Raw genomic sequence first — 72,089 nt, forward strand, 5'->3', positions numbered from 1 at the left:
CATGATACAATATGGCTTCTTTTCTGATACATGTCGCCGAATGCCAAAGATGTTATCATCGTCATCAGCCGGTCTAAACCCATTGAAGGGCGAAGGCCTCTCCCATCTGTCTCCAATTAACCCTGTTCTCTGCCAGCTGCAGCCACCGTATCTCTGCAAACTTCTAAATCTCATCCGCCCACCTAACTTTCTGCCACCCACTGCTACGCTTGTCGTCTCTTGGAATCCACTCCGTTACCCTTAAGGACGAGCGGTTATCTTGCTTTCGCATTACATGTCTTATCCAAGCCCATTTATTCCTCTTGATTTTGACTAGGGTATCATTGACCTGTGTTTGATGCCTAGCCCACTCTACCCACTTCCGGTCTCTTAACGTTACACCTATCAATTTTCTTTCAATAGGCGCTGCGTTGTCCTCAACTTAAGCTGAACCCTTTTCGTTAGTCCCCCATGTCTCTGCCCCATTGGTGAGTACCGGTAAAATACAGCAGTAAGATGTGAGATGTAGTAACTGAAGAACTGTGGTTGCCTGAACTTTCATGAAGGTCGGATAAAGACGATTGTATCAAATACCACCCCTTTTCATCCCTCAAAAATTGTTTTTCATCTCTACGACTATTATTCGTTACAGCATTGTGCTTCTTTATGCACCAGTGTTGCACGACTTTTGCCATTGTTGTCTGTGGCATGTAAAGTGCAAGAGCCTCTTTCCCATGCTGTCGCCTATAGCTTGCCGATAAGAAGACGAAAAATCGAGCGCTCTCTAATTGAGTCACTGAAGAAAGACGAAGGAGTAGACGGCAAGATGTCCGCAATGTTGCCTCTTCACCTTCTCCTCGCAACCTTCGGCTTCGTTCTTATGACGCCCGTCGGGGTAGCCCTGCCATACCTTCCCATCGTTCGGTAAGGACTCAATGTTCCCTCGACGCAGCCACTTTTGTAAAAATGTTTTATGGGGAACGCCACCCATTTTCAACGAGATGTACGGCCGCTCGACGGCCGTACCAGAGCTGGTTTTGTTGAATCTTTTTAATAGTGAGCCCACCAGATAGCTTCAAAGGATGTCATTATGTAAGTTACCGGTTACCGATGTTGCATGACAGTGTCAAGTGCCTTTGAGATCTGAGACGCAGATTTGTCCGACGCCAGTGGTCTCAGTTAAAAAGGTCAATTGGCAAGATTGCGGTTGACTGACCCACCGTTATCTGCCGAGTCGACAACATTTTCCACTGTTTGACAGCACGAAAGGTTGTTTCCCTAGTTGGTTGTAGTCCAAATCTAAATTGTTCACTAATTGAATGCATGCAAACGCCCGAAGCGGCATAAAAAAAAGGTGGCTAAGCGTTGTAGCCGATGGTTCTTCCATTAGATTGTCTTGGCTATACTATGTGATGTTCACCTGTGGCATGCGCAAAGCCCAAAGCTTGTGCAGAAATAAGTTCCACATAAGTTCGATGAAATAAAGCATGGAATCGCTGTTTCAAGTTTGAAATACCGAAACAAGCATTTCTGTTATGCATAAATTGTCCGAGCGTGCCATGATGACGTGACCCAGGGTTTGCACTGAGTTTTGCTGAACGTGTCTTGCAACCGCTGCCTAGTGCCGTTCAGTTCAGCATCTGTGTAAAGTTGAACTGCTGCTCAACTGATCGGAAGCTCAAACTGCCCTTATGAAAGATTTCAAGCAAAGGCGAACTATGCAGTGGTGCACACTGGCATGGAGATCTCACACGTAAATTTTCCAGGTGGAATAAATGCATGTATAAATGTCGTTTAAACAGGTGGATATGCCATGCCGAAGGAAATTTTCTGCTACGCCTGTTTGCTTTTATACGCGTTTATCTTCACGTCGCCGTAGAAATATTGCGAGTGCAGCAAACAATTAAATACGAGGCACTAAAAGCTTATGCTTCGCTCTGGTGAAGCTGTTTCGAAGAAAGCTACCTTTTCCGCTCCCACTCGAAAGCTGTACCGAAAAAAAAAAAAGGAATAGAAAAATTAGAAACGTGGTTTTCGTGACTGACTTCCCGGCTCGTTGCCTCTTCCGATTGAGCTACGCTCTTGTTAGCTGGTACTATTTACCAGAGCTTGTTGGGGGTTCAATTATGCGCGGTAAAGTGATCAAAAGTTTTGTGAATGCAGCTTTTACAAGGACATTAATGTATCGGTGATAATGACGACCAAAATCCGAAAGTTTGCAATTGCTTTCACTCCAGTATTGGACAAAAGGTAGCAGGTATGTTTCAATGCGGCGCCACACAGATAACTCACTTTTTTACACTGACGTGCTTCGTATCCCCTGCGTCTCGTTTGTTCCCTTGCAGACGGGCGGAAGCGTCGCAGGAAGTCGCATCGACTCTTTTTGATGCCGTTTCCTTGCCTGAAGGCGAAGACGTCGCAGAACACGAAAACGAGCTCATTTCCAGCGATGGTACGCCAGCTGGTTCCCACTTGGAAAGCGGAGGGTCTCAAAACAGCATCTCGCAGTTTCTTAGCCCTCAAGTGGAAATTAAGGCTCCGACTAGTGGTTCATGATACGAAATATGAAAGTGCCCTCGCTATAAGAAAGTTTCAAGATTGAGCCGCGCCAGTGGCTTTGGGAATCGCTCTAGCGTGGCAACCGTGGCGCCGGAAATCCTATCAAATGAGGTGCAGTTCGAATACGCAGGCAGCGTCGGAAATTAGACATCTGATGTGCAAGCACCAGCTGTGGCTGCCACTTTTATGACACGAAAATAGGCATAAAATGGCGTAACGTGGGCATAAAACTCGCATAAAACTGGACTGTTTGGTAGAAGAGCTTTTCTTAACTTTTTGTAGTAGCTGAAGATTTAAAAATCAACGAAAGCTCACTTGATAAAAAGGAGTGTCAAACAGTCGTTTTGAGGTAAAGAAAATTCGCAGTTGTTGCATAGCGGCTGGGATAGGGGAGGCACAGCAGACCAACCTTTTGCTTGTTATTTTTCCAGCAGAGGGGAGAAGAAAGAGAAAATGAATAGCGGTAGCAATAGGTAATGATTAAAAATTAATAGTAAACGAATAGGTAGGAAATGACACCTGAACGTCTAGGATTTTACATGCCAGATTTCTCTTTTAGGCAAACTTGCTACATATCATCCAACTCAACTCCGCATACCTTTCTTAGTTTCCTGATAGCTCAACAAATGCTGAAAGGTTGAATAACTTCACTGATAATCATAGCTAGCAGGAGCTGTGTCATGTAAGGCAAGCGTTGAAACAATTCGCAGGTGAATCTCGCTGACGCCATACAACTCAGTCGAGTTGTAGCACTGAAGTATTATCAAACAGAGTATTCTAGTGAGTCAAGCAGAATCTAAAAGATGCAGTGATTGTGCCATGGGTGTGCAGGGCTTCTGTTAGAGACGCCTTTATCCGGGCCGGGTTCGCCATGCAACCAGAGCTCCGACTGCGTGGCCGTCCTGATCTGCACACTGTCCGGCACCTGCGCATGCCCGGAATCCACTCCCGTGTTTCTGCGTGACCGGAACAGCTTTGCCTGTGTCATATGTGCGTGCCATATGTGCGTGCACTGGGGAAAATACGATGGTCTATGTTTTGGTGGGGGTTTAACTTCCCAAACGACTCACGCTATGAGGTTCACCGTAGTTAAGGGCTCCGGAAATTTCGACCACCTGGGGTTCTTTAACGTGCACTGACATCGCACAGTACACGGGCCTCTAGAAATTCGCCTCCATCGAAATTCGACCGCCGCGGCCGGGATCGAACCCGGGTCTTTTGGTTCAGCTTTGCGTCACTTATAAAAGCATAGCAGGCGTAAGCAGAGATAGCGCACCAGCTTCGCAGGTGATGAACTAGGCAAACCAGCCGTAATTTTTTGTTGTTTTATTTTAGTTTAATCTGAAAAACTTCTGTTTTTCCCTTTCTCACTTCCGGTCTTAGTAATTACTTGCAATGGACCATATTAAATCGGCTAAGGTGTTGTCGAAAATCCAATATAAATACTCTATTAGAGGTCTCGATATTCGATGAGCACGTGTTAACCTATTTAGTCCACGGGTCGACATTAGTTCGAGCTGGGTTATTTTATTTTATTCATTTATACTGTTGACCCTCGCTTGAGGGTCGTTACAGGGAGGGTATACAATGCAATGCACAACAGACAAAATTCATATCTTATGACATCAAGTTGGGTGCCCTCGACACAAAATGTCGATAGAACGTTCGAACTTGTGCACGTCCGATTGCTCGACAACTTCAACATGCAAAGCATTCCAAATTTCGATCACATCAGGGAAAAAAGACTAACAAAAAACATCAACACGTGAGTCGTAAGGCTTGATTGAGCGAGTGTGGTTTGTTCTCGCGCTCCGTCTTCCCGACGGCTGAACATATCTATCTGTTTTTATCTTAAAGTGCCCTTGAATTATTTGAAAGAAAAGCTTTATTCTTGATTTTTTCCTTTGATTTTCAAGTGACTCGAGCCCACATGAGTTTAGCATTTCCGTCACTGTGTCCCTTGTTCTGTATCTTGACGAAATAAAACTATTAATTTACGGTATGCAGAAATCGTTCCCACGAGGCTGAACCATGTCCTGTCTAAGGTAGTATCTTATTTGCTGTTAGAGCCAAAAGTATAACGGATGCGCAACTTGCATCTTTCTCTAGTGCCACGTGAACATTGAATGGTATAAATTTTTCTAATCAGCTGTTGCGAATTGTCCATTAGATGACATAGCGTAAAAGTGTCCAGACATCTAAGCCTTCATCAAAAACGCTAAAACAAGGACAGCCACACGTCGCGCACTTCTTACCGTTTCTTTTTATTGTGTGGTACAACTTCACAGTGTTGGACGATGCCGATAGTGTTAATGCTTCCTCTACAGCATCACTTTGAGAACAATGGTATGGTTATCTTTGCTTAGGAAGAAATTATAGCTGCACGCTGAGTTCTCTTTTCCTAGGCGACATTGAATTCACAGTTGTTCTCAAAGTGCACTTCAACGTGCAATTAACATGTTCTTTGCAGCTAACCTGCATTGTCATTTTTCATGTCTACAGTGACTCTATGTTACTTTGTCAGGGCGACTTGTGCAGAGGCCTTTGAGACATTAAAAGCACTTATTCAAACATCGAACAAGTGCTATTTCCCGTTTATTGGTTCGTTTACAAGCCTAACGCTACATTCTAGTTTTTGTTTTATCTTTCTATAAGTTATCAATATTGTTTTTCACAAAAGAATTACGCTTCTTATGTCATCTGCCTTACGCAGCAATTGTCCAAGTACACGTGTGTGGGGCAAGGCGCCCCACAGAGACATTATTTCTCTATAGCGAGCACTTCATTGTAGTGAGAGAAATGAAACCACAGGTCCCATTAGTCCCGATGCAAAGACATACTGACTTCAAGCGAAGCTAAAGCAGCGTAAATGTCAGCCTTCCGAACAAACGGACGTGTGCTAATGTGATGTTACTGCGGTACAAGGTATTTGCTACATGTGGGGAACAATATTTATCTGAACTGGACTTTAAAGGCTTCCCAATAGTCACCTCGTTGTGAAAAGGTGTTCCTGTTCCAGCTCGACGCCTCAGTGAGTCGTGCTTGAGCCACGCCGAGTGTAGCTACGGCAACGAACACGCTCGGTGCCTGGACTCGATGTGCCTCTGCCAGCACCGCTTCTTCGCTGCCACAGACGGAGCCGTCTGTCTGCCGGGTGGGTATTCCCGAGAGAACTTTCGTTTGCTAGACAGATAAATCCAGCACGACAAACAGGAGACCATGAATCATTGCTGTGCATGTGAAGACCGTGCTTGCTCGAAAAGTTGTGTGTTCTGGATATGATAACTTTAAAAGTTTTTGCTACTTGCACTAGGGTCAGCTTTGTACACCCCTGTGCTCTTTAATAAGCGTGTGAATGTAGCATTTCATTCAAGGCATTGTTTGTCCCTTAGCTGCATATAGCACTAGGTATGAAACGGTTGTAATTACAATCATTCCCGTTAATGACACTGTCAGAATTAGTTGCAAATGCTCACCATAAGGCATCAGCATGCAGGGCACCTATGACTTGCGTCTTCATCGCCAGCGAAGTCGTATTTAAGTCCGCAGTGTCAAAAATTTTTCCTCCTCTTCGACATGTGTCAAACTCTGCGGCAATGTCATTGGCTTGTCCAAACGAATGCTGGCTGGGACGAGCTGTTCGCCGTCATGTAGCACTCCAGTCTCCGTAATGTCGACACTCTAACCAAGCTATGCGTGGTCTTCATTGCATCTTTGTTTTATCGTGGGTAGCGAATTATATTTCGGTGACAATGTACAAGACGGTGATAGAACGAATATTTTTTCAGGACCTCGTTGACTGCAGCTATCGGCATTTAAAAATTACAAGGTTTTAGCTATAAATGAGATTCGTAACTTTTTTTTTGCTGAAATAATTGCTTGCCTTTCCAGCAGCGTCTCCCTATTAAAATTTGGTGCAAGTGCGTTGTGGATTTTCGAGTTTTCTACTTCCTTACTAACATCTCCAACTGGATGTCACTTTTTAAACTTCCGGCTGCTTTATTTGTTTACTTATATATTTATTTATTTTGCACTCACGGAATATATACATGCAACTATGCCGCGCTTTGTATTGCATTGGCATGCAACTATTCCATTAAACTATACAATATCAAGAAACTTTTGACACTTATTAAATCAACAAGCATATCAACACGACAAGCCCAGCTCAATTAACGTTGCCCCTTTCATCCATATTTTCAGTGTAAATTTAGAAATGCAAAAAAAAAAAGATGAAACGACCAGTATTTCTTTTCCTTATCATGAATCCCGACTTAAGTACCCGTATACTGCTTTATGGGAAGTACCATTTCTTCCAGGAACTGACAGCATGTAATGTCTGGTCTAAGACGAACCGTTACTTTACAACTATTCTATCACTTAAGGTGCCTATAAAACTGCATTTGGCTTTTACCTGTGTGTTTTTGTTTTGTTTTCTGTCACTGTGCAGAGTCCGTGGTGTGGCGCCCTCTGATGACGACCTTGTTTCCCGCATTGCTGCTCATTCTGGCATTCTTCATCCTCGCAGTTTACGGATACTACAGGTGCGATAGAGTATTTACCTGCGCACGATATTTCACAACAGTTCGAATGAAAATATTCTATATGCACATGCTTTATTTAGTTTCAATGTACGGATTGACGACCGCCTATTTAGCGCGTTAGCTGTGCTCGGGCTGAAGCTTAAATGTCTAGACGTTTGTTTCAGTAATTCGGACAGTTTGCAAACCACTTGGTGGAGAGGGCTAAATGCGACATGGGAGGTCGCCTGACTAAGCATTGGGCACTATGCACTCCACTTAAGCAGCGTTAAATGGCACACAAAGCAAATTAGTGTGCACAAAATAAAGAGAAAAAGAAAAAAGAATCGATTATACAGCCAGGGTTTCCATGTGGCAAGAACGACTGGTGCAAAGACGCAGATTCCCAATACAGTAACTAACCATCATGATAATAACCACTCCATAAATATAGGTTCATTCTGGCGCTTTTTGACCTTAGATGCCCTTGCGCCAAAAAAAAAAAGCTATCATCATCATCATCATCACATAGGTTCACTTGACAGCTAAACCTATACAATTGCTGATTGCTTCGAGAACAGACGCTGCTGAGACCGCTAAACCTGTAGCGTTCTGTGATGAATTCGAACAAAACTGCGCTTATAAAAATGGTCTCTAGACAGTCTATAGTCTTCTTATTGACTCTTTTGACTTCCTATAGATATTGCGTGTTGTTTATTCATAGTCTATAGACTGTCTATAGACAAAAGTCTACTAGAAGTGCATGGCCATAAATCTGTAGATTGTCTGTAGACTGTCCATGGCATTTGTATTGCCTATAGACTTTTCTCTAGGATTTGTCTATAGACAGTCTATAGACTTTATAGACAGAAGTCTATAGACAGCCGCCGCGGTGGCTCAGTGGTTATGGTGCTCGGCTGCTGACCCGAAAGACGCGGGTTCGATCCCGGCCGCGGCGGCTAGAATTTCTTTGGAGGAGAAATTCTGGAGGCCCGTGTACTGTGCGATGTCAGTGCACGTTAAAGAACCCCAGGTGGTCGAAATTTCCGGAGCCCTTCACTACGGCGTCTCTCATAGTCTCAGTCGCTTTGGGACGTCAAACCCCAAAACCAAACGAAACCAGAAGTCTATAGACACTCTACAGACTGTCTAAAACTTTTTTTGTAAGGGCAAGCGTCGTCAGTTCTTGAGTGTAGGTCCAGGTGTAGGACATCGGGCGTAAGGCCTGAGTGTTTCATGTTCCACACGGTGCATTTCAAGATGCAAATGGGCGACGTCGGTGCTGATCGCAGAGGCAAATTCATTGCGGATTCGAGCAACCTCGAACATCGTAACATTCTAAATATCGAAGAATGAAGGCTCGTAGATGGAAAGAGCAAATTCTGAGAAAAGCACACTGCCAGCGCGCCATATGTTTCACGTCGGTTGTGAAGCGGACGGAATTAAAGGGGAAGATATGATTCAAGTTGCAATCATTTCATTACCTATGATACAGATCAGCTATTACGTCAGAATAAATGCCGCCGCGGTGGCCGGGATCGAAAGACGCGGGTTGTATCCCGGCCGCAGCGGTCGAATTTCGATGGAGGCGAAATTCTAGAAGCCCGTGTACTGTGCGATATCAGTGCACGTTAAAGAACCCCAGGTGGTCGAAATTTCCCGAGCCCTTCACTACAGCGTCCCTCATAGCCTGAGATTGCCTTGGGGCGTTAAACCCCAATAATCCAACGTAAGAATAAACTGCAGATCAGTTCAAACTCACAGCAGCATGTGTCCGTACTGCACTTTTCTGGAGCTACAATATACATTTGTTTCACAAAGGCAACTTCCAATGGGACTTATTCCGAATTTGTCCAAGGTCGTTACAGCCGTAGGAGGAAGAGGACATGTCCAAGAAGGTACAGAGACTCTGGCCAGTGCAACACCATAGTAAAGTACTTAAGCAACACGACATACGTATATTAAAAACGCTGGCTTTGTACACACATTAGGTGCGAAATAACTGAAAAAAAAAATACTGGAATGAAGAAAATAATCATGGAACGGTAACGATCAATGCAATTAATTCCAAAGGAACGAGTTTTAATAGCGCTAAAGGTGATTTAGCATTATTATTTTTTTCCTTGGCTCGTGAGCAACTTGATATCCGTCGCAGCAGGCTGTCTAATTTGACTATACAAGGTGTTTCACCTAAGGCTTTACACAATTTTTAAAAGTAGGCTTTATGAGTTAGAAGATTGCTTCTTCCGTCATAGCATTGTCAGCAGTGTAACACATCAGAATACAGCTAAAATACGCTAACTATCAGGCTGGTTAACAAATATTGCATAGTTAAATTTTTAACTATTAATGTTAGGCTCCTTAATTACTGCGAAGCGTGTAACCCACCATAAGGAGTATCCATATCAGTGTTCAGAATTTTGAAAATGCGGTTACGCTAGCCTCTGTGGCACAAAACATTTTGGCTATTAAGATGACTTACGTGCACTGGGTAGTTTGCTTTGCCTGCAAGTTTCTCGAAAGCGCCTGTATTTTGGCGCGATGTAGCCAAAATTTGTTGGTCACAACGCCGAGGGAAACGATGTTTTGAAAATTACAAAAAGTGATATGGATATTAATTACTATTGGCTAAACGCCGGCCAATAATTAAGGAGCCCAACAGTAATAGGTAAAAAATTAGCTATACAGTATTAGTTAACCAACCTGTTAATTAGCACGTCTTAGCTGCACTCTGATGTACTACAGCCCTGACAATGGTATGCGGAAAAAAGCGCTTTTCTAACACCAAGGTCCTATTTTTAAAAAGTGTATTAAGTCTTAGGTGAAACACCTTGTATAGCAGAGCTGCATGAAAAGTTTTGCCGCATATGTGGCCGGGATTCATGACAATCTGTAGCCAGCAGCCCGACTTTAGTTGTAGCGCGCTCTTCTCCCGAAAAGTCCGAAAGCTACACGAAGAAAAAAAGATTCCCCTTTCATTCTCCTCCTCCCCATTGCATGACTGCTTCATTTCATGACCGTATTCAGCGACTGACGTTTGAAACGTTAGATCTTCTTGCTTACAGCGCTCTATTTCCTTAGTGTGGTGCTCCTATGTCTCGAGCCGCCAATAAACGTTCGAACAGATTGACATTTTGATCGGTAACTTCACAAAAGTGGCGTATTTGGGTGTCAGAGGAAGATAGTGCAGGTGTTGTTCTTTCGTGAGACTTTGTGTTGGGACAGTGGTTTTAAAATTACACCACAAAAAAATAAATTTCCAGAGAGAAAAAAATTGACCGCATGCAGATTTGCTTGACTTGAGTAATATGACCCAATCCAAACAGCTATTTCATCATGAAACGCTCATACCCAAATATCTTTTTGCACCCACACCGGTGCCCATTAACATTCGTAGTGCTCGCTTCAGTCTTCGCGCGTGTGTGTCTTGGCTTTCTCACACCCTGTCTTTGAACCCCAAAAAGACCTCGTTAGGTGAACACTTCAAAACATATATTGCGACTTCAATACCAATAGTGACGTCGACGGCTGTTGTGCTTACTACACAGAACGTACCACACATAAAGGTACTGGTGTAAAAATGTTTTCTGTAGCATTATTCCCAGATTGCCAGCTACGTCTTCTCGTGGGACATTTTTTAATAAACATATTCTGCTCCGTGCAGGCTCACAACATCTGGTGACAGCAAACCAGATAGGTTCCAGGACCTTGTAACCACGCTTGTCAGCCACGGTTCCAGTGGCATGCAGTACATAAGCAAGTGGTTCGAGGAGTTGCGCTTCAAGCGACTTTTCGTCGGGACTACCAGCTGGAACCAAAGCCAAAATCACTTTCGCGACTTCGTTAGTGGCGCCATTCAAGTGCCGAAGTTTTCTATCGCTCTTTGGCAGTGGCCTAAATACTACCGATTCGGACAAGAAACTGATCACGCAGAAGGTGGTAAGGTAGAGCTCGCACCCATAGCCGCAGCTGCTAGTCGTAGTCTCGATAATGAGAGCGTCTCGACTCCGACAACGCACGAAGTCTCGAGCGCCATATCCGGCGCCATTGATACGTTGTCCTCCCGTACAAAATCCCTGCAGCTGTGTACAGCTACCACGAAAGACGACCACTTCCATAGCCAAAATACATCTGCACCCATGACTAATGACTGGATTCCGATTCCCAAACGAAGAACAAAGATAGCGACACTCTCAACGTACACGATGATGCCTTGTCGCGCAAAGCGAGGAAGAAATTTAATTATGTCTTCAACCTCGCCGCCAGCCGAGACACCCATTGCTAGTGGTTTGTCTCGCTGTAGAAACGGTGCCCATAACGGTACGCGAGAAACGGCAAGGCGGGAACGTGCCCAGTATACCGATCTTCCTCAATTCCAAACAGAGCAGATGCCGTCATTTTACATAACAGAAAGCGACCTTCCTCCGTGGCCCTTGAAGAAACTGAATGATGAAGTGGCCCAAAAGCCATGCCGCGGAGAACTCCGCCAAACAGCGTCTGAAAACTCCTATGCTGTACCAGCTACAGCGAAGAAAGGAAAGGCGGATCTGCCGCTTCCCAATAGTTCGTCGATGGTGCTTCGCACCCCATCGCCGGAATCATCAACGTGGACCACCGAGTCGTACATAGAACTGACCGAAGACACAACCAATGAGAGTTCTGAAGACCTGCGACAACTAACGTCCAGTCTGCCGACTTGGGCTCACGGGCACGCCACTGCGTTGCAACGCGGTGATCGCAAGTTGAGGGCATGCAAAACGTACACCGTGCACAACGTACCCGGGCCTCAAAGTGTGAAGGCGCCTGAGCTGGATCCAATAAGAAATGCTGCTAGACGAGGCCCTTGGTTGCCTCCCTATATTCTCAGCCGATGGCCGCCAACTACAGAAGAGACCCGCTGGCGTCGGGGTCCTTTGACCTACGCCATGGCGCCTCCGGCTTCGGCCTCTGCAGGAGCACAAGCCTTGACTGGCTTAGCAGCGTCTGGAAGCCGCGTGCATTGTAGTGGCGAAGCTGCGAGAGGCCGTAGGCCAGCCTTTCTACAGGAATTGGCGGCAGCCGGCCCCATTGGTCACGTGGCTCCCCACGCTACCCGGCTCACCAACCAGCCTCCGTTGGACCGCAGATCCATCTCGTTGGATTCTGCCCTTTTAGCTGCAATGATACGTGCGGAACGCCGTTCCAAGGGCAGCTACTTCTAGTTGCAATTTTCGCAATGTGGTTGTTTAGTGGACAGCGCCTAGGTCGAGCGAGTTTTTGTCCCAGCGGCCTCGTCGATGGCTCAGCAAAGTGCACGGGCCACGAATAAATCAAGAACCGCCTCGCGAACTTCCCTAGGAGACTTCCATGATTTGCTCTTAGCTTTCAGTGGTAACTGCTTAGCGAATGAACTCATTGTGCATAACGCACGGTGATCAAGTACGTTGTACCGCCATGCACGATGCTTAAAAGAAAGCGGTAGTGCGTTTTATGTCCCGAGAATGTTGAAGAAGTAATAAAGTAGCCAGCAGGGCTATGAAGGTTTGCTAGTGGATGTTTCCTGCAGTCTAATGTAGAGAAATGTTGGAAATAAATAGGTCTGTACTTCGTTTGCATTACTATCCGTCTACTCCTTGGTAATAAAGTAACGTCATCAGCTTGTACGATGCACTCCTCTTTTATTGCACGGCAATACAGTTGGTGTAATCAGATAATACTGTAATTGCAATCATCGCTATTAATAAAAAGGCCCATTAAAACATGCTGGTCGTGAAGAGCGTGTTATCGGCTGTCTCTTGGGGCCAGGGAGCGACTCGACTGTACCGCTGCTCACACTTGCAAGGGCAACCCCCAGGTCGCACTTCTCGAATTGGTCTCCTTCGGAACGAAAGTTTTAGATCATGACTGTAGCCGGCAACGAGAAGTCGGATGTGGAACAAGCTTTTTTTTTTTTTTGGCGATGCCTTTGATTAGCGGCTCCCGACTCCCAGTCGCAGAGCTAGACAATCCAACATCGTGCGAATGGCCTGCGACTGCCGCTTTTCAACCAATGCGACCATTTGCGACTGTCGTCGTTCGGCCAGGATTGCGACTCGCAAATTATCTTGATTTTTTTTTTATCCCGCATTGTTATGACTATTAGATTAGAAAAAGGTACTTGTTTTATGTACAGCCTTTGTCAAAAGTTTGGAGCCCAGGGGGTTTGCTTCTGAGCCTTACTGTGTGGTTCGTGATGAATCTGCAGCACTCCAAATTTCCTCTGGGTAAGAAGATTTCTGGTTCTGCCTCCTTCAATGGGTAGGACTTCCCAGAATGCTTCAGGAGTCCCACTGCAAGGCTAAGAAGTAAACCCTCTGGGCTCTAAACTTTTGACAAAGACTGTACGTTTCTTTTTATAACATTATTTATGTACCTTGTAATGGAGTCATGCTAATTGTTTTCAGTATTTTTCATTTATCCCATATCTGCGTTTTGCTCCTCAGGGGTATACATGTCCTTGTTACAATGAATTTTTCACTTGTTAACATACCTCCTATGAGTTGGTACATTTTGTTATTGTACTCCATTTTTCACTCACTAGTACGGCATGCCCTACCTTTTGTGGATTGGGCCATGGGCCTTGTCAAGCTGACATGACAGCTTTTAGCCCAGGTGACCCATCAGAAGTTTCTGAAAAAATAAAGTAAAAACAAAAAATCGCCTATGCGACCATCTTCCCCCAAAATGGGAACCCTGGCATCGTTAACTATACTTACGCACTGGTCAATTACCTCTCCTGCATGCACTGAACTTTGTTTGATACCAGAGTCAGTATAGCTTGCCAGCTGTCTTTGTGGTAGATGAAAGTCATGAGGCGACAGAAGTCGGCACCACAGGGCTCAAAACTTTGTTTATTGCTCTTGTGACGTTAACAACTTCAATTTCTCGATATAAAGCATATATCAGTCCAATACGGCGGCGAGATGACAGATAAAAGGCACATAATGCGCAAGGAGGCATGTTCTCGGCGCTGTGTACAGGTGATTCTTGCTTTTGCTGCTTGAGCGTTCGCTGTAAGGCACTCTCCTGCCTCTGCCAACCGAAGGAGCATGCAACTCTTGGAAGGTTTCTTTACTCTTTTCAAACAGTTTTCCGCCATTTACCAGCGTAGGCAGAAGCACCCGAGGCCTGCGAGTGAACGTTATGCAAGGGCTTTGTAATCAGTGAAATGACCAAGCTTTTCCTAGAACGTGAGAAAGATTCGCCAGTCCCTGCTTCTACTGCATCGCGACGCTGCGCTTTGAAGCGTACTGCTCTACTTAGAAAAGTGGAGGAGCGAAAGAAGGCTAAACGTACTACGTCTAGCGGCGCTTTATGACCATGCTTGAGATGCAGCAGAAAATGTCGACGTTCTTAGACTTTCTTTTTCATTCTGTAAGCCATGTATTGTGAGAAGCGATTGTTGTGCATTGGTCAGCCATTCCTTTTGACCCGCTGGTGAACAGAAATTGAGGCAGAACAAATTCATTAGCACTGGTTTGCAAAAATACGTTGTAGATGTTTAATCGGGTGCATGTTTCTTGAAGATTTGACAAGAGCTGAGATACAGCGTATGCAGCGCAAACTTTCTGCGCTGTGGAAGGAAAGAGTAGCAGGCCTTCAGGCCGAATTCTTCTTTTCTCATAACAAACCTCTAGGCCTCTCTTTCGCGTGCAGTGAATGCTAAGCAAAGCGTAGCCGTCCCTGACAGTAGAGTTCAGAAATACAAGTGTACTGCTAGTAGTAAGCTTGTATTTAAAGAATTATTTCTAGTTGTTGTAGGCCTTAGTACGGACTGTCCACGGCACGTCTCGACGGCTTGGCGACATTATCGACAACGTATAAGATTAACTGACATGCGCGCCGCGACAAAATTTGAGTTTTCAGACCATTTAATTATCACTGCTCTATGTCTAAAGTCACGTGAGCTCTCAGTGCGACCACTGCACATGGCACTCAAATGAAGCGACAGGTAGGTGCTAGGCGGAACACGTGAGAGGGATCGAGCAAAGAGAGGTGCCTCTGGGCGCCCGTTCCCCATGCGCAACAGCGGTTTTTCTTGAGGACGAGTCAAGCGTCCGCGTTCCGCCACGCCAATGCAGCCGTGCAAACCGCGTGTGGGGCGCTAAGGTAGGCGCGATACACGGGCGACCTTCCGCTGGCAGTAGGCCTCCTGGACAGCGGCCCTCCACTACTACGTGGGAAGCGGGCGCCGAAGGCCACCGAGCGGACATTCGGCACTGATGCACGCGTAGCGTCGGACTTCGTTGCACTCGACGCCATGCTGCTAGTCAGGTCATGGTGATGCCGTGAAGAGAGGTCTTCGCTAGCTGGTCTGTGCGTCCTCTTTTCTAACGGTATGCGGGGTAGCCGTCGAACCGTCATGATTTTCATCTTTAGCCTCTCCTCTTGCTTGTGGGGTCGCGTTTCACAGTGGTGGACAGTGAACGCTTCGCACGTCCTGGCCTTGCGGTTGGGGCTCTTCGATACGACGAAATCACATGGCAAAGTGGGCTGGTTGCAGGTGAGGAGGGACTTGGATCTGTCGTTGTCGAATTCATCGTCAGCGAACAGCTTCATACAGGACTCGGTGTGCCATTCGAAAGTACTCACCGAATCGTCGGATACTGAGTTGAAGTGCACATTGGGACAGCTGGCACAGCAACATGAGTCATCGTCCGACTGCCCCTCCAGGACTGCTGACAACGGGTCGTGCAGGTCGGACAGAGCGCGCCGGGTCCTCTTGGGAGTTCCGGCTCCGAGGTTTTCCGACTTAAATTTTTTGGGAGCCGCAGATCGAAGCTCGCTCCCAGTGAACTTAGCAAGCTTAGGCAGGCTCGTTAGAGCCGTTGAAGAACTTTCAGGCTCCTCACTATTCACATCCGTGTCCGTTTCAGGGAGACTGGGCGGATCACTTCCCAAGAAGCCCCGCCGGTTTCTGTATGTGAACGTGGTAGCCGTCGACGACTCAGAACTAAAATTGCTTCGTCTCTTGGCGCCTCGAGACGGCGTAAGCATGCTGGTTGACAGAGTCGATATTCTTGCTCTTTGCGTGGGAGCACAACCTTCGCTCTGCGCCGTCGTTGAGGGCGGTGACAGTGAGTAAGTTGTCGTGCTTTGGGCCCTTCCGAGCGGGGATGATATTCGTGAGGAAAGCCCATTGGAGGTGACGCAAGACTTCGAAAAATTTCTGCCGCTTGTTTGGCGCCTTATGTCTGTGTGCTTGGAGGAAAGGGGAGTACATTCGGCCAGTTCTCCTTCGTGGACCATTGTGCAAGAACCGTTCGAATCGGAGATTGGCCGCTTGCAACGGCAACTACCGCCCCCCAGACCCAAGGTCTCACTCGTAGCGAAAGAGAACTGTGGGCTCCAGTAGGACACCCTCTCATGGAATAGGTTAGCGGTGTTGTCCCGAGACCTGGCCCTGACATGGCAGCTTGTGTCGCCCAACCAGAGAGGCAGACCCTCCGCCGCTCGCTCTTTGTCGTCAGACGACTTATATTGCCTGTAGTGTTAGTAAAAAGGGAAGTTTTTTTCAAATTAAAATTTGTGTGCGGTATGGTGTTAGAGGGTCAAAACACTTTTACAGCTTATTTAGCAGGTATTGTAGCCCTATGCCCTGATGTTATAATTAAATTGAGTCTAGGAAAGCCAGATGTCGACATGGGGATACGCGTGGGTGCAGTAAAAAATTTTGTTGACCTAAAGTGCCACCACACTTTAGGCGAAAGCCTTCAGCTCGGTGTTGCTGCTTGCGTCACTGATGTGTGGTTAAGATGTTAATTAAGTGCGCAATTGTTTGTGAATCTTAAATGATGGAGACACTGGAGGGCTTTTGGGAGGCATCCATCTGATTCGACGCCTTTCTGCAAATACTCTCCAGCGTCCTAGACAAGGAGAACTGCATATGCGTTGGCAGGAAGAACCATAGCCACCGTAGCCATTAGCACGCTCGGCTGCCGAACGAAAGGATGGTGGTTCGAATCCCATCATGCAAAGATTTTTTTCTGGTCTGACTAGAAAAGCGTGACGCCCCTGCCATGAGGAATGCAACAATGAACCGCCGCGGCGGCTGAGTGGTTGTAGTGCTCGGCTGCTGACCCGAAAGACGCTGGTTCGATCCCGGCCGCGGCGGTCGAATTTCGATGGAGGCGAAATTCTAGAGGCCCGTGTACTGTGCGTTGTCAGTTCACGTTAAAGAACCCCAGGGGGTCGAAATTTCCGGAACCCTTCACTACGGCGTGTCTCATTGCCTGAGTCGTTTTAGGACGTTGAACCCCATAAACGAAACCAAACCACCAATGCAACAATGGGATCTACCACAGGCAGCTATTGACTTGCCTTTTTATTACTGATCTCGGAGCGCACCAATCGATTCCAACATATAAAGAAAAAAAGACAAAACAATCGCAGTCCATCTCGCCGTTCAGTGCATGCATGTAAGCATGAATGCGTTGCAGACTCAGCGTAGCGCACTGTAGGACGATTAATATATGATGCTATCAGCACTCCCAATAGCTCTCTCAATCAGCCACGGCTAGGTCTGGACGCACCTTCGCCGCCTTACCTCGCTTCTGTTCTTCTAGCGGGGCATCGCGTTCTAGCTCCCTGGATGCTTTCGCGCTTTCTTTTAGTGCCAAAGCACTACTTCACCAGGTCAAACCGGCTCATCGAGTTTGTGTGAAGCTTGACCTTGAGAATGACCTTGGCCAAGCCATAGGTAAATACTGCCGCGAATGGGATTCGAACACGCGGCGGCTCGACCAGATCAGCTTCGCCGCCCACTGCACGGCAGTACTATGCTATCACCGCATCCCATCACGCGTTATGTATAGTTGTTGTTGCAGTTGTTGCCTCGAAAACGATGGCGCGTACGCACGGTGGAAGATTGGCCAGAGTGTGGCGCAGGAGTGGTTTTGGGAGGCTCTTGTTTGGGAGTTCCTCAAGCAACCCATTCCGCCTCCTTAGACAGGCGCTTCACGACAAACAAGAGCCTACATGAATAAATCCGCTTTTTTTAGCTGATTTCCGCGTCTAATATACGGTATTCTGTTCTTAGTTTTCTACTCGACTCCAGTCATAAGTCGGTCTTGTATGAAGGGCAAATCCACAAGCTACGCCGTCTCGGTCGCCGTAGCTACAGATGTTCGAATTTGGCGCTGGTTATAATGGCAAAGCAAATGACTCCGAAGGCTTCTTAGCTCCAGTGGCGTTTGTGTGCTTCAGTGTCTCTCATTTACTGAGTATAGATGTTTTTCGTCCGTGTACAATTGATTTTTGTTGAAATATGATCCATGCTCAAGTAGACGGCAGTTCTCAGTGTGGAATCATGGCTTCTAAACAGCACGTATTTAGTACGAATGACGCTCTGTGTGAATACGGCGTTCATACAGAGTCGTCACATAGTTTTCAAGCGACATTGAAAGAGAACCGAAAGCCTTGAATTTAAGCCTGGCCAGCGAAAATTAAAAAGAAAAACCTTATGAGGAAGTAGTACACTTAGGCGGTGATGTTTTTCTTCTACAAGCGCACGCTTTCCCAGTAGTGCCGCAATTTTCGAAGTTAGTTTTTCTAAACCTTTAGCGATGAACGCCTTTGAGAGCCGCTTCACCCGCCTTTTCATTGGACAAAGACCAAACATTCGAGGAATCCATTAGAATATTACAGAGCGGACAGCGACGTTGGCGAAGTGATGTTGGTATCTCATACCTGGGCCATTGCTGATCGTTACATTTTCCTGCACAAGCATAGAAGTGTCGGCTGCGTACTCTAGGAGCAGTTTAATTTTGCCCATCGTCTCGCTATTTGCCGCCGGAAATGAAGTGCTTTTTGTTTTCTTTTTATAATTATCATTTAATTCTCGTCTGCTGGCATACATAGCAGGGCCCTCTCATGGTGTTAGGCGGGTTCCTGAGCGCTCTACTGTATAACGAGAACACGAAAAGGGCTGATGCGAAAAACATCCGTCGGTAGACGAATGTTAATCTCTGCTTTACGAGCCGTAGTAATTAGCAAAATTGCACACTTTTGCATGCTGCACTTAGAACTCATTATAAGTATGCAAAGTTTGATTTCAAAGCTGAGCGCCTGTAGAGAGAAAAAGAACTGAGGCGCTGCGGTGACAAACAGAATGACTAACTCCAGACGTCCACGTTGTTGCGTTGTGTCTGCTCCGGTAGCGGACTCAACGGGTAGCGAAAACCAAGTCAGTAGTCGAGCTGCAGGCACTCGGGCATCGGGGCTGACGCCGATGCAGAGACGGGTCGAGGAAGAGAAACTTAGCAGAGATTTATTTACATGGTGATCAAGGAGATATCGGTACTGAAAATGAGCACTGCGGCTCCTTTTAAAGGGGTCCCTTGTCCCTAGGTCCCTGGTTGGGGAATTTAGCTCGATTAAAAGCGTCCAATCATTGTAGTTTAGGTCACGTGTACAGTCTTCGGGAACCGCCCACCAGGACGTCCCCGACACACTCTCGCCACATCCGGCAAAATGTTGTCCCGGCCGTTCTTGCAGCAGTGATGACAAGCACGAAGGAGATCCAAGTGGGGGCCAAGGCAGACACCTGAACTGCACAGCTCTCCGTGTGGACGGAATGCCGAAGCTCCACTCGCGCTTGGGTTCCGCACAAGGCAAGAGGAGTAGTCTCTTCACAAGCGCGAGTATACAGGCGTCGTTGCTCGCTGTAAACAACCTCTGCCGCCTCCGCCGTGATGGACTGCCGAAGCTTCCGTCGCGCCCACGGTTCCGCACAAGGCAAGCGGAGAAGTCTCTTCAGAAGCGCGAGTACACAGGCGTTGTTGCTCGTTGTAAACAGCTTCTGCCGCATCCGCCGCGAATCACGCAGACCACCGCCGTCGCCGCCGACGCACACGATACCATGCTGTTGTGGCTCAAGTAGATGGCCGTGATGAAACTTCCCAGGCAGCGGACGGCCATCTCGACGCCGCGGTCTCGATGCACAGAGGAATTTGAAACGTAAGAGCACCGCGAGCCCGTGGGATCAGCCGGAAGGAATTTGCGCAGACAAGCGGATGTCCATCCGAAACCCACTGTCTCGAAGCTCGGAATATTTCGAAACGTAACAGCTTCTCCGGCGGCGCCAGAGATCCCGATGGATAAAGGTCAACAACCATTGTTCAGAGGGATAGTTGGGGAGGATTTCGTTCACCATGTGCTTCACTGTTGCTGGTACTCAGTTTCTCCAGGTAGTCGCTAGAGCTCCTCGTTTCTTCTCAAAAGGACGGCTTCTTGCTCTCAGGAGGCCACTGTATTTTCTAGGAAGACAGCATCAGTTTGAACAACACAAAAACCACAACCGCAAAGCAGGCAAGCGCTAGGACTCTCCCCGAGATTCACCAGGCTCCTTTTTCAACCAGAACAGCTTGAAGCCTTGCACAGTTACGGCAACAATGGGAGCAAGCTGAACATTCTCCAAACATACACACAAAATTCAAGAAGTCAGATAAAAAGGGTGATATCAAACCTCAGTCAGGAAAAAAAATGTACTCAAGCCAGAATCTCCGAGGCCATCATTTACACTAAAAGCAGCGACTTAAGCCATCGGCATTGCCGTTTAGTTTGCCCTTTTTGTAACGAACTTCAAAACAGTATTGCTGCAGTGCGAGGCTCCAGCGGAGCAGTCGACCGTTTTTGGGCGACATAGTCTGCGACCACGTGAGAGGACAATGATCCGTTTCTATGATGAACCTCGAGCCGGCAAGGTAGCATGCAAGTTTCTGCACTGCCCACACAAGACAGGCGCATTCCTTCTCTGAAGCGCTATATGCTTCTTCTCGTAACGTCAGCTTACGGCTAGCATAGAGCACCGGATGCTCTTCCGCCGCCTCGGCTGTTGGGCACAGTACCACGCCCATGCCGCGGTCACTGGCATCGCACTGTACCACAAATGACTTTGAGTAATCTGGTGCCTGCAGCACGGGTTGACTCATTAGCGCACTTTTCAAGGCCAAGAAAGCCTTTTCCTTTTTTTTTCGTCCCATTGGAGGGTCTGCGGTTCGGTTTTTCTGAGAGCATCAGTCAGAGGGCTGGCAAGCTCTGAATAACGTGGGATATAGCGCTGGTAGTAGCCGGCAACTCCCAAAAATGACCGCACATCCGTTTTAGTACGCGGCTGTGGGAAATTACTGATAGCAGTAACCTTCACCTCAGACGGTCGGCGGTGGCCTCGCCCCACTATGTGACCCAAGTAGGTCACCTCTGCACGTCCAAGTTGACATTTCTTTGCCTTCACTGTCAGGCCCGCGTCGCGAAAACGTTCAAGAACTGTTCGCAGGTGCGTGATATGCTCAGACCACGAACCGGAAAACACTGCCACGTCGTCCAGATACGGCAGGGCAAAATCATGCAGTCCCCTCAACACCTTATCCATGAGGGATGAGAAGCAGTAGGGTGCGTTCTTTAAGCCAAAGCTTAATACTTTAGGACGGAATGTCCCTACGGGCGAAATGAAGGCCGCGTATCTACTTGCCCGCTCGGTCAGTGGCACCTGCCAGTAGCCCCGAACGAGGTCGAACGTAGAGATATATTGAGCACTGCTCACTTTCTCAATTCTCTCCTCGATGTTGGGGATGGGGTAGGTCTGGTCCTTGGTTATGAGGTTTAGCCTCCTGTAATCAATACAAGGACGTGGTTCCTTGCCAGGGACTTCCACTAAAATTAGCGGTGAGGTGTAGTCGCTCTCGCAAGCCTCAATGACATCGAGGTCAAGCATTCTTTTAATTTCCGCCTCCATAAGTTCTCTTTGGCGGGGCGATACCCGGTAAGCTTTCGAACGTACGGGCTGAGAGGAAGTAAGCTCGACGTCGTGAACTATGACGGTAGTTCTGCCTGGCTTGTCCGAGAAAATGTTTTTGAATTCGCGCAAGAGTTCTGTTAATTCTCTGTTTTGATCAACATTGAGCTCAGCAGCCTCTACCATTGCCTTGATCGCCAGGTCAGGGCTCTCACCGTTTTTGGGTGAACCTAACTCCGGGAAATCTAGAGGTGTTTCTTCAGGAACATTCAGTGACATGTTTACTATCTGTTCTCTTTCCCGGTACGGTTTGAGCAGGTTGGTGTGGTATATTTGCTGGGCCTTTCGCGTTCCGGGCATGCTTACTATATAGTTTGTGTCGGACAGTCTCTGAACGACTTTTGCGGGGCCCTCCCATTGAACTTCTAGTTTATTTTTCTTCGAAGGTCTCAGCAGCATTACATCGTCTCCTGCTTGAAAGCGGCGTAATCTCGCCTTCCGGTCATAGTACTGCTTGGCCTTCACTTGTGCTTTACTCATCTCGCGTCCGACCTGCTCCTGCGCTTTGTGCAGTCTTTCAAGCAGTGCGAGCACATACTCAACCACTGTGGGGTCCTCTCCTCGGTCTTCCCACGATTCCCGAAGAATGCGAAGCGGTGACCGCAGGGAGCGGCCGTATACTAGCTCGGCAGGTGTGAACCCAGTGGCCTCGTGAATCACGGTCCTGAGCGCAAACATTGTGGCCGGCAAGCAGGCATCCCAGTTGGCTTTTCGATCAAAGCACAGTGCCCTCAGTACGCGTTTCATAACCGAATGCATCTTCTCCACTGGATTAGACTGCGGGTGGTACACTGAACTATGGATTAATTTAATCCCACATTTCTCCAGGAAAGTTGTAGTGAGCGCGCTGGTAAAAACGGTTCCCTGATCTGACTGTATTTGCGCGGGAAACCCGACACGCGCGAAAATGGACAGTAGTGCGTTTACGATTTCTACTGAGCTTAATTCTTTTAGCGGCACTGCCTCAGGAAACTTAGTAGCGGGACAGACCACGGTCAAAATGTGACGGTAACCAGACTCCGTTTTGGGAAGGGGGCCAACCGTGTCAATCACGAGCCGTCGAAATGGCTCTGTGATCACCGGAACGAGCTTCAATGGGGCTCTCGCCTTATCTCCTGGCTTGCCCACCCGTTGACAGGTGTCGCAGGTCTTTACAAAATTTTCTACTTCCCGAAAGCATCCCGGCCAGTAGAATTCCTGCAACAAGCGGTCCTTCGTTTTCTTGAGCCCTAAATGACCCGACCACGAGCTACCGTGCACCAAGTGCAAAAGATCACGACGGTAGCGCTGAGGCACGACTAATTGGTCGAACTGTACCCCTCTGCGATCATGATACCTACGATAGAGTACCCCGGACCTTTCTTGAAATGTCACATTTTTCTTTGCGACACCTTCATCCTCACGGCACTTAAGATTTTGCAATGTGGAGTCTGCCCTTTGTTCCGTTATCAAGGAAGATCGGTCCACGCCTAGCAATCTTTGCAGGCTATCAGATGCTGGGGTTATCAGAAGCTCACCACAGGCCTCTTTAAGCTCAAGACAATCCTCGTTACTTTCGGGCTTGCCCAGAACTTTTACTTCCTCAGTTGTCGTCGCGGGGACCTCTCCTGACGTGTCAGAAGTCTTACCCCCAACCGTGTCAACGCTACTTGACGCCTCCGGTGAGATGGCCTTAGCGGCAATTTTTCGCGCTTTCGAGCGAGTTAACGCGTAAACATTCCCTTCTCCGAACACTAGGCCTTTCTGCCGCAGCAGCTGATCTGATCTGTTTGAAAACAGATAGGGGTACTGCATCGGCAGACTGGCTGACACGGCAGCCTCCGTATGAAGTACACCAAAGGGGCCTTTAATGCATATGTTCGCGATAGGAAGGCACACACTGTTGGCTTCCACCGCCTGCTTAATCCAGGCGCACTCCCCAGTGAATTGTCCTGGCTCTACATAGGATGGGTGGACTACATCCATTGTAGCTGCCGAATCTCGCAGCACACGACACGGCTTTTCGTTCACTACAAGATCTCGGATGTAGGGCTCTAGAAGCCTCAAATTTCCATCGCTGCTGTCCAATGACAAGCAAACAACTTTGGGGCTTTTGCATATCGCCGCTACATGTCCCGGCTTTTGGCAATTATAGCATACCGGGGCCCGTCTCTTTTCGAACGCTTTCTTTTGGCGCTCTACTGCCTCAAGGGTTTCCTCTTTTACCCCTGCCCCTTTTTCTGAAGATTCTACACTCCGTGCATGTTCCTTCTCTTTGAAAAGCTGCCCCTTCCACCCAGATCTCTTCATATTCTGGTATTCTTTCTTGGGGCTTTCCTTTCTGTTCAGTGCACGGCGTGAGACGAACTCTTCTGCCAGCTCAGCTGCTTTCGAGACAGTCATAACATCTGGCCTGTCTTGCACCCAGTGCCTTATATCTTCAGGCAACCGACGATAAAACTGCTCGAGGCCGAAGCATTCCCTCATTTTCTCACTTTCATCATACGCCTTAGCTTCCTTTAGCCATTCCCCCAGGTTCGCCATTAGCTTGTACGCGAAGTCTGGATATGACTCATCCTTTTGCTTCTCAGCGTTGCGAAATTTTTGACGGAATGCCTCCGCTGACATTCTGTACTTTTTCAGAAGACTAGACTTGACTTTGTCGTAGTTCTCTGCATCTTCTTTACTCAAGCGGGCAATCACATCAGCAGCCTCACATGGTAATAGAGTCAGCAAACACTGTGGCCATGTTGCCTTGCTAAACCCTGCCTTCTCGCATGTGCGCTCGAAGTTTACCAAAAACAGACCTATGTCCTCCCCTTTTTTATAAGGTTGCATGAAGTCTTTCATTCTGACCGACTTCAGCTCTCCTACACTAGAGGCTAAGCTCTCATCCCTTTCGTTTCGAGCCTTTAGCACTTCCAGTTCAAGACGCTTCAGCTCAAGAGCCTTCTCTAAGCGCTTACTCTCTTCAACCATGCGTTTATCATCTCTCTCTTTTGCTTCCCGTTCTGCTTTCTCTCGTTCTTCAATCAGATCCAGACATTCCGAGAGCTCATCGTCGTCTGCCTTAAGTGCCTCGATAGCCGCGATGATGGCTGGCTTCCTTGTTTGGTCCTGAACATCCAAACCCAAGTTTTTGGCCAACTCCAACAAAAGCGGCTTTTTCAGTGCTTTAAGATTCATGGCTGCCCCTAGTGCTGCAATATTTTCACTTCTCAAAGAACTATCTTCACTTAGTTTGAAACAGCTTGTGAAAGATAGCCACAATTTACACCACCTTTGTAAGCTAACTCAATACAAAGCCTGGTAAAACCTCAGTGAAGAAAATCCCAGCACTCACCAAACTCTGCAACCATGATTCCAGCGCAGTCCATCCCGACGCTGCCAACCAGTTGTTGCGTTGTGTCTGCTCCGGTAGCGGACTCAACGGGTAGCGAAAACCAAGTCAGTAGTCGAGCTGCAGGCACTCGGGCATCGGGGCTGACGCCGATGCAGAGACGGGTCGAGGAAGAGAAACTTAGCAGAGATTTATTTACATGGTGATCAAGGAGATATCGGTACTGAAAATGAGCACTGCGGCTCCTTTTAAAGGGGTCCCTTGTCCCTAGGTCCCTGGTTGGGGAATTTAGCTCGATTAAAAGCGTCCAATCATTGTAGTTTAGGTCACGTGTACAGTCTTCGGGAACCGCCCACCAGGACGTCCCCGACACACTCTCGCCACATCCGGCAAAATGTTGTCCCGGCCGTTCTTGCAGCAGTGATGACAAGCACGAAGGAGATCCAAGTGGGGGCCAAGGCAGACACCTGAACTGCACAGCTCTCCGTGTGGACGGAATGCCGAAGCTCCACTCGCGCTTGGGTTCCGCACAAGGCAAGAGGAGTAGTCTCTTCACAAGCGCGAGTATACAGGCGTCGTTGCTCGCTGTAAACAACCTCTGCCGCCTCCGCCGTGATGGACTGCCGAAGCTTCCGTCGCGCCCACGGTTCCGCACAAGGCAAGCGGAGAAGTCTCTTCAGAAGCGCGAGTACACAGGCGTTGTTGCTCGTTGTAAACAGCTTCTGCCGCATCCGCCGCGAATCACGCAGACCACCGCCGTCGCCGCCGACGCACACGATACCATGCTGTTGTGGCTCAAGTAGATGGCCGTGATGAAACTTCCCAGGCAGCGGACGGCCATCTCGACGCCGCGGTCTCGATGCACAGAGGAATTTGAAACGTAAGAGCACCGCGAGCCCGTGGGATCAGCCGGAAGGAATTTGCGCAGACAAGCGGATGTCCATCCGAAACCCACTGTCTCGAAGCTCGGAATATTTCGAAACGTAACAACGTATGGTCAAACTGGCCAAAGCAAGAGTTTCTACGAGCTGTACTCAATTGAAGTAAGAAGAGCAGCCTTCGACAAGAGTTTAGAACCCAGAGGGTTTGATTCCAAGGCATCCAGCGCAGCTCTTTTAAGTACCCGAAGTACCAAGCTTCGGAGGAGGGATGACACGAGTTCCTCTCCCATTCAAGAAGTATAGAGCGATGTAAACGCATAACGAGCTACGCAGCATGGCACAGACTGCACCTTCCCTTGGCGTGTTACTTTTGACAAAGGGTGTACGCGTCTTGGTTGTACAGCATGGCAGAGACGAACGCGTTCTTTATTCTGAGGACAGAGCATGCAGAGAGGAAGCAAAGGGGACATCGAACCTACAGTGCGGTGCCCCATAAAAAAACACATTTGAAAACTAAAGGCCATGTACCGTGAGCTATTTTCTGTTGTCCATTTAGAGTCCATTTGGTGCTCTGTCATTGGTCACTCACATATACCCGCGCATGTGTGAGCCCGTGGGAAGCGAAGTGGCCATTGGGTGTGTGGCGACCGGGCCTCACCATTGGCTGCCATTGGCAGTGATATGCAGCCAAAGGCGAGATCCGATTGCCAAACACCCAAAGGCCGCTTCGCTTCCAAAGCTGCTTGAAAATCGCATGTATATCTGAGCAACCACTGACAGGGGACAAAACAGACGCGATATGGACAACAGAAAATGGACAGCTTATAGAATACGGCCCCAGGCCTGGTACGTAAAGGGATTATTTACACTGTTTCCACTTTCGCCGTGTTTTTCAGAGATTCCCGCTGAATAACCTGCAGCTCGCACATTGCAGTGCGCTTTTAGCACATCCTGCAAAAGCATTCTGGGAGTTACCTGCTTACAGTACTTTCCACCAGTCGTGAGACTAAACGTCCATCTACCTCTCACATAAAAAAAAAAGATTTCTGAAAGTCATCCCTAAAGTAAACGGAGGCTAGTCTCCATGACGTCGTATATCAAGCAATTACGAATTTAGAATTTTAGCATTCCCCCATTGAAAGCCCATGCTGCAAAGAGAGCTTCGTGCGCTTCCAGTCAACACATTTGCTCCATAAAACGTTCTGGAAAGCTACGGCCACCACGTGCATGACCTCGACCCTCCTGTGCAGCTCTAGTTTCGTATTGTCTGTCCCTCTCTAAAGCAACACTTTACTGGCTCTCTTGGTTGAGAGTGGCGCTTACAAATGTCTATTACTAATTGAGTGGGCTGGCTGATCGTTGAGCATGCGGCCAGTGCAAGTGCGCGCAAGTAATTTAAAGCCAAGCTTACCACTGTCCCAGCTTCGACACTAATATCTCTCTATAAATCACTGCGCCGACGGGATTTCTAACTCGTTCAGAAGGCCATGATTGTACATCTGTGTCCACAGCTTATAATGCAACACTAGTCGGCAAAATTCCTTTATTTGAAAGCCCCAGGCCAGCGCCTAGATACCAGACTATGGGCGCATTATATTCTACTGTTCTTGGTACCATAGCTTCGTTCCCCGGTTTCGCGTAGTAGGTGTCGTCAGTGTCATCACGTGTCTAGCACTACCTTCGTCATCGTCGGATGAAGAACGCACTCGCCCACCATCACGTGACTGCTCAGTGAACGCAGCACATGCTTCGCACCTCCTGTTAACTTCGCCGTCACTTGGAGACATCTGTCAGGACAACATCCCGGAATTTCGAGCCCTCCTTCGCCGGTGTTTGCGAAGGATTGGCGCCCTTCGTTGCCTACGTCGCATCACGGGACTTCATTCTTTAGATCTAATCACTTCAGTCGACAGCATCGCGAAGCACCTATACTGACCTGGAGTTCAGGAGCCGATGCTGCGTGGAAGCATTAACACCTATATGCACACTTTTCGCTCAGCACAAAGTAGACTTCAGGATGTAAAGAAATAGAAACACCGCAGAACTAATGAACGTTGTGGCTGAACGGAATTATACGCATCCTCGTCATTTAGTCGTTAACCGAAAACAGACCGCCACCCTCACAGCTATCACCATCAGACACGGTTTAAAGTGTGTCATCATTTCTTCGATCACTTCAAAAAAAAAAAAAAAAAAGCAGCTCGAGCTGATCAGTCGCCATAGGGGCTTTTTATCGCCCCTTACAGACTGATCACCATGCTCACGTACCACTGACGCGACGGGCTTAACCTTTCTTTTACGTGCCTTCTTTTTCAGTCCTTTTCACTCTATATTCAAGTCAGAAAGCAGGACATTTCTCGTGATCCATCGTGCATTTCTTTTCCTTTGGTCTCTTTTCGCCACTAGGAATGTGGGCTGGCTTTGGGGGGGGGGGGGGGGGGGGGGGGAGAGTTATCCATTTAATTTTTTCGTTCCGTTTCTCCTGAGTCTATTCGCCTTTCAGCAATGTGCCCAGCAGCACCATCATCATCATCATCGACCAAGATACATCCTCTGCAGGACAAAGGCCTCTTCGATTGTTCTCGAGTTCATTCCGCCTACTGCGTTAAAATATCCTTAAAGTTGATTACATTTTCAAAGAAGATGGCGTTTCCAACTGCTTACTCCCCCCGAAGACTAATATCCAGGGGTCGCAGAGCACCGTTTCGTCTGCCTTATCGCCTGGTGCGTCAATATTTGACGCATTCGACACCCAGCACCTCCTCGAGGAATACTCTGCATTGACCGCCATGACGTTTGGTCATCTGTGGCCATCATCACGTTTACTTGTCCCGACTGCAAGTCTTGTATTAGCACTTCTTGCTGTTCAGCCCTTCCAAACTCCGCCCCTGATAAAGTGGTGTGTGCAGAATTATGTATGAATTTTCTATCCACTCGCTAGTAGTCTTTTTCTGCTTCTGTAGAAATGGTTTTGTAAGCGATATTTCATTGCTTGCTACGCAAGTGACCACTTTAATTTTTCTTTCTTTCATTTTTACAATAACCTTCTTCGAACATGACGCAATTAGAGAAAGCAAAAGTTAATCATAACCGTGGACTGTTTTCGATATTAGAGAGCATCTGTAGTACCCCTGATTGCTAATAATCCGATGTCCCAGGTAAGACAGAAAAATGTCAACAGGAATTAATCCTTTTCTTCGAATAGAGTGTAATGATGCATATTAATGGCTAATAATAACAGCTACAGCAATGACTGCCAGTTACTACAAGAATTACGACTCTTCATTTGCTTTAGGAAACAATCAATAGATCATGGCGGAATAATGGTGCGGAAGACACTACTATGCATGAATCACCATGTGGTATTCGCCTACCATCGCGAAATAATTTATAATGGAAATTTTCTGTCATGCTGTTTCGTTTCCGGTTTCATAACCGTGACGTCAAAGAGAGGGTATAGGTCACATGAAGCATGGAAAAACTGCGATATAGTCGATGCTTCATCGTTTTAATTCACTACAGAGCTGAAAGCAGCCTTCCTCAAGAGCCGGAATGACAACGTACGTAGAAGTACCAATTATATCGCAGTTTTGCATGCCTCACGTCACCTATAACCCCTCTTGGATGTACAGCCATCGTTCAAATTCAAATTCAAATTCAAATTCTTTATTTCTGCCATGTAAAGATACAGACAGCGGAGGCGCAGAAAAAGCTGAGAGACAGCTTGACTAAGCCGCAGCCCCCTTTCGCTTGGCAGCAGCTTGACAGCAAGGCTTTTAATACAGTTTAATACAGCTTCGGTTGTTGAAACCGAAACAGCCCAAGAAAGAAATTTGATCATAAATTATTTAGCTGTCGTAGAATAAAACGCGCACCCAAAAGCTAGGTGTCTACACTCCTCTAGCCAGTGCTTGACTGTCATCGCGTGCAGGGCGACAGAGAAGAGGAAGAGCCTTGGCCTGCGGCCTTCGCCACCAGAGCATTATCTTTCAGCGGGTCTCAGCGGGCGCATACTACGATGGCTCGACCACCCCAGATGCCTTTCTTCTCACCGTCGCCGCACGCGGGTCTCTACAGGGGAGGCCCCCAGTTTCCAACCCCGGGACGACGGCACTCACCCCTGGCGACGGCCCCTTTCGCTCTGGCCGGTCCCAGCAGAAATGAGTTCCCCGGCGGAGGTGGTTAGTTTAGTTCCATTTATCCTGAGGAATGTCTCTTTACGTGCGCTAGAGTGAACGGGTCGAAAGGAACGGGGAAGAGAAGAGACAGGAGACAGGTTTTAGTACGTACAAGCTCTATGCCCATTCGATTCAATTCACCTCAAGAATAGAAGAATCTATTATTGGATAGTTCTCATTTTAAGCTCTTATAACGCCACTGCCAATTCGACGTCGTGAAAAGTGGTGACAAGCACGGTCTTCTCCAGTAGATATTCCTAGGCTCATAGAAAACCTACTGGAGTGAAGCTCAAAGCTGTTTGATTTATCTTAAGCGCGAATGCACATTTTCAATACTGGCGGAAGACTTCCATTCAGCTACCAAAGACCCAGGTCCGAGCAAGCCCCGATAGTCTATTTAGCGCGCGTCTGTATCCCAGCGCTGTTATTTACAAATATGACGGAAGCATGACTGGATTTTTGCCTATAAATGCAGGTCCCACCATCTTCCTGCCAAACCTGCCATCTTTTCTACCGCTCGGCTCACGGCCATTCCCTACGGGCGCCATCATCCGCGTCCCTGGAATGCCGCCTTTGGTGGCTGGTGAGCCGATCCCGCTGGCCCCAGGCGAACCCCTGCCTCCTATAGCGCCCCCGACGCCGACTGGGCAGCCGGCGCCTTATCCTGACCAGGAGTCGTACCCTTCAACGTCTTCGCAGCCTCGCTCACCGCCGCGGCAAAGGGAGACGCGTTCGCCAGCGCCGTTGATCATCATCCACACTGCGTCAGGCTCTGGGGGCTCGTCGGCCCCTACCATCTTGCCGATACCTATACCGATGCCCATGCCGATGCCGGTGCCGTCTTCGGGGTCTGGTTCAGGCGCGTCTCAAGTAAGCAATTGCGGCTGTGTAGTCAATATTCTAGTATGTGGACGCTGGGATACTTGAAACTCGTTTGTCACCCACTTATAGATGGCTTGTGATAGTGGAAAGGAGGCTGAAATCATTACAGGCATTTGTGCTTTGCACAAACCTCTAATCCTCTTTTTCACAATTAAACAAAGCTTATACAGCAGCAAGGCTCTTGGGCACTTCTTAAATTTTCAGTATCTTCCGTGTTTTGTTTTCATGTAGCAGCTTTTACGATATTATGGCATGTGCCTTAGAGCGAATTTCTCGAATTAGTCCGATCCATCCCGTTCTCCTGTCCATCCCGTTCCGGTTCTTATGGTTTGACCAAGGCCCGCAAGTAATTTTATGCAAAAATATTTCGGTGAATTCTCCCTCTCCCTCTGTCATTTGCGCTGCGTTATGGCATGTAAGAGAGCTTTATAGAGCCTGCTGCAGTCCTTGACTGCTCCACGAGGGAATTCCGAATGCGAACACGAACATGAATTCCGTTTCATTAAATAAAAATTTATTTATTTATTTATTGAAGCATATTGTCTTCCCTGGTGGAGCTCTTGATGATTTGGGTTTAAAAAAACGCAAATAAACACAATTCACATTAATGCGGCAGAGTGCAACAAAAGGAATCAATAAAAGATTGGGCGCTACCACGAATGCATGTCGTTGCTAACTTACTTAGCTAACACTGAGGCTGCAAAAGCGTTGTTCTTCCTTCCCCCTCACTTTCATCCCATCCCTTACGTTGACGTATTAGTGTCTGCCACCACAGGAAAAGATGCACCCCTATCACAGCGAGTGCTGTTATTTGCAAATGTTACCGACTGTCACATCTTGGATGTCCGCACCGCGCATCACCACCCCGTGTACGCAGCTGCGAAAAGACAACGAGCCGGCCAGGATTCGAACCTGCGATCTTCTCAGACGTACTCAGAGCGTTATCTATTTGCTCCACTGGCCTAGACGCACACCGTTAGGCTGCACCGCCATGCTACATAGTTCTGAGACATCAGTAGCACTTGTGCCCGCTGGTGATACTTCATTCATGGCATACCTCCAGACACACGTTCCTCGCTCTGACAAAGCCATACAGTGCGCATCTGCGTAGGCGTTATACACAGTTATGAGCAAAGGCGTGCTAGCAACCTTCCTGTGGATAGAAAATTGGACCTTGCCAAAAAGTAATGTAATAAAGCAGAGTTTTTTTTTTCAAGTGAAATTTGCGCCAGCGCTTGCAGAATTTCGCGATTTGCGCAACAAACGCAAACTTCGTAATTTTTTAAGCTCTTAACCTTATTTTTTATCCTCATATCTTCAATAAACTACCAAAGGGTAATTTTAGTAACAGTTTAGTTTGATCACAATCTAAGACCATTTTTGGTACTTGTTCAATTTAAGCAATATTGCCAATTTCTTGTGCACAAAACTACCTGTTCAATCTAAGCATTACCAAAGCATAGATTTAGTGTTTTGTTTGGTTTATTGGGGTTTAACGTCCCAAAGCGACTGAGGCTATGAGAGACGCCGTAGTCAAGGGCTGCGGAAATTTCAACCACCTGGGGTTCTTTAACGTGCACTGACAGCGCACAGCACACAGGCTTCTAGAATTTCGCCTCCATCGAAATTCAGCCGCCGCGGCCGGGATCGAACCCGCGTCTTTCGGGTCAGCAGCCGAGCGCCGTAACCACTGAGCCACCGCGGCGGAGCAGATTTAGTATTTCAATCGAAGTGTAAGGCTAGCTTTTCATAGCTTTTTATGCGTGCTAAACTTCATTTAGAACCAGCAAGAAAAAAAAAAACTGTATGTGAAGCTGTTTTCGACACGCAGCCGTCATTACGATTTTTACACGCTACTCTACACGCAGTGCATTCACAAGAATTTTTGCTCGCTACTCTTCAAGCAGACATTGCTATAAACAGCATGCAGCGTGAACAGCACATGTGATCAGATAAGGCCTTCGGCATTTCCGCGTTCCAGTTTAGTGAGAAAGAACTGTGACCGGTATTTTCATATAAAAACTACCTCCCAGTTAGTTTTCGTGAGCTGTTTACGAACTGACATCGGGATATATGCTCGCGGACAAATGCTTATCAGTGTTCACGTACCGTCTTTGCCAAAAGTAACCGAGCAGCCGAGAGATCTTCAGCGCTGGCCGCTGCTCTCCGCCAGCGAGAAAAGATTAAAACTTTATTTCCACCGATGCAGGAGGCCCCCCTACTCCCCGCCCCTGGCACGCACGCCTTGGGAACGGGGGCCTTGGGAACGGGGGCCTGGACCTCCGCGACTAAAGACTGGCGAAGATACGTTGGTTGTTCGCGGCTGCAGCCGCCAGGCGGAAAGCTCGGTGCTGGTCGGCGGGGAAATCACTCCTCAGAAGGGCCTCCCAGGCTTCTCTTCTTTCAACATTGTCCGCAACACCCGGGGATTCGGGCCATTCCCAAATTGTGTGATCGAGGCTCGCGCTTAATCCGCAGGTCTTACATTTATCATCTTTCCTATCGTCTACCTGGGTGCGGAACAACCAGACGGGGTTCGCAAAATTTTCGGCCTGTAATAGTCGCCGGGCGGCTGTCTCCTTATTGTTTAAGCTTGGATCCGATGGTGGCGTCAGACTTCTTCCTAACCAATAGTTCTTGACGATTTCCGCGTATGTTTGCAAACGTTCGTCCATCCACTGGCAGTCGGGCGGCGCTGCGGTTACCCGGAAGTAGAGATCTCGGGCTAACGCGTGGGCCGCCTCGTTACCGGGGACGGATGTGTGTGCTGGGACCCAAATTAAGGTGATCGTGCGATCGATTTTGGCTCCGGACAGGATGCGAGCCGTTTCCGGCGAGACCCTGCCCTTCCGTTCCAGATTGCAGCTTGCTGTCGCTAAGAATCAAACTAGTATTGGTTTCGGCTCCAGCGAGCGCCATTGCGACCTCCTCAGCCGCATCTACGTTTCTGCTCCTAATGAAGGCGGCAGTGACTGTTGCACCTCGGCCGGCGACTACCGAGGCGGCTGCCGCCCCGACCTGCCACTCGCTGCCTCCCCGTAGGCAACTTCTCCTGCCCTAAATTTCCCGGTCCTTTTAGCCAGCGCCTCCGCACTCTTCTACCGCATTTCCCTATGGGGTTCAGGGAGCATACTGCGGGGGAGTGGGGAACTATAATATTCTCGCGACAGAGTGGCGGTAGGGCGACCTTGTCGCAAATGCTTCTATGGAACTTTCGGCCAGCCCACGGCGCTCGGCTGTTGACCCGAAAGACACGGGTTCGATCCCGGCCGCGGCGGCTGAATTCCGATGGAGGCGAAATTCTAGAGGCCTGTGTACTCTGCGATGTCAGTGCACGTTAAAGAACTCAAAGTGGTCGAAATTTCCGGAGCCCTTCACTACGGCGTCCCTCGTAGCCTTGAGTCGCTTTGGGGCGTTAAACCAAGATAAACCAAACCTAAACCTAAACTCCGAAATGGTCCGGCCCACACTAGTTCTACTCAGTCTTTCGAGCTGGGCGATTCGCACCGCCACCGCCTGGGCGAGTTCAGACCCACTATAATGCCCTCCCCCCCCCCCCCTCCCCCCGCCCCCCATTGACAACAGGCGGTCTGTAGAGGTGCAGATGGGTAGGCCCAGCGCCCTCTTGACGCAACGCCTAAGTGCGTCGATCCTATCTCTCTCGTTCACCCTAATATCGAAAAATGGCGTCGTGTAGCATATTATGCTAATTATATATGCCTGCGTCCATTTCAGGACGCTCTTTGGGGCCTCTGCCCTTGAGCGCCGCCCTCCTGAAGATCCCTGTTACTTGCTCAGCGTAGTTGCTGACCTTCTTGATAGTTCCTTCATTATACTCGTCGTCTCGAATAAACAGTCTGAGGATCCTGATTTTATTGTCTTTCGGCACGGTTTTGCCCTAAACCTTAATTTCAAAACTCCAGTAGCGCTTGCACCGGAGCGCTTTCCAATTGTATATGAAGAGTTCGGATTTTTGCGGGGAACACTCAAGGCCCCTTTCGGCCGCGTAGGACACCGCAGTGTCCTCCACCGTCTGAAGCCTCTCTCCTATGCTACCGTCCCTGCCACTGTTCATCTAGACTTTAATGCCATCCACGTGCATGCTAATTTATAGGCCTTCAATGTCCCTGAGGGCGGCGGAAGGCCCCCACATCGCCACGTTAAAAAGGAAGGGGGAGAGCACCGAGCCCTGCGGCATAACCTTACTTCCCAGGTGGACCTTGGGTGATTCTAGGTCCTGAAATTAGTTTTAGCGTCCTGTTTGACAGGAAGTCCTTGCGAAATCCGGGTGCGAGTGTAAGCTGGCTGACGTAAGCCTGCGCCCTCGCTCAGTATGACCGCGCTCCAATGCCCGAAATTTCTCGCCGCACATTCTACCTCTTCTTATCATCCAAGCAAGGAGGGCGAGAGTGCGTGCTTACGTCACCCAGTTTACACTCGCAGCCGGAGACCAGAGCCCGGCGCCGGGGATCGTAGTGCCGCCGCTCGGCTGAGAGCCCACTCCCGGTGCCGTGTCGGCTCCTCGGTTACATTTGCAAAGGTAGTATTAATGCGGTCCTGTACTACGTAATAACCTATACTGGTATCTCAAGTGTAACTTCTGTCCGCTGTCCCAAACGTTAAAGAAAATAGCGAAATTCTGCGACTCGACTTGATGCCAGGGGCTTCTTTAAACGCCAGATCTTCCTCCGGCAGCTCCTGCTTTATTGCGTGAACGCGGTCGCCAGTAATTAACACGCCAAGACCATTTAATACTTTCCTTTTCACTCAGGGCCCCATCGTCATCGCACCGCAACCACCTTATTACCCTCCTCCACCCCCTCCACCTCCTCCACCACCTCCGCCACCATTGCAGCCGTCATCAAGCATCCAGGAAGTGATGGCCATCATGGCGATGATGCAGCAATTCAGCGCAATGAACGACGTGTACGACGATGAGGACAGCGAGGAAGACTCGAAGGCTGTGGCCAAAGAAAAGAAAAAGAAGAAAAAAGAAAAGAAGAAGAGAAAGAAGGAACGTGACAAGGAGCGGGCTAGGAGGCAAAGAGCCCGTCAGGAGGCCGAGCAGCAACGCCTGCTGCTGCAAGGACAACAGGTGAGACCTTACTGTAGTCTGGTTGAATGAATCGATTGTTTGCTCAGTGTTTACGTGCTGACAGGCACCGTTCCGACTCAGGGCTAAGGGCGCTCTCATACCTGCGAGTCGCAGACGACACGGGACTGGTTTTGATCAATTCTTTGCGGTCCCTTCCCTCTTTTCAAGACCTCCGTAACCATAAAGGCTGGGTACATGCGAGCGACTGAACGAATTGAGTAATTTAACAGCGCGTCACGGCGAAAATTTTCGCACTTGTTAATTGGAGCCTCGTCGCTCTGGTGGCTTGAACCGCCGCGATGGCTGGAAACCAGTTTTTGCTGCGCTGCGGCAGAAGTCGCGCGACGTCTGCGACTTGCAAGCACGAATTGCTAGGAAAGAACAAGCTAGCCTACATTTGAAGTGGCATCTGCTGCAACTATTTTATCATTTTGAGGGTCATTTCAGCGGTATTTTACAAGTAAGTGAATGAAGCAGGAAAGGAACAACAGTGAAGACTGATGAACTTAATGGGCCATGCCCTGAAACACGCTTTATTGGTTGTCCCAACAAAGTAACACAGAAATACTTAGTGGTTACTCTACATGGAGTGCACGATACTTCCATGGAACAAGACAAAAACACCATAGAACTCAGCACGTATAACTAGCCCCATGTGCTAACACCACAGATGACCCGAGGCTGTGCCCTGTAGCCTCACACAGCCTACAAAATGCGGCTTTGACTAAGCAGCTAGTGCGTTTGGTAGCACGCTCAGAGCACAACCACTGACGTGTCCTTATTGCGGCAGAGGAGGTGGCCTACAGAAACACTGCTCTTTAAATATATGTCTGGCCACCAACTGCGATTTCGGACTTGGAATTTTTCCATGATGACTGGCACTGACCGAACTATCATCAGAAATTTGTGAAGAATTCCAACTTACTCCTTGCAGTAGTTGCCTATGTTCCTATCATTATTGGTCTGAACATTCGGGAGTCGCAGCGGCAACGTTAAGTTCAATGGGAGCGAGTAAATGGATTAAATGACGATGCAGATCGTACCTCGCGCCGTCTGATTCCCAAGGAGACTCGAAGAATGTTTTTGCACAACCTGCTGCGATCGGTAAAAGGCTTGCAATGCTCGACTATGTCAGTGAAGAGGTCGAGTCGAATTCCAAAGTTCATGCCAAGCTGGACGAGTTGCTGGCCATCAAAACTGAGTGGAAAGCTTAAAAAATGCGATCCCATAATATTAATCTCCAGTGACCTTCTTGGTCTAGAAATGTGGCTCCCTGTTGGCAGAGGAAAGCACTCGGGATGCAGCAGTCTCAGCAATGTTTTCTCAGACACCTGAAAGCTCAGGCTTCCGCGCAGGCGTCGGTAATCCAGAAGCCGAATCTGTAAATAAACACTGCAGAGCATTCCAGCCAATCTTGCCACTTGGAAGTAGATGGCCGGGCCCTGACTTGGATCGAGGGCCTGTCGAGAAAATAAATACAGCTCCATATTTGCCCGGTCAGCTTACTGCACTACACTGAATACCGGCCAGTAGGAAGAAGCTGCACCTGTCTTGATCATATTTTTCGACTTCTGCGCGCGACGCACGGTTGGCTGCTCGTGGGAGATTAGGTTAAAACAGTGCGCGTAAAAAGGAAGCACTTGCCTTTTGGGGAAATATCACGAAACAGAAGAGGGAACTGCACTGGATGCTGCATACGAATGTAAAGGAAAGCGACTTCAGACGTGCGGGACGGAAAGGCAGTAAGTCTTTCATGCAAGATAGCTGGCCATGCACTCTTCCGTGAGAAACACCACTCCGATTTGTCCAAAGGGGTGGTTTTCCCTCGCATGTTTGAATCCTTTTCCTTTATGGCATTTGGTTCTCACCGGTTCGAGGATTTTTTTTTTTTTATTGTGTCACGGATTCTCTCCGTGTAGGGGGCAGAGGTAAAGGCAAAATGCCTGACAGAGCCTCTGCGCCCCCACAGTTCAAGGCAGCATAACGTGCATTTACACACATATTTGCTAAACATTTTTAGCACACAACAGAAAGCAAAAAAAAAAAAATCAGTTATTTAGATCACATGTCTTCACAGCATTAGTTTTTCTTGAACATGGTATATTTTAAAGAGGAAGAAAAGGCATATGCAATAGGTATTATGTAGTAACAAAATTGGCTTGCATCAGAAGCCAATCAAAGAAAAGAAAAACCACAATTCATTGGTCCGAAAAATAAATCGCATATGCAGTAAATAGATCAGTACATACAAGCATTTCAGAAAAAAACAAGGTTTAGACTGATGTGTAGGGTACATGCTGAAACAATGGCAAATATATTGTACAACCGAACAGAGAAATAACATAACATAATATAACATAAATAATAGAAATAACATAACATAATGCAACGTAGCTGAGGTTACATGTGTTATCAGGGATGAGCGCAAGTTAACAAAAAGAGAATGCAATGTCACTGCCCACTAAGAGCTTTTTACAGTTCTTTTTGAAGTTGTGGAAGGATTGTGTGTATTGTACATTAAAGTGATCACTGTTTAATATGTTAATTGTTTGATAATTCAATGTTTGCCTTCCGTAATTAGTTCTTGTGGCGGGCTTGAGATGGTGTGGTCTACGTATTGGGTATGAAGTGCAACTGTCTACGGGTATTGTGTGCAGCCTATTTTTATAAATCCACTGAAGTAGTTTGAAATAATAAACTTGATCTGCTTTAAGCATGCTGTGTTTAATGAAGAGCGGTTTTGTTCGGAGTCCTCGTTTGTCACCAATATAGTTTTCACACGTTCTCAATATTTTCTTTTGTATCATGATTAGTTTGTTGTAGTTTGAAGCTGTCGTAGTTCCCCATACTAGAATGCCGTAACTGAGTTTTGAAAAAAAAAAGTGAATAGTATAATGCTTGCTTCAACCAGGTGGGTAGTATATATTGTATTTTATACATGCAACCAGTAACTCGAGATAGCTCACTTTTTAATTTGTTAACTTGAGTATTCCATGTTAGGTCCTCTGTAAACCATACGCCCAAGAACTTTTGCTCTGTGACTTCTTCCAGTAGCGTGTCCTCAAATTTCAGATGAACACAGTAGGGGTCTCTTTTATTTGCTGGCTTAAAAATTATGTATTTGGTTTTGCATGTGTTTAAACTCAGCCGGTTGCTTTTAAGCCATCTGGAAAGATGCAGGAGGTAACTGTTAGCTGATGATTCTATGCCCTCTTTTGTGGTGCCAGTGAAGAAGATATTTGTGTCGTCAGCATACATTATTATTTCAGGGCAGTTTGGTATTGACGTTATATCATTTATGTATACAAGAAATAAGAGGGGTCCTAAGATTGATCCTTGAGGGACGCCATATTCGACTTTCAATTTTTGTGACACCAGACTGTCGACGCATACATACTGATACCGATTTGAGAGATATGATGTAATTAAATTCTTCGCTACACCTCGGACACCGTACACAGCAAGCTTCTTAAGAAGGATATCGTGTTGCACAGTATCGAATGCCTTTTTCAAGTCCAAGAAGATTCCCAGAGTAAGCAGTTTGTTTTCGATGTTTTCAATTAATTCTTTCCGGAGTCAAGTAACTACTACTAACATGACCTGTTTTTCTACACAGCATGAGGAAACACTGCGTTGAATTTCGGTCCCTTGCCACACTGATAGGATATTTTGTCGATATATTCATGATAACCGCAATTAACGCACTAAAATACCTAACATCTCATTTTCATTCACTGGTTACAAAGACTACTTCTATACTAGTAAAAATGGCAAAGGCGGTGGTTAAAAATTGCTGGAACATTTCAAGCTTTAACATATCCTTTTCTTGCGCAAAGTCACCGCCCACAAGTGTTTACGGCTCAGCGTTTGTCACTGCCTAATCACAATTTATTGGCCTCCTATTCGAAGCACAGAGTTGTTTTTAGATATGTAACGACAGTTTCCGTTATCTCCTGGCCCTGCCTCTTTTAACGGCGACAGGAACATCGATTTATTAATGGACTAGGAACAGATCGTTCACAACTACTTAGAGCATGCTTGTTTATTCCAGTTTATTGGTGTCGAAGTGTCCTACCTCGTAGAATATTTTGGTTATCGCCTAGCATAACCTTGCCTCGATCATTATATTATGTGTCTCGAACACAATGACATTGTTTCCTTTGTATTCGAACAAATGGAACGAAAAATTTTCTCACGTCACCGATTTCTTCCGAATGTGCTACACATCCCAAGTAATGACAGAATACGCGCCACTGTCGAACTCATAGAGGCGTAGGTTGGATTCGTTGGTCAGTGAGTGAGTTCAACTGGAAGTATTTTCTGAGCAGTGTTATTGGAAACGCGACTTATAATGCCTTTGTTAGGTGTATTGCTGAGATTTCAGAATCTTCAAAGGAAACAATAGTAGTACAGCAGCGGATGCCGGAATGGGATTGGATCAACAGCGTCATTCTTGCTGCAATAGCATAAAGGGAATGGGTTTGGACTCGGTATCGTCGCTCACGTTTGAACGACTTTTTGCACCTAGACTTTAGGGATCTATAGGTGCACTAAAAGTAAAACGGACCAGGTGAACGATGAACAAATTGCTTCCCAGTGCACTCTAGCAGCAGCGAAAGTGCACGAAGAGAGCTAGGGTCCGCCATACTCAACCCGCAGTTTTGATGATGCCCTTCAAACCGCAGTTTTGATGATGCCCTTATCGCGAGCACGGTCTAAGCCACGCTGCTTTCATCAGAGTTAGTCGGGAGCGCTTTTGGTTCTCAATGCCGGGATTTATCGCAGGCAGGCCGTGATTCGGCGGTTGAACAATTACTGCTAAGCGAAGAGCGAACCGCGGCTTGCACGCAAGCACGCCCTCTGAAGATTGTCGTAATCTTGACTAACCAGAAAGCGCGGGCCGCCAGAGACCTAACTCTTTCGGCACGCTGCGTGCCAGCGATAAATCCTCGCAAGAGACATGAAAAGCGCTCGTAGGCAACACTGATGAAAGCAACATGGCTCCGCTCGCGCCTGCGATAAGGCGAGCATCGAAACTGCGTAATGGGTCCACAGGACCCTCGATATCTGCGTGCGCTTCTGCTGCTAGAGCGCGCTGGGAAGCGATTTGTCCACCGCTCGGTGTCTACGTTTTACTTTTGGGGCACCTGTACATAATAAAGCTCTTCCTTTTATTCTGTCTGCCATTCTGAAAGGATAAACACACCAGATTTTTGGATGCATATTTTTTTCTTCTTTAGAGTGTTGCGCTGGACAGTGGTATACACGACTCAACTCAATTACGGCGCTGAATAGTATATAACTGAATTTAATTTTCTCACGTCGCTGCGGTTTCGGTTTCAAAAGCTGAACGGCTTCTGTCACGCACAAGACAAGTTCAGGTCGCTTGAGGGGTGCAAAAACTGCGATATAACCTCTCCTTGTTTATTTTTGTCTTCCGACTCTTGAGCAGGAATGCCTAAGAGCTGGTGTAAGTTAACACGAAGAAAGCAGTGACCGTGCTCCCCTTTTTGTATTCCTCACGTGACTTGAACGCGTCTTGTGCATCAAAGCCAACATTGGCGTGCTGGAACCGAAATTAAAACAGCATGCGAGAAAAATTTTAAATTATTTACCTCCTGTTGGCGCAATCCACGTGGCTGTCTGTTTTATAACGCCCTGCGCATTATTCTAAAGAAAGTAAACACGACAAAAATTTTGTCTCCACTCTTTTAAGCATTTCGAGCCCAAATTAAAAGTATCTCATTGGACCCTTGCTTAACTGGTCGTTTTAAAATGAGTTGAGGCTGTAAACCAGACAGAGTTGTAATTAAGAACAACATTTTCGCTTCATCTGTGGTCCTAGCTAACCAATTCAATGCACCTTTCGCATGAGCTCGCCATAACACTATTACTGCGCATTTACCTGTCAATGCGCATTGTATACTCGATTCAGTCTTCTTTACCAGAATTCACTCAAGACGACTCTCGTTCGTTCTGTCTTGTTTAGCTTCAAAAGACGGAAGTCGTCTCGACCAGGTAGAGTTATTATCTCTGTGATGTGCAGAAACTTAAAAAAATAAGAAAACTTCTTCGTCAACAATCGCCAACAATATAATGTTACACGATGGGGGTGGCCCATTCCTTTTTGGGAGCCTAGCCCAAAAACGTCCGGGCCAAAAAGCTTCAAAAAGTCGGAGCGATGCAAACGTGCGTCTGTTCGAGACGGCTGCTTGCAGCGCCACCTCCAGCGAAGATTGCATGTGGCAACCTATGTCCCATTCATGAAACTGTACTATTTTGCCGTGAACCTAACAGAGCTGTCGCTGACGCATTCAGTTCCTAACTGCTTGATTTTAAAAGCTTCTAAGATTTCTAGTTCTATCTGTGTTTTGCCGCGGCCGATGATTTTGACATTATGGAACAAAGGGGTGCAGTCTTTGCAGTGGTTGCATTGACCTGTTTGACCTATGTAGGCCTTGCCACAGGACAGTGGGAGCGAGTAAACAACACCGGTTGTGCATTTGGTGAACATGCTCTTGTGTTTGACATTGCATTTATTTTTTGTGTTAATTTTTGAGATACGTGAACAAAGCGACGACAGTTTGGTGGGCGCAGAAAAGACTACCTTAACACCGTATTTCATGGCTACCTTTTTAACGTTATGTGAGACTTTATGCAGGTATGGCATTACAGCAGGTCTGGATTCTTCACTAGGCGTTTCATCTCTTTTGTACTGTGACTTGAATTTACTGGTCAAGGACTCAGCAGTAGAAACGAGGACGTCCTCAGGGTAGCCCGCTGACCTCAAGCGGTCAAGCTGCGCTAAGAAACTCTTTTGCATATTGTGTGTACAAGACCTGCGCAGAGCATTACCGAGCCAAAGGTTGGCAATGCCTCTCTTCACAAGTTTGGAATGTGAGGAGGAGTAGGGCAGCAGGCTTTTCTTGGTCCGTGGAGAGTAGCTCCAGCAAACGTGGCTTTCTTGACCGCTCTACCGCTTGACCGCTTGAGGTCAGCGGGCTACCCTGAGGACGTTCTCGTTTCTATTGCTGAGACCTTGACCAGTAAATTTAAGTCACAGTACAAAAGAGATGAAATGCCTAGTGAAGAATCCAGATCTGCTGTAATGCCATACCTGCATAAAGTCTCACATAACGTGAAAAAGGTGGCTATGAAATACGGTGTTAAGGTAGTCTTTTCTGCGCCCACCAAACTGTCGTCGCTTTGTTCACGTATCTCAAAAATTAGCACGAAAAAAAATGTAATGTCAAACACCAGAGCATGCTCACCAAATGCACAACCGATGTGGTTTACTCGCTCCCACTGTTCTGTGGCAAGGCCTACGTAGGTCAAACAGGTAAATGCGTCAACGACCGTATGAGGCAGCACCGCACTTCGCTGCAGCCAGGCAACACAGCAAATCTGCCAAAACAGTGCAACCACTGCAAAGACTGCACCCCTCTGTTCCATAATGTCAAAATCATCGGCCGCGGCAAAACACAGATAGAACGAGAAATCTTAGAAGATTTTAAAATCAAGCAGTTAGGAACTAAATGCGTCATCGACAGCTCTGTTAGGTTCACGGCAAAAGAGTACAGTTTCATGAATGGGACATAGGTTGCCACATGCAATCTTCGCTGGCTTAATCTATTTTGTTTTTGCTGTTTTGATAGCGTTGGCGGTGCTTTCGCGCATTATACGCCCTGTTCTGATGTTGGGGATCCACCAAGTAAAGAATTTTCAGTTGTGTTTCCAGCGTTGTCCTGTGTACTTCTCCTCCTTTTGAATGCGTCCTTTTCGCTGGTTTTCTACTTATCATAGGTGAAACAGCCTGTTTAAATAATGCGATTGGATTCAATGAATAAGCACGCGCATTGTTCCTAGACGTCTGTAAGGCGTTAGACACTTCTAATCACGGTGTATTGTTTGAAAAACTTTGTCACTGTGCATTCCGAGGACTGTCCTACCGTTGTTGGAAAACTCTATTTGCGACCGCATACAAGTGCTGGCACTCTGCGAAATTCAGAGTGATGCGAATTTTTTTAAACATGGAGTGCCTCAGGGTTCAAGTTTAGAGCCAATTTTGATAAATTTGTATGTAAATCGTCTGTAGGAAGCAACCATTCCTACAGCAGAATTTTTTTTTAAGCAAATGATACGCTTTACATTTCTCGACACTTACGGCACTTACGACAAGGCTGTTACTAAACTTCAAAGTGACTCGCAGCAAATAATGGATTGATACCACCACAACTTAGAAACTATGCTGGTTTATTTGTACAACCCACATTAGTTATTCACGGCTTATGGGCTGATTTTCGTGCACGTTAATTTTCATTAAATCTTATAGTTCTATCCAAAATTTATCTCTTCAATAAAACATTCAGGAGTTTTTCTCGATAACGTTCTGTCCTGGAACATTCACTTAAGTTATGTTTCTACAAACCTGCGGAAAATGTTTTGTATATTGCGCTCTATAAATTATTATGTCCTTACCAATTTCGCAAAGCAGATTACTTTCACACCAGCTCAGGATCTGCTGTCTTGATGTTAAATATTGCTTTATGTTTATTCCTCAGTATGACGCGGTCAATTTTATCGCATACTTAATGGTTTGCTAAAACCTGAAATCTGTGGTATGCCTACTGATTGGGGTACAAACCTCGTTGGCTTCCTTGAAAACGCCTGATTCTGATTAATTGTTCAGGTCTTCTAATCTATTCCCTGAAAATTTCTTATAAAATCTTGTCTACTTCCACAATCAACTTCTTTTTACATATCCTAAAGCAGATGGAGTAAAAATGTTAATTATCTCTTGGAGCAATAAAACTTCGATTCTTACATTTGAATCCAGATTCCGTTATCGGTATGTTGATATCTAAATTAGTAAGTAAAATTTCTGTTATCTGGACTCATAACATCTGCAATCTGTACGAACATAACAGCGGCTTTTGTCTACATTACCGTTTTGTTTTGTCTCGTGCCTGCTCCTGTTACAAAGAACGTGTGCGTTTCTTTATGTTACACTCAATGAAGCAAGAAAATGACTCAATATATTTTTTTCATATAATTTTTTTTTCAGTTTTGTTTATCCGATGTGCTAACTATTGTCTTATGATAATGTTCTGGTGCACCCGACTACCTGGCGCTGTCGCTCAAGCCGTTGTCTTGCCTTGGCAGACACGTTCGTGTATTGTGGTGTAGTTGCTCAAGAAAAGAAACCAACTCAAGTCAAACGGACACCTGAAGCTTGTTTATCTCTTTGTTAGATTCAAAATTAAAAAAAGAGCATACATACAGCTTCTTGCTCATTGAATGCTTTGGTCACGGACACCGATTAAGAAGTGAAAGATCTGTGACGACTATCTCACGAAGCCTCTTACTCTATGACGAAAAATTTCGTTGTGAGAAGACTTCGATATAAACGGACCGCTGATTGCATGCATTGTTGTTTCTGGGTCGAATAATGAAAAGAACCAGCAATTTCTCACATTGTTAACTCTAACGTGATGAAAATAACGTTCCTTGACTGTAAATTATAGCGAACACTATGTTCCCGCAGGCAAAGAAGCAGCAGCAGCCGAAGTCCAAGCGGGACAACCCAGCCAAAACTATCGCCAATGCAGCCTTCGATGACGACTGAGAGGATATGCGTTGACGGCGGTTGGCAAATTCGTTATTGGTTGCTTCGATAGTTGCGCGTGTTTCGCTTCATGCCTAGCGTATGTAAATTAACCCTACCACCGATTTACATAAGAAAAAGACGATTTGATGCTTGATTTCCGCCACAGATAGCGTTCCAGACAGAGCATTCTCGTTAAGGGGATAATAACGATCTAATAACACCTTACATCTACAGAGGATCACTAAGACAGCGGTTAAAATTGGAACGCCGTAGTGGAGAAAGGAAGCCGTCCACTGCGGCAGTTCTCATATTTACCTCTCGCTCTGTGCTCCATTGTGTAAATGCTTCCGGGAGAGCCGCGCTTTAGCCCGTACAGTCACACAGAGGATAAGGGCGGCCGTAAGGTATTAGAGTATCAACAACGCAATTTAACTTCATTTATTTCTTTCTTTTAGGATAAGCCTTAAATTATTATTGATGGCATAAACGACAGCGGAGCATGGTGAGCCGGCACGATAGGAAGAAAACTTACCTAGAAAACAAGCGAGGCATCGCGTTATGCTGTGCAGCTTTGTGTGGTGACACTGCGCTTCGTTCTTCTGCTGAGAATGAATTAACGAGTTTGTTTACCGCCACAGGGGCGGGGAGGCGGTAGTTTAATCAAAGAAAATGGTACAAATAACTCCCAGAGCTCTCACCCCTCCACTTGGGGACGTGAAAGCGATAATAAAACCGCAGCCAGTGCCATATGCATGAAATTATCCGTGACGCTATGTTCGCTGCGAAATTTATTGATTATGTCCATGAGATGGCGCACTTCTCCGAGACTTCTCCTTCTCGCTCTTTGTAGACATTGAGCACCACAGAACTTATTAGAGCGTGCTATGAGGCAATTTTCCACACAGTATTACGTCTGATCAGTAATAATTAAACGTATTTTATTACGCTTGCCTCCTGCGTATTGATGCCTATTTTGCACTTCTTACCGGCACACCAGGAGGAATAGCACAACAATATCCAGATACACTGTTTTCAACATTTATTCAATCCTGCGGTATGCCTGACAACCGCGTTAAATACGATTCTTGGTAAGCGTGTTTTTAAAATCAGAGGCTTGTTTAGACGTGTTTCGTGGACGTCAGTAATCTAAGATGAAAAGCCCTTTTACGAAAACGTAGTGTCATGTAGGTCGTGAACGCACCGCTTTTCAAAAGTGTGCATAATAATTTGAGTGATCCGTCAGGGCCACTGAAAAATAATTTAACAGCAATTGTTTATAGCTGTTTAAGGACAGGTACAAGTAAAGGTCATCTCGTTGTCGAGGGTACATGTATGAAATGCATCGCGGAGAAGGAGCAGCGCCTTTTGGGGAGCCTTATAGACGATGGTAGCTGCTTGGAGCCTCCGTCAACAGCCACTTCGCTTTTCATAGCGATAGACTGCGCATTGATAACTGTTGGTGTGTGGCGACCAACGTAACCAGAGCCGGCTTCTGAATGGGTGGCGGAGTGGGGGGGGGGGGGGGGGGGGGGGCACGTAGTGATGCCGCCCCGTCTTCTGCATGCGCCGGCGCTGGTCACGTGGGTCGCTACAGCTGTTTTGAACGCTGCTGCGTTCAGCTCAGCTCCTGCTCTTCATACTCGATAGGATGTTCATCGTCTCCCGCTGCATTCATAAAGCCCTTCTCGCTGTTAAAAGCTCCGTAAAGTTCGCTCACTCTTCAGAGCACCCACCGCTTTAATGGTTAGGCCGCTCCACTGCTGTGCTTCAGGATGCGGGATCAATTCCCCGCCGTGGCCGCCATGTTTCATTGGAGCTTGAATGAGAAGGACACCCTCTGTGTTGTGGAGTGACAGAGCATGGTAAACGATCTCAGGTGGTCGAAATATCAGGAACTCTGCAACTACGATACTTCTCTCCTCTTATTTACTCTCTTCCTCATCCTTTCTTTGGAGGAGAAATTCTAGAGGCCCGTGTACTGTGCGATGTCAGTGCACGTTAAAGAACCCCAGGTGGTCGAAATTTCCGGAGCCCTCCACTACGGGGTCCCTCATAGCCTGAGTCGATTTGGGACGTTAAACCCCATAAACCAAACCAAACCTTCCCTAACGGCGCGTTTGAGTTTGTACACTGCAATTTTAGACAGGTAATACGCCTCCCTTTTATTCAAAAATGATTGTTTCTTATCGACCTTCGCAAACACTCATGGCCCGTGCCTCTTCTTCTCCTCTGGCCACGACGGTGATTCAGTGGTTATGGTCCTCGGCTTCTGATCCGAAAGACGCGGATTTAATCCCGGCCGCGGCGGTCGAATTTCGATGGGGCGAAATTCTAGAGGCCCGTGTACTGTGCGATGTCAGTGCACGTTAAAAGAACCCCAGGTGGTCGAAATTTCCGGAGCCCTCCACTACGGCGTCCCTCATAGCCTGAGTCGCTTTGGGACGTTGAACACCCATAAACCAAGCCTTTGACAGTACTGAGAACGCGGATTTCGATGTCCTGGAGGAGTGCCTTTTCTGTTCTGTTCTCAACATACCGCAGGATGCGGCCTTTTTTTTCAAAACACAAATAGCCTTTCCATGCCTTTCCAAGCATGCAGTGCGGTCAACGAAACCCCCGTTTTCAGCGCCCCCTGCATTGACCAGAAAGGCGCGTGCCCCACGCGCGATCATAAACGTTGAAAATTACGTTCGTGCGTACTACAAGTTGTAAAAAGCCGCGAGATGTTTCTGCCGTTAGTCGTTTGAAAGCTTTTTAACAGAACTGCATACCTGCGTACGGAACGATGGTTGCTTTAAGGTTGGACACGAATAAACAAAACCCGAAGTCATCTGTGCCAAAATTGTAAACTTTGGTAATCTACGAATTTTCCAACAGCGAACTATGAAAAATTCCCATTTCATTTGCCCACTTGTGAGCACCAGATACACAGAACCGAAAAGAGCTTTTCTGTGCTTCACGCAAAACATTTAAAAACGATCGTCAAGCACAGGGCGTGTCTCTAAGCCTTAAGGCAAAAAATCTCATTAGCAGAATGATTGCGCCAGGTGACAAAAATAAGCCATAACACACTGCTCGGTGCTGAGAAAGGATTCAAAAGGCGCTTATGATTTGTAAACATAAGAACTGAACGACTTGGGGTACACATTGTAATGGCTTATTTATATGAAAACAACAAAGCGGTAAACAGGAGGCAGCATTTGTCCGAAATCCTCAACCTTTCTACGTGGATGTCGCTGTGACGCACTTCATTACACAATATTTGTCTTTGTCTGGAGCAAGCGAAAAGAAGTGTAAAAATTTTATTTAACTGGGATTCTGTCGACACCCCGAACAACAGCGGTACCTCAGGCAGGCAGTTAATGCTCATTTCGGCACAATGTGTGAAAAAAAGTAAAAGTGCTTGGCTTTCTTTCAGACACATTGGGCGTCTGTTTGCTAAGCTCTTACAATGCGCTGCACACTTTTCCTATAACAAAGAATGCTTCGTTAAATTTTCATCCGACATAAAACTCACGCTTTCACTCTGAGGATAATGCTGTTTGTCGGGCCACAGGCTACTGAAAATTTTATTTTTCTGACATTTTTCTCGAGTTCCACTGCCGTGCAAATACGAGAAGTTAAAGCGCATATCAATTTTTAAGAGGGCGTCTGGTCCCGAACTGTTTGGAATCCAAACTCACTTTCCATTTTTTTTAATTACTAATGAGGCCAGAGATAACACAGAGGGGAGTGGTTACAAAGTGAAACAAAGTTAATTAAAATGCAGTAAAACATCACACAAACGAGTTTCTTCTAATCATACAATGTTAGCTGCCGAATTGCGAAAAAAAAAACTGGTCATCATCGATTAACACAATTTCAGCCGGATGGTCGTTCCGTTCCCGACACGTAAGAGGATTAATTTACTAAAAAAAAAATATATTTTTAGATACAAAGATCAATACCTACATCGCGAATTGAATCAGCGCGATGAGAACAATATAACCGCTCAATATGTTTGTTCTCTGCTGAGTACGGTATAGCGGGAAAGTTAATGAATTGCTATTATTAATGTTAAGCGTGGGATTTTACCGCGAGGCAATAAAAACGGAACTATTAGGCTACTTCAATGGGTCATATACTGACGGTTTAGTTGCAATTAGAAATAATGAAGCTAATGGAATTATCTAGAAGTATTTCTGGAAAATTGGTCCTAAAGACGACTCGTAGTCGAGTTCAGGACGTATTAGTGTCATAAGTAGCAGATTTTTAAGGGAGGACTGAGAGCTAGAAATATTACCGCGGGTATAACCTAGCATGCGATCAGCATTACTGATAATATAATCATTGTGTCTCAGTCAGTATCAGTTAGTTAGTATAATAACATTGAGGTATCATTAGAAGTTAACGGATTCTAAAGAGATGGTATTTATATAGTAAGACCGGAATCTGTGCGGGACACGCCTACGACTTTTCATTTATTAGTATTCAGATGCATTTGCTATGTATTACACCAGTTCCATAAAGGAGTTAGGTCTTTAAGCAGAATAGTAGAATTATTACGGTTCGTTATTTCATGAAATATGACGCAGTCATCGGCGAGACGGTAAATACTAGAATTTACTTAATAAATAAGGTCACCCCTGTAGATAAGGAATAAGAGTTTCCCAATAAAAGGTCTTTGCGGCACACGAGAGTGCATATGCGTAATGTAACGAACTGCGAGCAGTTCGTTGGCAAGCATTAAATCCATTTCATAATACTTTAGTCAATACTTAACTGTTTTAGGTTGTGAACTTGTGGGAGACCTTTCTTAACGCTTTATAGTAGTCTGAAAAAATACCTTCCGCACGTGACGACGGTCTAACAATGTGCTGTCGAGTTTATGCGTGAAGGATACAACTTGCGTCTCACACGAATAAGATTCTGGAAGGCTTCGCTGAGGCAAAGTGAAAAATTTATTGCGTTCTAGGTAGTTAATTTACTTCGAGAGAACGACATGTTCTGATACGTTGCCTGGGTTGAAATTGCCTGAGTGGAGGTCAAGTGGACAGAAATGATATGCCAAATGGCTGATAAATTTAGCAAAGATTGTCAAAACAGAGAGGAAAGTACTGAATAAAATGTTGCATTGAAGTGCGGAAGCTTCGAAGAATGCCTCACAAAAAGAAAACGAAGGCAAGTGTACGCCCAAACAAACAAAGCGAGAGATACAAGATGACTGATATAAAAAAAGACTGCAATAAAGCAGTCAGTGCCAGGCATCGCGGCAGGAAGCACGGTGACAACAGACAAGTGTTGCGGCCGGCTGTTAACTTGAGATACCCCGAAAAATATTTCAAATGATCCCGAAGCACTCGGTCTCAAGAAAACGCGTAGGTGCTGGGAAAGACAACGGGCTTCCGGTTTTAGCGCAGAGAAAGCGGAGGAGGCAGTAATCTCGCCAGAGCACGGCACCTTTTACGCGCCAGCTTTGTGGGGCAGTGTGTGTAGATTTCTATTTCAGGAGATTGGAATGGGCAGCAGCCGTCGCCAGCCTGACTGCCTAACTCACTTTCTTTCTGCATGGAGCGTTCGCCGAAGCAGTTCCTTCGAATACGAACGCTAAAATTAGTTAAAGGTATCGAGTGAAATATTACTGCAGCAGCTTCCATGATGACATGCAAAGCGCGCTTGAACTATGCAGGGAAGTGCGCGCTCACATGCTGGCGGCTACCTAGAAATATTTCCCGCGAATCTGATTTTAGCAGCCCTCATATGGCTGCCATTTCAGGAAAACGAGAAATTCTTTCTTGTGGTAATATTTCGGAACCTGTATTTGGAGGCCAGTGTAAACAATGAACCACGATTTCCGAAAGGGCGCGTTTTTCTTTCGTGTCTTTCGAGAGCGTAGTCAGATGGTGCGAACAGCAGCGGCCTTCCGTTGTGTGTGGCCGTGGAGCCCGATGTTCGCATTGTGGCCAAACTCACCACACCAAGCTCACTGATCCGAAGGTTGGCTCCGACAAATTCCGGAAAGCTTCTTCATGTGAGGTGTAATGCGGAGAAGAACCGAGAGATACTGCTTCGTTGGGCCTTTGGCAGCGTAAAAAGTTCTGTGGGAAGAGCAGAAAAAAATTATGGAAAGTGCGATGAGGCAGTCTGGAGGTTGCCGCCATTCATGTGGCCATTCGGCTACCTTGGCTACTTGACCGTGTTTCCCTTGCTTTAGTGCGCCGTCATCCAAGTCTTTATTTTAAGGCGAAAGCCATTAATGGCTCATACTGCCGTCCGTTAACAAAGCGTGTCACACGCGGTTAACTGGGGCACTGAAAAAGATAGAAGAAAACCAATAGTTGCTTCAGATAGAGGAGGAAAAAATGAACCTAGAAGCCATGTTTGATGACTGTAGAATAATTAGTTAATTAGTTATAGGCACAAATGTCGAAATTGCGTCGAAATAGCGCAGACGTCGATATAGCCACGGGAACGGTGTGACGTCAGATCCGCCGGAAGTCGCCACGGCATAGTGAAAATTGTCGCAGAATGGTAGAAAAACATCGGATTTGTGTCTAATTAGATAGAAAAATGTGTGTTCAAGCCTAATTAACACTTAAGACCCCCAAAAATGTATAGTATGAGCACCGATATAGCCGCGGGAACGGTGCGATGTCACATCCACCGAAAGTCGTAACGGCATAGTGTCCTCGGCTTTCGCCTCTCAACACTTTAGTTGACAAAGTGCCCTCGCAATTTTTTTGTTCTGACAGCGAGTTGTGGCTATAATGCTGCAAACTTGGTTGGCGGTAGCGCTACTGTTTTCTAAAGTGGTGTTACCTGAGTATACGGGCATAGCTGTGTGCAGTCGCACTTCACAACAGAGCTTTTTTTTAATATTAATGTTGCTTTATTGATCAGTATGTTACAGACTCATATGCTAAACAATGGCTTACGAGAAAACAATCGTTTCTGGGAAGAATGGGGCTGCAAATTTGTGATTCATGAAGTGCGAGTAGCGAACTTTCCTTGTGGTGACAGGGTCCTTTCGTATGTACGGCTGCGTGACTGTGCTTGACAATATATGTGGAGATCGCGCGAACTCTCGTGAAAAAGTCCAACTTTGTTCTGTTTTGCTGATCTGAAGGATGATCGAGTTATGGTGAACATTAAAGACTTTGAGGAAGATTACAAATAGTGGTGGAAAATTCAGTTAGCGATAGTTTTATATAACAGGATTGGACTGCTGTTTGTTTGTTTTTGCAAACATAATGTGCGGATTATGAGGCTCTTGTCAACAAACTTTCAAATAACTCTGTAATTAGCGGCTAAAAAAAGCCATTATTTCCACGTTTCCCCCAAGGCATGCAGCAAAACAAAATGGCTTGGTCGCCTAGCTGCTTTCTTTCCCATTTTTATAGCGCCTTTGAGCAGCTTTAGTAGATCAGTTAAATAAATGCGCAGCTTCAAATATCATTGTAGGCTGGCTGCTCTTGCGCTTTGGTGAAATTGGATGTATTCGTGTGTCTTTTCTTTCAAAGTTTACTACTGTCAGCACAACGATCTACCTTCACAAGTACCTCATCCTGAAATTGGTTTTGACAGGTGCTGCTCTCAAGCAGCGCTTTAATGCACAGTCCCTGAAGTGCTGTCTCCACATCCGAAGATATTACGCCTCAAACATACTGCGGGCACTAGTGACAATCGTTGGTGGGTAAATCTGGCTTAGGTTTCCGTTCTGGTATATACCTAATGGGTGAATTCTGCGGCGAATTTTATTTTTCATTGTTACTGAGGGGGCCTTCATAGACAATTCAAAGCAAAGAGCTGTCTTCTTCCGTTCGTCTTCTTTGTGAAGCAGCACCATCGCCTCTACCGCTGCACGAAATATTTTGTAAACGATGCGCACACGTCCATGGGGCGAATTTCTTCCCCCATAAACCGTCTTAGCCAAAATTAACCAAGCAATGGGTTTGGTTCTGAGCAGGGGGACGCACAACTTATGACACCCTTTAAGCTCTAAATTCTATTAATTCGAGAGACGTAGGAGAGGCCTTTGGCCTGCACTGGGCGTAGTCATGCTGATGATGATGGTGATTATGAAATAGAGCCCTTGTCCTTAACATTTGAGGCATTTTAGCCCTTAGAGGTAATATAAGGGCTCAAGTCTAAGACTGAGCATCAAACACGTTGCCTGGTTACTTTTCGCAAATACGGTGTGTATACCGCCGCCTGCAAACTGAACAGGATTGTGCGAACGCGTGGCTTGGACTGCAATTAGCACACCGCGGTATATGTTGCCGCTTGGACAGTAACCCTGCTGCACGGTGTGTTTGCTACGGCACGTGGTAGGGAGTGTTCTCTAGCTGCTTTAGCATTGTATCGGACCCAGCTGCTAACATTCTGGGTCTCTAATGTCAGTCTAATTACGCAGTTACGCGGACAATTTCAGCTTCCGTTAAGTTGAATGGTAGTTCACCTTTTCAACTGGCGTTGAACTGAACGGCAGTCGGCGGCAGTTACTTGCCTCATTCGTGAAACTCAGTTTAACTTCAAGATCATGTGATGCCGCCGCGCGCGGTCAATTAAATGCGCTTTCATTTATGTATTCCCTGTTTAAAACTTCAATTCCACACACTACATGCCTTAACTGAAACTCCTACGTAAGTTCTTCTGTGCTTTGCGTACGGCGCAGCAAAACATCGCACAAAGCCAAGACAATCCAGTTGAGGCATCTTTGGCTGTTCCCTTGGCCGCAGTTTTCTTGATGCCGCTTCGCATGTCTCCGCGTTTATGCTGATATTATTAGTGAAAGCTGTAGGTTGAGACTTTTACTAGCTAGGACAGAAGCTTTCGAGCGATTTGGAAGAATGTGACAGCGGGCAGTTCAACCGATCCGACCGATGCTTTACCGATGCCGCGAGTCCGTCGACCACCATCTTGTCAGTTGACCCGTTAAACTGTTACCGCCGACCTTAGCCGAACTGAACTGTTTTATTGCGAAAGCAATACTAGTCCCAAGGACGGCCTCTCGCGTAGATGCGGCCACTTGCCACGTTTGACCTTTAGAATGACCCCTGACGCCATACCATGCCCAGCGACGTCACAGCGTGACGTCATACCAGGAGCGAGAGACGGGCTACCAACTCGGCTCGTCGGGTAACGGCGGCCGCTTGTCACGGCGCGCCGCGCTCCTCCCGCTACAGGCGCTAGTGACGTTATAGCGTGACGTCATACCAGGAGCAAGAGACGGGCTACCAGCTCGGCTCGTCGGGTAATGGCGGCCGCTTGCCACGGCGCGCCGCGCTCTTCCCACTAGAGGCGCTGCATATGCAGTATAAAACACATTGTGGGTTTTTTGCGCAAAAGACACGACACAAAGGAACGAGGTAGACAGGACAAGCGCTTGTCCTGTCTACCTCGTTCCTTTGTGTCGTGTCTTTTGCGCAAAAAACCCACAATGCTTAGGCACCAACTAGCCTGCAAAAACATACTCGCAAGTTATAAAACACATGCTTTCGCAACCTACCAGGCTTATTCAAAGCTAAGCCCCCGCCAATTTTTCAGATCACAACTGTAGCTGGCGTTGCTGACTAACACTAGTAACTGCCGTTCAGTTGAACTCAAGGTAAACTGAACTATCGTTAGAAATATCCATGCAACAGGTGTCTAAGCCACGCGCTCAAACTTTCGTGTTACGTTTGTAAGCGGGGGTGCTGTGCGGCAGGGGTACATATCCGGCAGTATGCAGAAGGCGGTTTCGACGTGGAATTGTGAGATCTCGACATATTAGATTGTTAGATCTGGACATATTATTGTGAGATCTCGACATATTCGCGGCCTTGCTTCCTAAACATAAAGGGTTGTATGTACCGACAGACCATGGTTAAAAGCGCGTACGCGATAAGCTGTGTTCATGTGTGGAATGAAGCTAAAAGAGCGCCTGGGCTGGCCCAGTACTGTCGCGTATAATGCAGCCTACTCACAGTTCCGCACATATTCTAAATTCGGTGTCCTCAACTACGGAAGCAATGCCAGAGAAGTTGTTCGGTAGACAGTGCTTATCGGTTGTATGGGGGTTTGACTGGCGCCATTGTGCTTAATTTCGAAAAGGCTTGCCGTTTGAGCTGAGCACACACTGACTGATGTACCGAGGCACATTCAAGGCTCGAAAGAGCTGATTCCAGCTGGAACTAACCAATACCATGCACGAAGACTTCACGCTATATCATGAGAATTGAGGAAAGAATTATCCTTACCTAAAAGACAGTAATCAAACAACGTGTGATAATGAAATGTCGCCGTATCTGCACTCGCGTGTTTCAGCGCACGTGTGTCCCATTACACGTTTTTATATTAATATGTCTGAGCTTGAGTACATTTTACCTTATATCCGCATTTGTATCTCCATATCCTGTACATCACGCGATGCATCGGCGGTTCTGCAATGGTTTATTTATTTATTTATTTATTTACCCTCAGGGCCGTTAGGCGTTACAGAGGGGAGTGGGAATACATGCAAGTACCAAAATCAAAACAGCAGCTAGAAAAATTGAATATAGTTACAGCAAACACTGGTATAAAATCAATAACAGAATTAACAAAAGGCAGCATTTCACAAAACAAAACATAAACGAAAACAGCAGCTAATAAATTAACAAAGTTATGGACACATACTTATATAAAATTAATAACAGTGTTACGAAATGCAGCAGGATCAGTAATTACAGCAATATTGTTAGGAAGGTGATTCCAGCTGACACAAGTTCTGGGTATGAATGAATCATGAAAACATCTTGTGCGACACGGAGGGATCCAAACTTTGTGGCGGTGATCAATGCGTGCTGAAATATAGGGTGGTCTTTTTAATAATTTCTCTTTAAGATGAGGATTATGATAAATTTTGTGAAAAGTACATAATGAAGCTATTGACCTGCGATAGGAAAGAAGCTGTAAAGAAAGGTGAGCTTTCGTGGCAGTTACACTACTAGTACGATGATAGTTGGAAAGAATGAAGCGACAACCGCGGTTTTGAATTGATTCTAAGTCAGAAATGAGAGATTCGACCCCAGGGTCCCACACCGATGAAGCATATTCCAATTTAGAGCGGACCAATGTTTTGTAAAGTAATAGTTTTAATGAACTCGGTGCACATGAAAAATTTCTGCGAAGGTATCCAAGCATGCGGTTGGCGTTATTTGTAATGTAGTCAACATGAGTTTTCCAAGACAGGTTAGAAGAGACGTGAACACTCAGATATTTATACGACGACACAGTTTCAAGAGTGATGCCATTAATGCAGTAGGTAGAGGGTGTATTAGATAGACGAGAAATGGGCAAATGCTTGCATTTAGTAATGTTTAGCTTCATATTCCACAGGTTACACCAATCCAGTACCTTGTTAATATCTGACTGAAGAACACATACATCATTATCATCATTAATTTCGCGGTAAATAACACTGTCATCGGCAAAAAGACAAATGGAAGACGATATATTAGTTGGTAAGTCGTTTATATAAATGAGAAAGAGGAGGGGCCCAAGAACGGACCCCTGAGGCACGCCAGAGCAAACAGGAGAGGAATCTGAATTGACGTTATTTGCTGTTACGAACTGACTTCGGTTTGAAAGAAAACAATGCAACCATGCAAGCACTGTGGAATCAATGTTAAGGCTGTTTAGTTTAAGAAAAAGCAGCTCATGTGAAACCTTGTCAAATGCTTTAGAAAAATCCATAAATATAGAATCAGCATGGGACCCGCGATCTAGAATGCAATGTAAGTCATTTGTGAAACATATGAGTTGCGTTTCGCATGAAAACGATTTACGGAAGCCGTGTTGGGCATTAGTGAAAAAGCAATTGGATTCTAAAAAGTTAGCAAGATGAGAGTAGATGACATGTTCCATGATTTTACATGGAATGCTGGTGAGCGACACAGGGCGAAAGTTATCAGGGCAATGTTCATCGCCAGACTTATGCAGCGGAATCACCCTCCCAACCTTCCAGTCATTGGGAATACAGCCTGTTTCCAGAGACTGGTCAAACAGTTTGGTGAGGATAATTGAACTGTACATCTTTGTGTTAACCAGAAATTTCGAATTAATGTTATCGACGCCACAGGAGGAAGAAATCTTAAGGTTTTCAATTATTCTCAGGATGCCAGTTGTGTCAAAAAGAATTGTATCCATGGGAAAAGCATCCAAGACCGGACACTCCTGATTGGTAAGGGAAACATTGCCAGAAAAAGCAGCAACAAAAACACTGTTAAGGACACTAGCGCATTCATTAGGTGAAAATGCAACGCCGTCAGAAGATGTAAGTAGTACTGACGAACTATCTTTCTTGTTCACAGTGTTCCAAAATTGTCTAGGGTTATTAATCAGTAAAGCAGGCAAAGTACTGTTAAAGAAGGAGTCCTTAGCATTTTTCAGAGCTAATTTGTACTCAGCGGCCGCAGAAAGGTAATCGTCCCATCGTTGTTGCGAATTCGACGATTTCGCCGAGCGAAACAAACGCTTTTTCTTATTGGATAGCCTTTTTAAAACGTTATTAAACCACGGTGATTGGCTATTACACCGCAAAATTCTAAGCGGCACAAATGTATTAGTGAGACGTTCAACAGTGTCCCTAAACATTTCCCAGTTAGTGTGGACAGAACGCTGTGGAAAATCTGGTAAATAATTGTTTAATAAAAGAGCTAATTCACGATTAATGGAATCATAGTCTGCCCGTTTATAATCTCTAATGGACTTGAAGATGCTCCGGCGATTAGGAATATTAATTTTTACATCGAAATGAAGCAAGGTGTGATCACTAAGACCAGGTAAGTACGAGATTGAAGGGATAAGATCCGGCGCGTTGGTTAGCACAAGGTCTAATACATTGGAAGATGATGGCGTGACTCGAGTTGGCTTAGTAACTAGCTGCGAAAGGTTGAAGTCCAAACAGGTTCGCAAAAAAATTATTGCATTCGGTAGAAAAGGGGCGAGGATACGGCGATGTATTATCCCACACGATACTGGGATAATTGAAGTCACCAGCAAGAAGGATTGCCGCACCAGGATAACGTACTGAGATCATGTTAAGAGCATCATGCAAATCTTCAACGAAAGTTGCACACGAAGACGGGGGACGGTAGCATATGCCCAGAATTAGTTTCCTGAAATGGACACGAAGTTCAACCCAAACCAACTCTAAAGTGCTAGAAAGACTAATAGGTGAAGACACAATATTATCGGCGATGGCTATTAAAACACCTCCTCCACTTCTGTCACCTCTATCAGTTGCTTTGACGACGATCGGCATCTGTTTCACATTCCCAGTCGGCTACCCATTTGCCTGCGTTTAGGACACTGCTTCTCCTTTTCCCACTCTGCCACAACTTCATCAACAAGACAATCTTCAGGTGGAGCAGGGCTCTTTAATATGCGAGCACACTGAGCTGACGACACCCCAAATGACTAGCAACGCACTTCCTGGCGATTTAGAGGCAAATGCCTTCATTACAGTCATCCATGGCTTTGGATGTACACTGATGACAGTAAACGGGCCTTAAGAAAGCTTAATTAAAGCCGAGACATTTAGAACAAAGTCCTCTATAAGATCGATTGATTGGAAAATATTATTGAGCCTTTAAAATGCTGTGGCGCTTCCCCGGAACCGTGGCCCCTATAGACAAGGGATACAGCAAACTTGGCTGTCCAATGAGCTGTGTTAAACCCATGCTGCTGGTTTTCGAGCGTCTAGCTGGACAGCGCAGCTTCCCACTGCTCCAGATTTGCGAGAATGATCACAAAAATATCTAATCGGCCAAGAGGAATGAGGGAGGACAACAAGTGTAGATTGATACAGGACCTGATGATGAGTCGCATGGTTTACAGCACACTATATCACACACCTCTGAATGCTGGAAAAGAGCAATCGGAGGCCATCCAGAGGAAGGCGTAGAAGCGCGCTCCCCCGAACCACATCCAACAAGAAGTTTCCGGCCCTGGTAATATGCAACCCCTAGAAGAAGCACGCGGAGACCCACCTGGTCGCCCAGGAAATGCGGCTTATGCAGACACCCACAGGAAGACTGCTACGGAGGAAGTTAGAGCAGGAAGACTGCCGCAGGGACATGCAAAATATGGAAATGCTGCCTGACGAAATCAGGAGTACGTACAAAGTTGCATCATTACCCAGACCTATATGCCCCCCCCCCCCCCCCCCCCCCCCCCCGGCTACACGAGGGTGATGGAAAAGCAAGGGAGGAAACCATAGCTAGAAGGTGCGAAAAGGATGAAAATATTTTCTAAGCGTAGACGCATAAACCTACCATAAAAGGCATATCGCAGTCGCGAGCGTTTCCGACTATCGCATACGAGAAAAATGCAGCTCGTCGATTACCAGCGACAATCTCCTAGAGGCAGAGGAGACGGCAATAGCTCTGGCCATATCCCACACGACATATCCCACACAGAAGAATATCACAACACATCACGCACTCCCAGGAGGTATAAATGCGGCTCAGCAGCGGTCGGATATCGACAACTGTCAGCTCCATCCTCAGGGATGGAAGAAATCACTAAACAAGATACTTCATTACCTAGACGCCGGGGCCCAGCGCCATTAGAGGTAACTTTTGTAGACGCTATAACGTCCATTAGAGGAGAAGTAGGAAGAACATTTATTTCCGCTGAATGTGGCGCGGCAGCCACCTCCGGGTCCGCACGCAGGCGTCCGGGGAGGCAGTCTGTCGCACAGCGGCCGGAGGACAGACTGCCTCCCCGGACGCGTGCGTGCGGACCCGGAGGTGGCTGCCGCGCCATATTCGGCGGAAATAAATGTTCTTCCTCCTCCTCCTCGCCATTAGAGTTTCGTTAGGCCTAGCTATTCCCAGTGTGGAGCGGTGGGGAGGCGATTCTGGCCCAGTGTTTGCGGAGAGGGGAGGTTTGTTACACGGTGAGGGTATATATATATATATATATATATATATATATATATATATATATATATATATATATATCCCTTTCCGACCCAGCGACCAGTACACTGGACATAAGAAACAAAGCGATGAAAAAAGCAGACGAAGCCCAAAATCAAAACCGAAACCACTTCCACGGCTTCTGGAAGAGACGACGAATATCTCGATCGAGATAGTTCCTCTTTCGGCCGCATCTTCTCAGGAGGGCAGCACAGAGTAATGGTGTCCTCCGCGACCAAACGGCCATGTGCAACGTGCTCAAGTAAGTAGTTTGTTTTACCGTTTTGTCCTCACTCAATTAAAATAAATAAATTCGTGCGAGATAACTAAGCTCTGTTTGAAACACATTGTTTTAAACAGAGCTTAGTTATCTCGCACGAATTAATGTGGTTAAAAGTGTGCCCTATTTATGAGTAGTTTTTCCGCAATGCGACAATGTATTTATGTCCAGTGTACTGGACACTGGGATTCAACTGGCGCGTTTTGTTCAAGTACCCGTGCAAAGCAGGTTGCTTTTGATTTTGAATATTTTCTGGCGCCAAAATTGCATAACTCCTAATGTCTTGGTAGAAATATGTTGATGGGGTTTTTCATTCAAGTAATATGATTTTCAGCACTATTTGGTTCTTTTATTTGCAGAAAACACGCTCACTAATGAAGAAATTCAAGAGCTTTTGTTCGGGGACCAGTCCGGCCTAGACGTCGATTCGGACTTTGGAGATGAGGTGGACAAATTCCAGGCAGAATCTCCACTGGAAGAAAGCAGCGACGATTCTTCAAGTGGGGATGAAAATGACCAAAACGAAAAGTTTGACAAAGGAACGCGACCGCAAGGAACGCGACCGCAAAAAGTAGCGCAGTCGTGGACGGCACAGGCATTTACCGCGCCGATTGACATCGAAAGAACCTGTGAAATGGATGAATATGCGGTCAGTTACGCTGCTGTCTTCATGTTGTAGAGCTGAGTCAGTTGACTCTACAAGGCGTTACGACAAGAAACAAAAAATACGTTGGAAGTCGAAAGGCCCGCAAGAGTCCGATTCTACAACAATCACAAGGGAGGAGTAGACCTGAACGACTTTCTCATCAACCTGTATCGCATAAAAATGAAAACTAAGAAATGGTCTGTAAAAGTCATTTTCCACTTCACGGATCTCGCCTTGGTTAACAGCTGGCTGAGTTACAAAGAAGACACCAAAGAGGCAGGCTACACGAAGAGTGAAGTGCTTCACCTGCTAGACTTCAGGATGCAGGTAGCAGAAACTCTTATCAGGGGCTCCCAAGAAAGGAAGCGCCGTGGTAGGCCATCTACAGATGCTACTGTTCAACATGAACACCACCACAGGGCTGCCGTCCAAATACCAGGCCCTGACGTGCGTTTTGATCAAGAAGGCCATTGGCCAGATCCTCAAGTGATGGCAAATTCCTCCAGGTGTCGACTCTCCGAATGCAAGGCAAAGTCATAAGTTCAGTGCAAAAAATGCAAAGTATTTCTTTGCTTGAAGGCAGGCAAAAACTGTTTTCGCGATTTCCACAGCAAGTAAGCGCCAGAGTTGACCTTAAGTTTGGATGTTTCATCAAGCACAAAGACGATACTTCAAGAACATGTCGCTCCTAGTGCAAGTTACTTCTTTTTATTAAGTCTGGCAGTGTTGTACTTGTGATTCTAAGAACAGCTAAGCTCTTGAGATGACGTACAGCATTGCTCAATCAACGAGCAAACCATATCATGTGCAGCAAATAAATCCCAATGTCCAGTATACTGGACATGGTTCTCCGTTGAAAACCACTCTACTTACTGTCTTCATAACTTTTCACAGGCTCTTTAGTACCTTCTTAACCGCAAAAAACCACCAGCAATTTTTTTTCTCGCCCACAAAAAAATTCGGGATGCAAAGGGATATATATATATATATATATATATATATATATATATATATACAGGGTGTTTCACCTAAGACTTTCTGCAATTTTTAAAAATAAGCTATTTGAATTAGATGCGCGCTTTTTCTGGCATAGCATTGTCAGTGGTGTAGTACATCATAATGCAGCTAAGACGTGTTAACTAGCAGCCTTGTTAACCAATATTTAATAGTTAACTCTTAAACTATTACCGTTGGGCACCTTAATTATTGAGAGGCATGTAGCCCACCGTAAGTAATGTCCATATCCGTTTTTAGAATTTCGAGAACGCGATTATCCTCGGCGCTGTGGCCCAACAAATTTTGGCTATTTCGACGAGTTAGGTTCACTGGAGAGGTTGCTTTGCCTGCAAGCTTCTCAAACCGCATGTATTTTGGCGCGATGTAGGCGAAATTTGTTGGGCCACAGCGCCGAGGATAATCGCGTTCTCGAAATTCTAAAAACGGATATGGACATTACTCACGGTGGGCTACATGCCTCTCAATAATTAAGGTGCCCAACGGTAATAGTTTAAGAGTTAACTATTAAATATTGGTTAACAAGCCTGCTAATTAGCACGTCTTAGCTGCATTATAATGTACTACACCACTGACAATGCTATGCCAGAAAAAGCACGCACCTAATTCAAATAGCTTATTTTTAAATATTGCAGAAAGTCTTAGGTGAAACACCCTGTATATATAAGATGAGTCCAGAGGACCGGAAATGCGCCTGACCCTGCCGAAAACCGACTCGGTAGTTGTGAAATTACCGACCGCAGGGCCATCCCGCACTCCTCATGTTTCGACGAAACGCTTGCAGAGCCACTTACGCTTCGCATCCATCAGGTCCGCGATATTGTGGGAGTTATTTAATTGACTCATTCTCAGTGCGGTGTTAAGCTCTGGGAACGGCACGTATTCATAAATGCAAGTTGACAAGCCGGACCACTACCTTCAGCTGGCTGCATGATGAAATTACCCTCAACACTTCCTACAGTGAGGACAGACTCTGCACTAAAGAAGAAATAAGGAAAAATGCTAGCTATTCCACTAAAGTTAGTGATCTTGCCGTAAGAACTTTGAAGGGATTACCAACTCTCAAGTCTAGCTATGGCTACAGTGCGCTGCGTTTTCTGTTTTCAAAATTTTCTCCCCCTTATGCAGACGATGAGGTGACTGGCGCATTTACTTTGTTCTTGAAGGGCTACAGAATTCAATAGTGTAGAGACACTGACTGTTTATTTTTTTCTTTTGCTTTTCAGTTGCAATGTTAGCCATGCCGGGAGAAAGGGGTGAAAGAAGGAGTGAAAGAAGAAAGAGGTGCCGTAGAAGGGGACTCCGGAACAATTTCGATCGCCTACGGATCTTTAACGCTCACTGACATCGCACAGCAGCCGGTCACCTTTTGTGTTTCGCCTCCATCGAAACGCGGCCGCTGCTACCGAGTTTCAAACTACGCCCTCCGGTTCTTACCCGCTGCGGTGGCTCAGTGGTAAGGCGCCCGTCTACCGAGCCGGAGAAACCGGGTTCGAACCCGACCGCGGCGGCCGCGTTTCGATGGAGGCAAAACGCATGAGGCGCCCGTGTGCTGTGCGATGTCAGCTGAGGTGTCCGCCGAGATATGTGAGACAGATACTGCGCCATTTCCTTTCCTCAAAAACCAATTTTACCTCCGGTTTAGTGGCCGACATTTACACTCATTTCTTTGATTATGTCAGTTATGTCGGCACAAGAAGATGGGAATAACGCCAAACTAAGGCACGACTTACTCAAGTATGATTTCTTGCAATAGCCCTTTTCTTTTTAGGGTTAGTAGAACACATTATGAGAGGATAATTTCGCACAAGCGGTGTAAGCTAAAATCACCGCAAGGCTACTGAAATGAAGTCAGGTGTGGGATTTATCGTATGCGAAATTTTACCACTTACAAAGTGTTCATGGGCATTCCAGAAATTAGTAAGACATTAACGCTCTTTGCGACTGCAGAAAAGAATGAGTACGGCACTGTTTCGCTATATTCTATGGCTGGACGATGCATGAAAAAGATATAAGTATCGTCAAAACAAGGGCCGAGGAAAAAACAAACAGTAAGCGCAAGAACAAGATCACAAACACCATGAAGGCAAACTTTTCAGTCTCGTGTCTTGCGAAATAAAAAAAGACATACTGCTGCTCCCTTAAAGTGCGCCAAGCTAAAGAATGAACAATTATTTGACATCCTAACTTTTCAACCCGTGCATCGGGTTGTTATTATACTATGTCACAACACAGAATAAGAGCTACACGCCAAACACTCATCATTAAACTGATTGCGGCGCAGATTCCTCAAAAGCTTTCTGCAAAAAAAAAAAGAGTTTCCGAATTTTTTTCCATCAACATTTTTGCACATTTCCCGTCACGGCGGCTTCCCTTTTGTGACCTTGAGTGTAATATTTGTCGTGCTTGAATTGGGTACGCAGCAAAGCTTCCGGAAAAGTCCCAGTATCAGAAAATGTAATCTGAAGTTTGGCGTCATGCTCTTTCGCAGCCAGCTACCCTAATTCTTAATAGCTACAGCCGCTCTCCTGCCGGCTATACAAAAAAAAAAAAAGCTTCAGGATTACAAGGCGCCGTGACAAGCAGCACGAGTATGTGAGATGACATTCTCGTCCATGTGAAGAGCCGAGGCGCTTGACTGCCTTAACCTGTTTGCCCTGCGTGCCGTCGTCCTTTGCAGGCTTTTCCTCTTCGTGACATGCTTTATTCTTTTTCTGTTCACTAGGTTTACTCTTCTCTGAACAAATCTCTTCAAAGATGTTCGCTTTCTGGGTGCTTAGGGTGCATGGGTTTTGAAAACAAACTTTTCGAGAACAGGAAATAAAAATAACCCTCACGAAATTGTCGCATCCTTGACGTTTGCGCGATTTTCACAGCGAATAAACGAACGCAATGCTGTTGCTAAGCATTTTCAGTGGTTCCAGTACGCTAGAAGATAAGCAATTTGGTCTCCAATTGAAGCGGACGGCGCTAAGACGGGGCTGAACGAAGCGCAAATCGCTTTGATTTGCACAGAAGTTCGTTGCCTTGTGACCGGAGATTTTCAGCACGGCTTCACTCGTAGCGACAGAGTGAATCTATGGCACCGAGCTTATGTTGTATTCAACAAAGCATCCAGAGAGATGTCTTTGTTTCGTGATTGCTTGTTCCAACGCTATTCAGAAGCCGCTGAGGCCTCCGTCCTCTTTTTTTTTTCCTAGAGCGAAGATCGCAACATGGTGATTTTTTTTTTAAGGAAATGACATTTTAACACCGCGTGGAACTGATAGCCAATAAAAGAAATAAAAAGGTTCCTAGTTGTTGCTTGAGAGATTGGTATAGCTACGCACCTGCGGCGTCAGTATATAGCGGGAAATAATATGAATCTAACTACCGGTTCGCCAGCATCCAAATCAAATTTATGGCTTTACCTACTTGCCAACTAGGTCACAAACCTCACCGTGCGGGTTTATCTGTGATCGTACCACTGCGATACTGTGCATGTACCATTGTGCTTCGCTTTCCCTTCCATTCAAGCACCCTAGCACGGAGTGGGCATGTGGGCCCACTGAATGCAATCACCTATCCTTGTGTGGGAACAAACGGTGGATGCTCATCTACCGCTTGAATTGTTCTGAAAGACGCGATGGCTAACCGCTTCCTGTGTTTCGAAGGACGACTTTCTGAAGGGACGCTCATTATTGGACAAGGCGCTAGCGGCGACGCCTGGCGGCAGGGACCATTATGAACGCTTGCATGCTTGAGTGATTTAATTGCGAAGTCCTCAAACGAGTTCCTTGATGTGGGCTGCTTCATGAGCTTAATAGAGAGTTTTAGTATTGCGGGCTTTGCGTAATTGCGTGCATAGCGGAATAGCGGGTCCAGAGTGCGCATGCGCAGAACGCTAACGGGGAAATAGCGTTAGCGTACGCACGCAATTTTCAGAATTTAGCGTTGCGGCAGTTGCGGCTTTTGCGCCCTTAGCGTGGAAACATGGCGGCGTCCTTTCAAGCAACAGCCGCCCGCTTCAGCCCGTTCAGCAGCTCTTGCGATTCCGGTCGACACGTTTACCGGCAACTACTGCTGTTTTTGCTTTTCGCTATGACTTACCTTGCTTCGACGATAAAGTTTAAGCCGCAATTCAGCCCAGTTTTTGAGATACGCTCTCGATTCTGGAGCGCGCAAGCCTAATGGGACCTCCAGCTACACTGCTACCGTGTAGACACCTAGCAAAAACGTCTGGAACAAGACAAAAATAGATTTGGAGGTTTTTCGCGGTGTTTTATGGACTTAAATTATGTAAAGAGAGTTTATATTAAATTTACAAAAGTTTTTTGAACATTATACGTCATGTGATGGCAAATATTCTTGCTCCAATGGCTTGTAGTTAACATTGCCTTTACTAGATGGCGCCACTATTTTATGTTTTATTTAATTCTATTTCAATTTCGGGGTCATTCTGCAGACGAAAATGAACGCTGCACTAATAATTCGTATAAAAAACTCGGAAATATTATACTTTGGCAAGTTAGCGGCAGTGTCGACCATTTTAGAAGGGCCGTTCGCATCCATATCAAGCAGATGGCGTTTAACGTTTTCAAAACGCTATACTAAAACTGTCCTTGGGGATAAGTTGCTTGCGGCACGCTAACGTAATTTCCCTTAGATCCGCTATCACGCTAACGCTATACTAAAACTCTCTAATGTCACTAGCGGTCAAACAGAGTTCAACTTGTCGCGCTCGAGACACTGTTCAGACATTTCCGGGAAGTAGGAAACTATTAAAACAAACAAAGAAACTTAGAGGAAAGCGAATGAAACAGTGACAATGGCGTCGAACGTGAGTCGTGCTCCTTCCTCACTTAGCCGTCTCCTGCATCCTTTAAAAATATCTTTCGAGAAACTTAACCATCAGTCCATTAGGAGATTGTACGGTTTAACATACCTAACCTGAATAACTCATTGCTCCAATTGCCGAACTCGATTACTTTGTTTACTACTGCGCTTGAAGTTTTACTGAGCAGGACGTGTTGAAAAAATTACCAATTCAATGGTAAGAACGCCAGCGTGGGAAGTAAGAAATCGAAAATATAAGGAAAATGTGTTCGTCATAGTGAGCGCATAATTCCAACAGAGGAAGGGCAACACTCGAAACACAACATCACTGAAAAAGAAAAAAAAAACGAGCGATTTTAGCTTGATCAAAGACGCTTCTAAGAGTAGGAAACGGTCTCCTAAAAGAGCTGTGCTGTTTTTCGGGCTATTTTCTTCTTATTATTCATACCCGCCGCTGTGGCTCAGTAGTTAGGGCGCTCGGCTGCTGAGCCGGAGGACCTGGGTTCAGTCCTGACCACGGCGGCTTTGTTTCGATGGAGGCGAAACGTTTAAGATGCCCGTGTGCAGTGTGATGTGAGCGCACGTTAAGAACCTCATGCGGTCTAAATTAATTCGGAATCCACCACTACGGTATCCCTCACAGCCCATGTGTCGCTTCGGGACGTTAAGCCCCATAATTTACAACTCACAATTTTTTCATCGGATTCTGTCCCCCGGCAACTTGCAGCGAAACCGCGCCTCTTCGACACGATGTTATAAGCAGGGCTAGACTCCACTTTGCGGTCTGCTGAACTTTACAAGAGAAAAAGATGTTATCTAGAAGTTTGGAGACACCTTTCACGCAATTACACACGCGATGAGCTACTCCTAAGCTTAAGTGCCGAGAGCGACAAGAACGTTGAAGCGTTCAAAGCCAACAGACCTTCGTACCATCTCGCCCTAAGAAGCCACCCGGCTACATTTTAGCGACGACGAGGCTTTTATCGCTGCAGTGAGAAGCAAAGGAAGATAAATTTCGCATGCACGAAAACACATTATGGGCGCTGCATTTGCTGTCTCTACAAGATGTCTGATATATGCTTGCAAGTTTTTGTGTGGAATTGCATCGTGTCTGCCGTTACTGCTCGATAGGGTAGGAGCCCCTGTCAGGCTACGCCTTTAGCTCCTGCTTTATTTCGTGTTTGTTACCTTTATAACAAAGCAATGAATAAACTTCAAACTTCAAACACTCATGTTGATAGAGCAGCACGAGTATCGTTCGATTTACATTGCGCGCCGTCTCTTTGCGAGCTGTGTTTGCGTCGAGAGGCATCGCGTGGATAGCACGTCTTTAGGTCAGGCCTCCCGTGTGGGTGTGTGAGGCCTGGGCCATAGAGGTATCCGTAGAGTTAACGACCTCGTCTTGGGCAGACAAGCGCTAGTAGCGTCCCTCGTGTTCCTTTTGCGCTATTTTTTATCATGAACCTCCGTATGTTACCGTGAGGAAAGCGGACCCGGGCATGAGTTGTTTCATTGAGTGTGTTTTTACTCTCTCTTACTTTCTTCCGCGTGACGTACGCATAGGTAAAGGGCCCGCATATTTTACAGAGCCGAAAACACGCTTCCGCTATTTCCTCTAGCAGCATACAAACATAAATGAGCTGCTGTGCAACATGCGAAAAAGCCACTTCATATCATTGTGGCACCTCTCTTGAGGAAAGGTTATCTCAAAGCATGGCCTGAACACCTGGGATTACAGATCATTACATCGTAGTATTTTTCTCTCGTTACTCGTAATCTTTTTTCTAAATGGCTGTTCAGGGCCATTCGCGGGATTTAAAGCTGGAGGCCCCTTTCCCGAGCTCTGCACCCCAGGAAGCAGAGCACCAGGCAGGGCCGTAGCATATACCTATTTAAAGAAACCGGTAGGTAACCTGCTGGCGGCGGGAATCGAACCCACCACTCCCCTAAGCCTAATCAGATGCTCTACACCGAGCCAATGCAGTATTGCTACCTTGCTTTAACTGGCAGCTATACGAAGAAAACCTTTTTGATAGTACATATCATCCGCAATAAGAAATCACGGAGCAACTCCAGGCCAAGTTCACCGCCTTTTTTTTAATCTAGAGTGAAACCGCCCCTAAAACCCCAAAAACTGCAAATGCGTATCCCCCATCACTAGCATATTTTCGTACATTTTGCTCTCAGAACTTCTCGACTCCTGATGTTTACGAAGCGGGGCGGATTAGCTTAGGCGTCTACTGAGGAACGCCGACTGCTGTGAAACATAATGCTGCGCATAATTTCCAGCGTAATGTGAGCAAACGGGGACATGATTAAGGGCCGAGCTTATGGCACTCGCCATAAGTTTTGTCACGAAAGTGTCATGCTGGGTGATTAGTAATGCTAAAGAAAGAAAACAAGCATCAAATGACAGAGTAGACGATGGTCAAGCCCGCGAGGGATCGTAAACAACAGCAAAGTACGCCGTAACTTACGTTGCACAGCAGAAGAAGGTACGACATAGAATACGAGCCGACAGCGCAACACCATGAAGTGCAGAAAATGTTGGCGAATGAGAACAGCGATGCTTAAACGCGTATTAGTGAGACGTGGTAGCAGCAAATTGTGGATGCGAGCTGTACTGGAAGAACAGTAATAATAATTATGCAGGGGACTGAGAGAAATGAAGAAGACAATAGAAAAATGAGCTAGAAGGAAAAACAGCAACTGCAAAATATCGCGGCAGTGGTCTCAAAATGACAGGTAAAAGCGCGGAAAGATGCCACAGAGGAGCAGCGTTGAGAGCGTTACGCGGAATGCAGCGGACGTTTGGCACCAAAAAGAAATGGTGAAGCATATTAGTTTCCGAGACACAGGCTTTCTGCAGAGTCTGGGGTTTCATCAAAAAAATTAATAATAAAAGAAAGAAAGGTTACAACAAACACTGCTCTTCGTACCGTATTTCTTGCTGTTTTGAGTACTTTTTTTGCATTTATTTCCGCCGAGTAAAATATGCAGATTAAGACCGCCAGAGAGCGGCCATGTCGAACGAAAGTGCAGCCTCGCATCTATTCTGCGCCCTTTCCACACTGCCCTACTTCGTTCATTTAAGGTACCAGATTTTCCTGCGGAAAGAAGACGTCAGGTCGGGCTGTTTCTATAGGCCGGTATATCCGAGGGTGGAATTCAAAATGTAGCACGAAATCGACCGTCCCAAAACATCCTGCTTTACTTGTGCCTGGCTGTTACATGTTTCGCACCCATTCCACCTAAAAGCGGTCTGTTTTCCGCGTATGCATTGCATTATTGGCTTTTACTGAACTAGGTTTTTCAGCGCAGATCATCGACACCTCAAGTAGCTGTTTATCCGATTCTTCCAGTCCCCCCCCCCCCCCCCCCCCACACACACACACACATGCATGAGCGCACAGACAAGCAAACAAAATGTGAAACTGTAGAAGAAAGTGTGAATAATTAGTCAGAGGCTAATCTGAGAAGTTGAAGAAAATACTGCTAACGTTGAGCAGGATTTTGGCAGTTTCCTTCTTCCTTAAGGTTAACTGCCTTCCCTGAAGAATGCGTAGACTTAAGTTCTAGCATGTGAAAGAAATGGCTGATAAATGGCAGACTTGAGAACGTTGCGCTTGGCTTTCATGCCTTCACTAGTGGCAAGGCGCTTGATTTAGAAACAGCTAGCCTGATTAGTACTCATTTTTGGGAACATACGACTAGCTATTCCGCGGAACACGAATTCAAGCTTATTTTTCTAACCAACGCAACCTTAAGGGTCAGTTCTGCACAAACGCGCCAATGAGAATACGCAAAACTTCCCTTGTTTAGAAACTGCTGTTAGACGCTGAGCAAAGAAAACTCGAAGAATTTAAACTTCACCAGTACTGTTGTGTTCAAGTACCTGAAGTGTTCTCGATAAAAGATGAAACATACCATACTTCGTTCTTGTCTAAGAAATGGCAAAATCATTATTAGTCAGTTAAGTTTTATTGCGTGGTACAGTGTGTTGCTTGCTTGCATATTATGCACAGACTCGGACTCTTACATAGTTGATGAATATAGGAATTGTACATAATAAATTGCACGAAAAAAAACTGCAGTTTGTTTTCACTCACTTCTTTTTCCGTCTTCAGATAATTCTAGCGAGCAGCGCCATTTAATCTTTACTGTTCCTACGTACAGAAAAATAAAGAAAAAAACTAATTCTTTAAAGCTTAAGTCGTCTGCCTACTTCCTTCATTTTTCAAAATAACGGGAGAAAATATGCGCAGCCAAATTACCAGCTTCCGCACCTTTATGGCTGTTGTTTTCTAGGAGCCAGAAATTCCAGGAATTTATTTCGCGAAATATATAAGAACAGAGCTGAGGACACCTTAGCGACTAGACACTGCTTGTTTTTATATATACGATGAATGTGAGTACCGTTAGTCCTTCTGCTCATAATTTTGGCTTTCGACAGTAAACGCAAACTCTAAAAGTCCAAGCAGCCGAATAATCGAAATCTTGATGAAATAGCGGCAGCCGAGGCTCTGGTTTTAATTTTCCTTTTTCGATGAAGACCTCTGAGGTTATTTTATTGTGACA

At 46.2% G+C, this 72,089-nt stretch overlaps 1 protein-coding gene and 1 pseudogene across 1 annotated transcript; one reads left to right on the forward strand and one right to left on the reverse strand.

The window, feature by feature from the left end:
- Positions 1–17,699: 17,699 nt before the first annotated feature.
- On the reverse strand, positions 17,700–26,126 carry LOC149358249 (uncharacterized). The gene is made up of 5 exons (XM_089567534.1): positions 22,912–26,126; positions 22,409–22,647; positions 21,547–21,685; positions 20,869–20,986; positions 17,700–17,839 (listed from the first exon to the last, which is right to left on the reverse strand). The coding sequence occupies exons 1-5, from the start codon at positions 25,033–25,035 to the stop codon at positions 17,700–17,702; spliced, it is 2,760 nt and encodes a 919-aa protein (XP_089423660.1). The 5' UTR covers positions 25,036–26,126.
- A 3,962-nt stretch (positions 26,127–30,088) lies between these two features.
- Positions 30,089–45,865, forward strand: LOC149358250 (uncharacterized; annotated as a pseudogene).
- Positions 45,866–72,089: the final 26,224 nt, after the last annotated feature.

This window comes from Amblyomma mixtum, chromosome 2 (assembly GCF_055824585.1).
Source record: "Amblyomma mixtum isolate Tamu chromosome 2, ASM5582458v1, whole genome shotgun sequence".
In the NCBI taxonomy this organism is placed as follows: Eukaryota; Metazoa; Arthropoda; class Arachnida; order Ixodida; family Ixodidae; genus Amblyomma; species Amblyomma mixtum.

Bases quoted from the DNA above. Each gene is read 5' to 3' on its own strand.
- LOC149358249 (XM_089567534.1), bottom strand. From the start codon at position 25,035: ATGAATCTTAAAGCACTGAAAAAGCCGCTTTTGTTGGAGTTGGCCAAA. The intron at 20,987-21,546 runs GCAAGTAGATAC...CCCGTGCTGCAG, and splicing joins AGGTGCCACTGACCGAGCGG to GCACCAGATTACTCAAAGTC. The intron at 17,840-20,868 runs GTAAGCTGACGT...ACTGCCGTGCAG, and splicing joins TCCGGTGCTCTATGCTAGCC to TGGGCGGCGAAGCTGATCTG.